At 36.3% G+C, this 72089-nt stretch overlaps 2 protein-coding genes across 2 annotated transcripts; one reads left to right on the top strand and one right to left on the bottom strand.

Annotated features, from left to right (window-relative positions):
* Positions 1-34428: 34428 nt before the first annotated feature.
* LOC123312057 lies at positions 34429-36325 on the top strand. Its single transcript, XM_044896251.1, has 2 exons — positions 34429-35609; positions 35762-36325. The coding sequence occupies exons 1-2, from the start codon at positions 34701-34703 to the stop codon at positions 36110-36112; spliced, it is 1260 nt and encodes a 419-aa protein (XP_044752186.1). The 5' UTR covers positions 34429-34700; the 3' UTR covers positions 36113-36325.
* A 1729-nt stretch (positions 36326-38054) lies between these two features.
* Positions 38055-41325, bottom strand: LOC123311478. Its single transcript, XM_044895491.1, has 3 exons — positions 41112-41325; positions 40811-41055; positions 38055-38448 (listed from the first exon to the last, which is right to left on the bottom strand). The coding sequence occupies exons 1-3, from the start codon at positions 41144-41146 to the stop codon at positions 38063-38065; spliced, it is 666 nt and encodes a 221-aa protein (XP_044751426.1). The 5' UTR covers positions 41147-41325; the 3' UTR covers positions 38055-38062.
* Positions 41326-72089: the final 30764 nt, after the last annotated feature.

Here is a 72089-nt window from a genome sequence, read left to right as displayed (position 1 = left end):
CTTGCTCTGCAAACCAGACCTCCACTGTCCTTTTTACCTCCTCGTTGGAATAAAATTTACGACCTTTTTAACTTTGTTTCAGTTGAAGAAAGAGATGATAGTCGGATGGAGCCAAATCTGGTGAATAAGGGGGGTATTCCATTGATTCAAACCCTAAATCACGAATTTTTTGCATGGCAACATGAGATCTGCGTGCAGAGGCTTTGTCGTTCAAAAACAAAGCACATTTGGATATAGTTTTCCGCTTCTTTTCTCTTTCATTTTTTCCCGTAGAGTGGTCAGTAATGTCGAATAGTAATATCTGGTTATTGTTCTACCCTTATTCAAAAAATCAATCATGATTACTCCATGGCAATCCCAAAAAACTGTTGCAAGAACTTTTCCAGCAGTATTTTGGACACGAAACTTCTTAGGTCTTGGAGAACCAGAGTGTCGCCATTCCATCGATTGTTGCTTTGTTTCTGGATCGTAGGAATGTACCCAAGTCTCATCCATAGTAACAATTTGGTTTAAGAAGTCTACATCGTTTTCAAAACGAGCACAGATCGAACGCGATACTTCTACCCTTACACGCCTTTGGTCAACATTCAAATATTTGGGGATCCATTTTGCATGAAATATTCTGTGCTTCAGATATCCGTATTAGCCCAATTCGACGGTCTGATAAAATCATGTCATGAACTGCAACGATATTTTCGGGGTCTGACACAGAAATTAGCCTTCCCCTTCGGTCATAATCTTCAATGGAAAATTGACCTCTTTCGAAGCTTGCAGTCCAAGTTTTCTCAACATTGATCACTAAGGGTATTAAGCACATCTTCTTAAATCTGCTTACCTCTTAACCCTTTTGAATATAGGTACTGGCTCGATACTCTAATTTTTAGATTTTTACAATTTCGGTGGACATCTTCTTTCTTTTAATTTATTGCGTAACTCTGGTTTTCCTTTTTTGACCTCAAACACACTGACACTTCTAATGAGTTATTTCGTTGTTATGCTATTATTTTTATGCATGGAACTTGTCTAGGCTAACTAGATACAATACATCCTCGTTTAATAGCAGCCTTTATAAGGACATTGTAGGCTTAGAGCTCAACTACACAAACTCAGTATCGTCAATGAAACATTCTGTATACTGTGCCTAGAGGACAGGGGCGGATGGGACCGCCGGGAGGTCAGAGGGCTGGTCAGTTAGTACCTTTTTTTTGTCTTTCCGCGGAACATATTTTACGTCGATAACTTTATTTCTACAAATATTGTAAACCAATTAAAGATGAATGTTGGAAAAACTACTAATAAATATATGTTTCAATGAGTTTCGAAAATATTATTGATAAAATTAAATTATTCTTGAACAACTGGCATAAACAGGTTAACTTGAAACGAGATAAAAATATAGAAGTTGCAAAAAACCATTTTTTTTCAATAGAGATTCCACCAATTTCATTCAAAATTACCCTGAGGAAATTAGAAATCGAAATTCGAAAATTATGTATCCATGTTGTGTATGGTTTCAAAAATACCTACTTGATGTCAAATATGAGAAAATGGATAAAACAACAAAATTTGAAAAATTTTATTTTTTCAACTATTATAGACAACATGGATACATTTTTCATTGATTCTATTCACTCATAGTTTTTTTGAATAAATTCGAAATAAAATGTAAAGCTAACATTATATTCATGCAGGTTGTAAATGAGTAGTTAATTCAAGGGTTGATTTATAGTCGAAAAACTGTGTCTTTCATATAATTTTTGTTTTTGAGCAGCCACTGTTTATACACAGCCCCATGCATGTGAAAAGAAATGTTCAATTTTTTTCTTAGAAACGGCTGGAAATCAAATTGAGTAGTTGTGATCGCCTTATTTTTTTTTCAGCACAACACCTTCAATATTATCCTTTGTTCTGTGAAACTCATTGGTCAGCTAGATATAAATCTTTGCGAGTTTTCGCTGAAAACTATATTCAAAAAGAAATTTCAATGAATTCTTCAACAACAAAAAGAGCTGCTCAGTTATGGGCTGCAATAAACTCTTTCACTTTTGTGGTTTGTTTAACGGTAGCAAGTAAATATTCAAATATATTGGAACCAATAGCAAATACAGTACAAGGTATTTTTATCAATTTTGTAGATGTTCAACGTCACATAAATTTTATTATAGATATATGTTGAAAATATCGTTTCGATGATGCATGCTTCATGCTTCACAGAAATTTTTTCCAAAGCATCATCTATTGCTCAGAGTCTCGAACATAGAGATTGGAAAACCACGGATTTGCGGTAGACAAATGTACATAGGCTCGTTCCTAACGGTTGTAAACTGTACAGAGCAAGCGCAAATGGATTTTCGTCCACCTAAAATGGAATTGTGCTTGCTCTGTACAGTTCACAACCTTTGTGAACCACTCTACGAACAAACCTTATATCTAATTATGAGGCATCTTCAGCTGAAGATTACTTCAAATAAGCTATATTCATCCAATATTTAGATCATCTGATTTCAGCCCTTGAAACGAGATTCTCAAAAGAACATGAAATGCTTTTTTCCTTGTTCAATATTTTACCCAAGAATTCGAAATTCTTGGAGCAATTTTATGGAGCTTGATGCATATGTTCGGTCTTGACGATCATTTAGTTTATTCCATCTTTTTGGAAATTTTTTGATAGTCACCGTTAGAGTAATTTTTCTCTCAATAAGTCTAACCGTAGATGGAAATGTGATACATATTCTGAAAGAGCAACTCCTCTAGTTGAAAATCTGAAGATTTGATGAAGCTCGATGTAGCCGTTCGGTCTTGACGATCATTTAATTGATTCTATCTTTTTGGAAATTTTTCGATAGTCACCGTTAGAGTAATTTTTCTCTCAATAAATCTAACCGTAGATGGAAATGTGATACATATTCTGAAAGAGCAACTCCTCTAGTTGAAAATCTGAAGATTTTATGGAGCTCGTTGCAGCCGTTCGTTCTTGACGATCATTTATTTGTTCCATCTTCTTCGAAATTGTTCGATAGTCACCGTTAGAGTAATTTTCTGTCAATGAAACTAACCGTAGATGATGGAAATGTGATACATATTCTGAAAGAGCAACTTCTTTAGTTAAAAATCTGAAGATTTTATGGAGCTCGATGCATCCGTTCGGTCTTGACGATAATTTTTTTATTCCATCTTCTTGGAAATTTTTCGATAGTCACCGTTAGAGTAATTTTTCTTTCAATAAAACTAACCGTAGATAGAAATGTGATACGTATTCTGAAAGAGCAACTCCTCTAGTTAAAGATCTTAAGATTCTATGGAGCTCGATGTAGCCGTTCGGTCTTGACGATCATTTAATCGATTCCATCTTTTTGGAAATTTTTCGAAAGTCACCGTTAGAGAAATTTTTCATTCAGTAAAACTATTCGTAGATGATATTTTGCCTCCCCTGAGAAAAATTTCTGCGGGCGCCCATGTTTTAACTCGATTAGAAATAACACGGCGATGCAGAAACTGAAGTTTCTTTCAATTCAAATTCAAGAATGACTCGTTTCGATATAATTTCGATAGGAACGATAAACGTTTAGATGCCATCGGTTATCAACAGGAAGTTTTCGAATCGGCAGAAGTACTTCGACGATGAATAAATCATCACAGTCGAAAAGAAGTAATAAAGTTCTCCTTTTCGCAATCGAACAGCGTCGTTCATCCCATACGTCACCCCCGAATGGCGTCCCAACGATGGACCGATTTACATAGACCGTCATGGTTTTATGCTAATGTCCGAAATTTATGGTTATTTTTATTTGATTCCCGAAATTATTATATGGACTGTATCCGTATGGATAAAAATCGTATTTTATACTGCAAGAAGAAAGCAAACTTCTGCGGTCTTTCGGATCGATTCCGCCATCTCCAACAGAGTGAGAATTATTTCTTTTGATCTACGTCCTCCTTTTGTTATGCGATTACCATGCGCGCTCTATGATCCGTTTTATGTAAATGAACCTGGAAATCCGCATATTGCTCTCATTTCTTTTTTCGTGTTTATGACCAAAGTGTTCGACAGCGTCCTTTCTATTGGAGCAAAACTTTTTGGACCATATTTTCATTTCATCGAACTCATCCTACTGATTTTGAACGTTTTGCAAATTTTCAGCAAGTTAAACAATACAATTTCACTATTACAATGATAATTATATATTATTTTGTTTCACAGTATCACAGCACCTTTGTAAAAGAAATAAGAAAATACAACCAAAAGGATCGTATTTTGCTGCCTCGAGCAACTTCAATCGAAAGTAAAGGACAGTTTTTTCACATTTGACGGCAGTATTTCTATAATGAACGGTGGGCTACCCATGGGTTCACCAGGCAGTGGTTTTATAGCAGGAGTTTATGTCGATCACATTGGAAAACAAATAATGTTATTACCTTTTAAAGACAATATAATTATATGTAAACGATATGTGGACGACATTTTTTGCATCTAATATGGTACAAAAGAAGAACTTGAAAAGAATTCTTCACAACAATAAACACTAAATTCAGAATAAAGTTCACATTAGAACAGGCAATATCCAATACTATTAATTTTCTTGATGTGACAATCTCTCTGAATGAAAACAATGACTTCTTTTTTGAAATTTATAGAAAACCCACGCAAACTAATTTCATTATAACTTACCATTCCTATCATTCACCATCAATGAAGAGAGCTTCGAGCTTCTATTAATTTTATTTCATAAAATTCTTAATGTTCTCTTAGGTATCCCCTGAAAACTAAAGGAAATTGCATGATATCATTTACCATATATATTTAATCGGGATCATAACGTCGTTCGACGTTGTCCGATGCCTTTTCGCCACCCCTTTCTGTCATTCCTTTGTTCTTCTCTTAAATTCCTGTAACTCATGGCCTTCATAATACCCTCATTCCAAATTTTCTTTGGTCGTGCTCTCTTTCGGCGTTGTGTGAGGATCCACTCCAACACATTCTTTGGAAGCCTCTGGTCGTCCATTCTTTGTAAGTCATAAGTGTCCAAACAGATCAGTTGTTTCGTTTCTATATCTTCATACAGCATTCCTTCCACTTCCAATTATCTTCGGATCTCCTCATTTCTGATCTTTTGTAGTCGTGATACTCCCAATGATCTTCTGAGAACATCCATTTCAACTGCTTCCAGTCTTTTCTTGTTTTCCTCTGTTATCCTCCAAGTTTCACAAAAGATTCAATCTCTTTGCTTTTTCTATCCCATATATTTTTGCATCGTTAACTCTTCTTCTTGTTATTCTTTTCCCCCCAGATATGATTTTCTACTGTCTTGTTTTTTCGTTGTCAAACAATTCAGATAAGCTTTGTTTTTCAGATTTACCAGACCTTCTATTTCATCATTCCACCATAATGATTTGGTATCACGGTTTGAGATTTCACCCAATATTTCAGAAGCTGATGTTTGTAAAGATTGGTTGGTACATGTCTTCTGTGTCTGTGTCTTCTCTGTCAAACACTCATCTAACCTTGTTTGGTATCTTTGCTTCGTGTCATAATCCTGAAGGTTACTCAGATTCCAACGTTTGAAGTTGTTTCCATCTGATCTATTGATGTTTTCCATTCGATTATGATTTGCTTGGGATTTATCGTGGTGCCAAGGAAAGAATATTTCTGCTTTTACAAAGTAGTGATCAAAATCGCATAATATCCCTTTATGAACCCTTACATCGTTATCCTGAAGGCCAGTGTACTGCCGTATTATGATGTAATCAATGATTGATTTCAAGTTCTTCGCGTGTTGGATCCAAGTGAACTTGTGGATGGGTTTGTGTTTGAAGAATCCATTTGCGATTTTCAAGTCGTGTGTTTGGCAGCAATCAATTAATCGTTCTCCGTTGTCGTTGCATATGGTCTTCCCCAAATGGTTCAACTATAGGATCCTCATTTCTGTTACCTGTACTACCATTGAAATCTCCCATGAGTATTATTTTCTTGTTTATCCTTGTTTATCATTTATCATTTACCAACTAGGTGAAATAATCAGTATACAAAGGTATACATTGACCAAATATACATTTCAATAAAAAGAAAGATGATAATAAAGAAAATATACTCCCTTATTACAAAAATAAAACTAATCCTAACTATACTATACTATAAAGGTTTACACAAGGTATACAAAATACTGTTAACAAACACAACTGCACACTAACAAACAACACTGAGAAAAATTTTGAGGTTACAATGTGAAATTACCCATATATTAGCTGGACAGGTTACAGTTACACAGTTGGATTTTTTTTTTCACAACTAATATCTGGATGTTTCTACAAGGGTGTTGCGAAATTTCATGAAAAATGAAAAACTATCATGTATATTTACAATGAATATGAAATTTACAGAAAATATGTGTTAATTCTTTGTGATATCACAAGGGTTGTAATATTCACCTGAAAAATTACAACTGCAATGCAATATTAAAATAAATTTGTGAATTTCAACATGAAACGGTAATTTCACAACATTATTGTGACCTAATTTTTTTTTCAATCACAATAATTTTGTAAATTATCACATGAAAATGTGATTTCACAACGTTAATTCACAAAGTTATTGTGATTTGAGTATTTTTCTTGTGAATTCGCGAATAAAAAAACGTTGTGTTGTAGAATTACAATGCAGAACCCTTTTAATTTTAAAATTCCCTCACAAATGTGCCTATACAATGTGTTATTAAGGCGGTTGTGAAATTCCCACGAAAAAATATAATTGTACAACATGATATCGCGGCACAGTTTCCTTCAAGGATTGAACGCTTTTTATTTACATGTTTACAGCAAGAGGAAAATCTTACGCGAAATTGTTGAAATATATTATGGTCAAAATTTTTCTCTCGAATATGAAAACAGAATAAAAAAAATAGATCAATCGGTTTCCATTAGAGCGTTCCAAAGATGCCGCTTGAAATTTAATAAAAAACTAATGATCTTACGAAGGCCAAAATTGTGCTGTCCTTTTTCCGATCCACAGAGTCTCATCTGAAGATGACTTTTCAGAAGCTCAACTCGTGGCAGCTCCAGGAGCTTTCGGGTGTAGATCAGTGAAGGAAAGACGAATTTTTTTGTTGTTATAACTATTCTGTGCATGTCTAGGAGTGTGTGTACAGGGTTTTTTATTGCTTCCTCCCCTCCTCATTTTGGACTTCTGCCTCCACACACCCCAATGCCTGTACCTCTTTCTAATTTTGATCCATCTGTACAACATAGAGTCCATACAGATGACTTTTTGTACAATTTATTCATCGCATTGAAACAGTCCACAATGACGTTTTTTGTAGAATTTTTTTTTCTCGACTTGTTTTTTATATGAATACATTTCTGAAGATATGAATAAAATATATTTTATTCTATTCTTTGTATAATTAATATAGAGATTATAGGTTCCTGCATTCCTCCTCAACCATAATCGAAAAACAAATTCTGTTTGTCACTTGGTCAGAAAATATTTTGAGTAGGTACCTACTGCTGAAAAAACTCGCAAGTCTGGGTATTTCTGTGAAATATCTATTTTAAAAATGTCTTTGTCACATTCATAGCTTGAACGTAATATTACAATATGATTGCAAATATCAAGTCACTTTTCACCTATGCGGTACGTGACGTCGCTCGGCTGGATCCGAATTCACAGCTTCAATGGAATTTCATAATGCAATTGTAAAATCACAACTTTTATCTGTTTCTGGATTCATTCCGTGGCCAATCAAAACCTTTCCTGCAACTGGCACCTGCTCGTTGCCCAATCCCATATCCTATCGTAGATACTCACTAACTTACCCTATAACCCAATTCATTCTGGAATGATCCACTGTGTCTTCAAGAAGTTTGAAGTGCGAAGAGTTATACATGGTTCAGTTTTTTGTTTCCTATGATTTAGTTCTTTCAAGTTCCAAGTTTTTTTGCCTTCCAAGCTCCTTGAAGGTTTCAAGTGTGTGACAAAAGTAATATATACTGGAATACTGGTAAGTAGATAGTTCACATTTTTTGAAAGCGATGTTTATTTTTTCGATTTGTGATTTACCTTTGGCAGATACTAATGAAAAAAATTGAACACCGTATGCATACAACTTATAATTCAATTATTCTTTATCGAAATATTGCTTATTGGATACCTACTTATTTTTCAGGAATAAACCACCGATACGAATTCTTTATGGAAAAACGATATGTGTTTACAACCTATGTATTCAGGGAGGCCCTCAATTTAATCTATGTTCCGAAGGATGCATTTCAACATTCATCCGGATTCTGGAAGTGAGTCAAGCACGACAAAAGCAAGTTTTATAGAAAACAAATTCATACATTTATTTATTCCAGAGGGTTGTGTCTTTTTTGTTGGAAAAAGACTAGGTGTACTCTGTTTTTGAATTTTTATTTTATACTCTTATGATATAAATATCAATATTTTCAGAAGCTGATATTTCATAGTTGAATGCTTCACAATTATGTTGATTTTTTTTATATTTTGAAAAAAAAGTGTATCATTTTAGATGATATTTGTGGTTGTTGTTTTTGTTCGATGTAATGTTTTATATTGTTTTTTATATTGAAGATTATATTAATTTCATGTTGTGGTTATTTTTCAACTGATATAATGTTTCAAATTTTTTGTTTTCCATATTGATGACAATATTTTATGTTGTGATTGTTGTTTTTTATTTAGGTAATTTAATGTTTTTTTCCATATTGAAGTGTATATTTTAGGCAGTGATTGTGCCAAATTTAGTTGAATTTTTGAAATTCACAATTTAGTTCTGTACAACTACTTTAATCAATAACAAAATAAAGACAGTTATCCAGTAATTTTCATGGTTATTTCACGAGGTAATTTTACAAGGGTGTGGGGTAATTCTACAATGAATTCTGGAATTTTAACAAATACTTGAAATTCACAATTGAATTCTGTGAATCTGCTCTGTTTATTCACAACATTATAGTATTTTACGGTCTAATTGATGCTAAATTTCACGACGTATTTTCGCGAGAACGAGAGGTGATTCCTCAATGAATCCTGTAATTTTCCAAAATTTTTTAATTTTACAATTTATTTCTGTAATAATCCTTTGCGAATTCACAGAATAAATGTAATTTTACAGTTGATACCATAAAATTCTTTTGTGATTTCACAATGAGTATTCACAGGTTTAGCTTCTAGAAATATCATTAGAAAAAAGGTCATGTGGAATCACAACCAACTTGTGATTTATATTTTCTGTGATTTTACAAGGTTTTCGTTTCAGAATATTCCTTGTAAAATTCCAGTGATTATCGTTGGTCACAAATAACCCAAGATTTTCACTGTAATTTCACTATTTCGTTCTCTCAGTGAAACAAACAATCAACAGCAAAACAAAAACCATACAAGAAGAAGAGAGTTATGTATATGAAATAAAATGTGCTAATTGTCCTTCCTTTTACATTGGCATGACCACCCGCAATATGAAAAAACGTTTCAAAGAACACCGTAGAAACAACCCAAAATCAGCATTGGGTTGTCATACAGACGAATATTTATTATTTTATTATTTATTTATTTAAAGAGTACAATGTTCTACAGGTCAAACCCAACTACAGAACAAGGTAAACAAGAAAAAAAAACTAATTCAAATATACAAAATATGACAAGTAAGACAAAGTCAGGCAAAAAAGTATGATATCTGAGATGCTACAATGAAAAATATCCAAGTCAGAACAAACAGAGTTACAGGCACGACACAAATTATAAAGAGGTGAATATTTCAGTGTATTAGTTCTCGATGTTGGCATGTAAAATGTGTTCTCCGCTCTGGAAGCAGGTCTCGGGATTAGAAAATTGAGATTACCAAGTAAATAGGAATCTTTAACCATCCCACCGATCAACTTGTGCACGAACACAACGAACTGGCAGTCCCTCCGACATTTCAGACCCTTCATACCGTGTCTACTCAAAAGTAAATCTTGAGGGAAACCGATGGGCGGATACACATTATCCTCTCTATAAGACAACAGCTTCAGGAAACGTCGTTGCACCGACTCAATCCCATCAATATGGTTTTGGTGGTAAGGGGACCATACTAAGGCTGCATACTCCAGCCTAGATCTGACATATGCGTAATAAAGGATCTTCAATGTGGCTGTATCCGAAAAGTCACGAGAAATGCGCGCAATAAATCCATACATCCCCCTCGCAGTAGACAGAGTTTCATCAATATGTGGTGCAAACGACAGCTTTGGGTCAAAGATCACTCCCAAATCCTTCAACACCGCCGGACGCTCAAGCGAGTTACCATCCACAGTATAATCAAAATGGATTACATTTTTATTATATGTAAAAGACATGACATAACACTTCTTGGCATTCAGATTCAATCGGTTTCTCTCGCACCACTCAACAACGCGCAGCAAATTGATGGAAAGCCGCTCAAAATCCAATGCATCCCTCACCTCAAGGAACATCTTGAAATCATCTGCAAATAGCAAACAGTATACGTCCACCACATCAGCCAAGTCATTGATGAAAATTATGAAAAGCAGTGGTCCAAAGTTACTGCTCTGCGGCACTCCCGAAGTACTTGAAAACACTCTAGACCGCACACCGTTGAACTCAACATATTGCCGCCGGTTGGACAAGTAGGACTTAAAAAGATTAATGAGATTAGAGCTAAAGCCAAATTGGCACAACTTCGTCAACAAAGTTCCATGGTCCATTGAATCGAACGCTTTTGAAAAATCAGTATACAGGACATCAGCCTGGGATCTTCTCTCAATTACCTCAGAAACAAACTGGGTTATGCATAGGAGGTTGGTAACTGTTGAACGGCCCTTGACGAAACCATGCTGAAAAGGTGATATTCGATCACTGATTAGAGGATATAACCGAGTGTAAAGAAGGATCTCAAATATTTTGCTTGGATTACAGATTATTGATATCAGTCGGAAAATAGAAATATCAAGCTTATTGACCTTTTTGTGAACTGGGCGCACCTTAGAAAGCTTCCACGCATCAGGAACGATGCAACTTCTCAAACAGGTATTGAACAAGATTGTGAGCGGATACGCCAAAACACACGCACAATCCTTGAAAATCAAGGAGGGAATGCCATCCGGACCCATAGTCATAGTTGGTTTCATCTTCCTCAAAACCGTAAGAACCTCACTTTCCTCAAACAATGCAACATTAATGTTAGTCATGTAAGGATCCTCAATCTCTTCAACATCCGTAGTACTAGTAGTAAAAGATTTTGCGAAAAAATCAGCAAAGCTATCAAGTATGTCTAATGGACCATCCATTAACTGTCCATCATAGAACATCTGCCCAGAAACAGTTGTTGAACCCTTCTTATTGTTTATGAATGACCAAAATTTTTTGGGGTTATTTTTTATGTTTTGTTCTGACCTCTCCACAAATGCTCTATAGGCTTTAGCTGTATCTAGTTTAATTTTGGCTCGCAGACGGACGAACTCCCCTCTAGCAGTGACATCATTCTTTTTTTAAATAATCTCCAAAATTTCGCTTTCAAGCGAATTAACCGAATACTCTCCTTATTGAACCATGGAGGATATCTACGCTTGTTCATATAAGTTCGAACGGGGACACAACGAACAAATACGCTATAGATTCTGTCATAAAAGAAGTCGGAAGCATCATCAGGATTGTTGATATTCGCCAGGAAGGTCCAGTCAATATCCGCAATAAGATCATACATGAGGAAAAAATTCGCTTTGCTGAAGTCGTATTCAGGCTCGTAATAATAAATATGAACACAACATAGAATTTGATAACTTAAGAATATTGCATAAAGGAAAAGGATATAATTTTTACAAACAGACATCATTGTAACAATTATAAATCCTAAGAAACAAAGATAATCGACATTTGCTGAATGAACTTTCAGACTTCAACCTTAGAGAAAACAAACCTCATTAGAATGATTAATTTCCCGAACATACCCCCTGACAGTGAAAACATGACAGCCGACAACTCGAACTGACATTCATTTCCGTTCGAAACTACGTCTTAAAATAGAAAAAAATTTTGAATTTTGGAAAAATAACGATTTCATTATGAATGCACTTGGATTTTGTAGTTCTGATAATTGAAGGATTAGCTCTTTTTACGATGAGTTGATAGCACGTTCTCACCTGTATTTATATAATTGCAATTCTAATTTCAGCTGGACTAATGATGGTTTGTGAAAGAAACCGAAATCGATCGCTATGCAAAGAATAAAAATTTTTCAAGTGTGTTTTTCTTGCCTATAACTACTAAAATTCGAAACATACTATGGAACCTTTCATCACCAAAATAAAAAAAGACAGTACCAAAATATTTTATCGTCTAAGGGAGATATGTTGCTCAGGGATAAAATTTTCGAATCTTTCTTCCAGACCTAGTCACCAACAAGACTTAACAAAATTATAGCAGTTATTCCCACGAAAGTTCTGTTTTGTTTTTTAGACGAGATTTGCTATTTCATTGACGATGCTAGACGTCTCTTATTCACGAAGAGCCACATGATATTTCAAAATTATTTTCGCTTGGAATTTTGTTGAATTCCTACTTTAAAGTCCGAAAAGTTTATCCACGAAGGCATAGAAGGGCTACAGAACACAAATTAGAGATTCAGAAAAATTTCGAATGCGAAGTCTATGACGACGTGAATAATTCCTCGAAATATATACAGGTTGCTTCTATTAACGAATATTAATACTTCGTGTTCTTCGAAATTATTTAAGTTTTCCTCTATGAGGAGTCATAAATGATGAATGATATGAAAAACTTATATACAGGAATACAGGTTCTTGCATAACGACCTGAATGATTTTCTAATATTTCGGATGTTTTATGAAAACAACCTGTTTTTCAGATTAGGTATTATATCTGAACACAAATTCTTAGTTCATGAAGACCCCTTTGACTTTGACATCAAATGGATTTTTAGAAATTTTTTCTACAAGCGTGCGCGTTCGAACTTTTTCCCGCACGCATTTCAAGTTGCAAAGAGTCACTTTCCCAAAAGGTGCGGGAAAAACGCCACAAATGCGTGCGGGAATGGATTAGCAGGGGTTTTTCCCGCACGCAAATTTTATAGAGGAAATTAAATTCTATCATGTTTCTATGCACAGAACGTGAACGATGAGAAACCCATAGTAATATAATAATAGTTATATAACGACATGCAGAATTACGTCTGTCATTAGTGTCATTATATATGAATTAATCAAATGAGATATGATCTGTTTCCTGAAATGGATACATTTATATATTTCAAGCGCTTGTAGAAAAAATATTGTTCCTAACTCTTGCGGAAAGTGTCTTGCCCGCACTTGATAGGAAAATAACTATTTTCTCATATATTGATATGAAAATAAGATGGAGTTTCTTCGAAATGTTTTTGATCAAAGCATTCCCATTTGAACAATGAGAGTTTTTTCCATAAAATTATCGTTTACTGTTGAATTAATTATTGAAAAAATATATTCTTGTAAATCTTTCATCTTTGTCGATCTCCTATATACAATCTCATTTTTCACAAAGGAAACTCGATCAGACTCCCCATGATACAGTCCAAAATTTACTAGTCCCGAATTCTTTTCAATGCGAGTCGGATAACCTGCACATATGTTCATATGAAAAAAAGGTAAGTTTTGAATAACACGATGAGATCCTAAACCATTTATCCAATAACATTTTCGCAGAATACAAGGGTGTGTCATCAAAACTTACTACCCTGTATGATGCTTCTCAATGAGGGATCGCTAATTCCGCTAAGGCAGGGGTATTTATTCATTCAGTGCGCTTCAGGGAGAACCAGTTTAAATGAGGGGTGTGGAAATACAGTGGCGTAGATAGATACGCATGCATATCACTTTCATCAATATCTGTAGTTTTATCAATAAATAACCAAATGATGCCGAAAATCATTTGTAATATTAATTCGTGTTAAAAACTTTTCTATTAATTTCTTTACTAATGAGAAGGAATTTCCCGGCTGCAATCTTTAGTGTCGGCCTTAAGTAATCAGCGGAGAACAAAAGATCTGATGGATTAGAGGAAAATCTTGAACGTTAACCATTGATTGGTATTCAACAATCTAACTATCAGTTGGTTATAGCGGTATACAGATCATTCGTTATTCTCCACTACTGATACCGTTTCTGGGACGTCCTTTATTCCTTATTGATACCTCATCGCCGCATACTTGTTTAGTTGGTATCAGAGGAGACGACATTGAAAAAAAAAAAACGCTTTTCCTAAACCAACTATAGGTACCTATTCTCTCTATAGTCTATCGGAAACAACATTAGCATAATTCACTTTTATATATGACTGAAATTTCGCTAAACATATAGCTAAAATGAAATGATCCTTCGATATCAATAAAATCCGAATGCTAAGTTTCACCAGATGAAGAAGAGGTAATCAAAAAATTATTATACCTAACTTTTATATTTCCATTTCACTCATAATAACATAAAATTTCAGATGATGCTTAAACCATACTGGTATTAATTAGATATTCAACTGAATAATTACGAGTACCACGATATTGAATGTCTGAAGATAGTTACACTAGGGGAGAGTTGGATAAAACGGGAAAGCTAACGTTATATAACCCATAACTCCCTAAACAAGCTATTGATAACTGCAACTTCTGCACAATAACTTCTCTGGTGTCTTCTCTATACATTGAATATCGAGCATTCCTTAACTGTTTGATGATTACGTAGAAAAAGTAATATTTATGATTAAAGGTAAAGTATCCTGTTTTGCCCTCCTAGTCGGGCAAAATGGGATGATGTATGAATACATTTCAAACTAGCATTAATCAGAAGCAACTGAAGCAAATTGGCAATAATCAATTTCAATCTGGCATAAGTCAATTGAAAATTGACAAATTGGCAGTTTTTAATTTGAATTCTGCATTGGAGTAATATGTCGTCAATGAAAATATTTCAGTGGGTCATATACACAGTGAATAACGTAATAATTAATTGAAACCATTCGAAAATAACGGATTTTTTTTCAAAAATGTATATCTTGCATATCCAATGGAGAAAGAAAGAAATCTCGGATATGAGCGAAGAATTTCACAACAATTTATTAACCGTTACCCTGCCAATGTAAATTGTTATGTTATATATTCTCTAATATGTATCTGCAAATCATGGATTATACCATTTCGATTCATTTACAAAACAGAGACGGAAGATAACCACAATCGTGCGTTTTTCAAAGAGTTATCATAAAAAGAGAAGATTTCAGACCCTAATTGCATATGTTTCAGAATCAACGTTTATTACTGTTTATTGTTGTTTGGATATTACTTATTTAATTTCGAAAACTATATGCAAAGATTTGAGAGACTTCGAATACCTACACTAACCCCGGGTTTCATAAAGCTTAATCGTGGAATCAACGCTTGATTGACTAATAGAAGTCAATTTGTTTTCAATCAATAATTCAGTCATGATCATTCTCGCATCAAATTATGATGTTCAATGTCCATTCAATTATTCTCAATTGCTACTTCTTCAATATATTCAGAAATGAAAAGGTTTCAATAATTTCATGTTAGAAAACGAGTGACTGTCAAATCGTTGATTGGACAATCAACGTTTTATGGAACCCGTCGTTATTAGTAATACTTTAGGAGGGTTGGAACCAGAAAATCTCATTATTTTTGAACAAAAAAGACAGAGAAAAGGAGTTGGATAGGTGTGTTGATCTGTGTGATCAACTTATTCAGTTCCATTCGAACTTTGATGTTCGATTTGTTCAGATACAATTTCACTTCGTTCATTGTCAATTTGAAATTGATAAATGCCAATTTAAACTTAATTATTGCCAATTTGCTTAAATGCCAGTTTTAAATTGATGTTGCCAATTTGGTTTTGACCAATGTCATTCTAATTCTAATTAGCGGCAATTTGAATATTTGAACTATAGTAGAATTTGAGATTGCGAACACATTTGGTCGACTCTGGATTTTCCATACGCCACTGTATTGCCCTTAACAAGTGGATCAGTCTTGAATGACACACCGCTGAGTGTGGTAATGCCCAGCTCAACCATATGTTGGCCTAGGCCGCGAACATTTGAACAGATGGCCCGTTACGCCAAAAAGTCATTAAGCAGAATTTTATGCCCGCCCGAACCTCAGTCGGGAAGACAAGTGCTTTGGCCAGTGAAAAACATCAACGGAGGCAGCCGTACAGGTCCCGTGAATTGGGGTGGAAATCTATTATATCTGACGGACATTACAATAATGCATTTTCAATATTTCAAAGAAGATTGATACTGCGTCAAATTTATAAATATTTTGATCGCGTTGAATTATCTACTGAAAAATGCGGTAGACAAATAATTACCAAAGAAAATTAATAAGAATTAATCATCAGTTCGATAGAAATTAATGAATCAATATCAGATTCAAATGCAACACTGAGGTGAGGTCGGAGCATTTTGCGCGCTGGTGCAATCAAATTCATTATTGGGACGGTCACCAATCCACATGCTTAGCACGACCAAATCTATTCCAGTTAAATTCTAAAACTTGCTCTTGGATAACAATTATGTTTTAGCGATATGATCACGAAATTTTGCACAACTCATCGCACGCACGAACTACTTACTAGCTCTTGAAAGCAGTTGTTGTCATCTCTAAAAATTTTAATAATTGACAACGGAACCACAAAAAGGGAAAATATAAGTCGAAATTTCTCACACTTTTCCTAACAAGTTTCCTGACTTATGTATTGTGTGTTTGTATAGTTTTCAAGATTATTGTAGTTTGGTTGTACAACTGCAAAAACAAAACCGTCATCCAAAAAATCAATCCTGATTACTCCTTGGCAATCCCAAAAAACTGAAGCAAGAATTTTTTCAGCTGATTTTTGGACACGACAATTCTTTTAGGTCTTGGAGAACCAGAGTGTCGCCATTCCATCAATTATTGCTTCGTTTCTGGATCGTAGAAATGTACCATCCACAGTAACAATTCGGTTTAAGAAGTCTACATCGTTTTCAAATCGAGCACAGATAGAACGCGATGCTTCTTCCCTTGCACGTTTTTGGTCAACTTTCAAACATTTGGGGATCTATTTTGCAGCAATTTTTCTCATGTCCAAATTGACGTGAATTATATGATGAACGCGTTCGTATGAAATATTCAGTGCTTCAGATATCCGTTTTAGCCCAATTCGACGGTCTGATAAAATCATGTCATGAACTGCATCGATATTTTCGGGGACTGACACAGAAACTGGCCTACCCGATCGGTCATCATCTTCAATGGAAAATTTACCTGTTTTGAAGCTTGCAGTCCAATTTTGCACGGTCGCATACAAAGGACATTGATCACTAAGGGTATTAAGCATATCTTCCTTACCTCTTAACCCTTCTAAATTCAGGTACTTGATGATGGCTCGATACTCCAATTTTTCGATTTTCACAGTTTCGGTGGACATCTTCTTCATTGCGTAACTATGGCTTACTGTTTTGACTCAAACTTCACACTGTCACTTCTAATGAGTTATTGTTCGTTGCTATGGTAACGCAATATTTTTTTATGCATGGAACTGGCCCAGGCTAACTAGATATCAATACATCCTCGTATCACTGAGTGTCCATGCAGTTGGATAAACATTTTTTGATATTGAAAATATTTATTTTCCTAACAAGTGTTAGGATAATAAATATTATATTAATGTTTAATTTTTCGACGCGAAGCGGAGTTAGGATGGGTTCCTGCCGTAAATTCACTCTGCTCAGGTATCAAGAACAATATTTTTCCTACGAGCTTTTGATCCTCTTCATGATTTGATGCAAAATTTTTTTTTTGTAGTTTCAAGCTGAAATACAATTCACGGATATACAATTAAAAGGCGTAAAAATTTTTCTCACATTGCTCATGTCTACAGCTGATAAAATAAATATTATTAAATTTACTAGCTGACCCGGCATATGGTATCTTGCCATAATGTGAGTATACCAGTGTGGTCCAACGAAAACTTAACACCTCGATTTTCCGGCTTTAAATTGAAAATTTGGAAAATCGCTTGGACCCATCAATTTCTGATTCAAGGGGAAACAACTTTTCCGCTCTTAGCATTCCCGTAACACCCCTAACGGGAGTGGGCATAACCCCTTGATTTTGAATAGGTATGGAGGAGTTGCAATACGAGTTGTTGAAGATCTTATCGAGCCTACTATCTAATCCCGAAATTCCGCTTGCAACTGGTAACCAAAACCAAATGCTGAACGTTGAGAGTGTCAATCATTTTTCCGTGAGGGTAGGCTACCCCCGAATTTCAGTTTTCTTGATTTTTCCAGTTTACCAGGCAACTTGTCCAAAGTTTTTTTTCGTTAAAACTTTCTACAATGTAGGAGGAAGGTATCAAAGAAACAAAATGAATAAAATCGGTTCAGAAATTCTCACGTGATACGATGACAATGCAAAACAGGGATCCATTTTTATGTATGAAAGATAAACTAACCCATTCTTCATGGAGTTGAGAGTTTCATCTGATTTTAAAAATTGTTTGTTTTATGCGAACTATACTCGACTTCTCTATTCTATATAGTTATGTCATTGTTCATGATCTTCATGATGTAAATCCTCTCCGGGCCACCATACTGCTCAGCCCCCAATTCGACAGGGCCCAAGGGATGTGGGGTGGTGCATTATACCACTTGTCCATATGCTGTTCAGCACACAATTGCAATTATTGACATATTCACCAGAAGGAAACTAGATGCCAATCAATAATCCATAAATTGCTCTCATAAAACATAAAAGTATTGCATCGTAAACAGTACTGTCACGTTCCATATTGAGAAATTCAAAGTATAAGAATATTGCTGGCCAAGTTAACGAGTTTTATCGTAGTTAATAACTAGGACTAGGGAACATATTTTTGGTGCATTGTGTTTGAATCTTACATCACTTTATAGGTATCACCAATACAGGGTGAGTCTTTGGCTCGTACAAATATTTTAACAGTAGAGTCTTGCGCTCAAAAGAACCTTTGCCTATACCATTTTGAGTTTCCATAATGAGCTGTGCAACCCTTGGAAAAACAAAATTCCCTTCAGAATAACAAGCCAAATCTGTGACACTACACATCTGTGGATCTCTTAAAAAGAGGTGCATTCGGTCAAAGCACACAATTCATCGAATTTCACAGATACTCTTTAATTTTTGTACATAAAATTACTCGAAAACTGCGCTTTGTACGAGAAAATATGAAGAATACTTTTATCAGGTCCGGATCTAGGGGGGGGGGCAAGCAGAGCGCTTGCCCCGGGCATCAGCTTAAGGGGGCGCCAAAATCAACCAAAGGTTAAAAAAAATTTTTAATTTCTCGGAAAAAATTGATTTCCTTGTGCTAAAATTGAAACTGTAGAATGGAAACATGATAAACCATCACTATGCCAAAAATCTTCAAAATCAATGAGGGATCAATTAACTGTATATGTATTATAGTCATCTAGGAATGACCACCATACTTGGGTGAGATAGGTTAAGAGATAGGATATGTCTACAATGTGTCGCAAGCATAGAGCCAGTAATTCTTTGCCTGGGGAATTACCGACTCATCCCCATTTCATCTGGAACTAAGGGCCAAAATTTCCGATTTTTTATCGACCATAACTCAAAAACTAATATTTTCAGCAAAATTCTGTTCGCATATTCGTAATCTACGACCTCGGTAATATTGAAGGAAATCGCAGAGATCGAAAATTTTCCATACTGTATGGATTTTTTGAAAAATATTTTTGGTCTCCGATCAAAACAATGATGAATGAATCTATCACAAAAAATCAGCATATGACTAGGGCTTTTTTTCTGGCTGCTACACCTTCTCAAAGTTGACCAATCTCTTTGAAATTTTGCACTAAAAGTGATTTATTTCTCAAAATACTGATCCTACAAAAAATCAAATTGCATATTCGTGATCTACGACCTCGAATTAATAAGTAAAATAACCCGGGTCGATATATGAGGGGCTCAGAACTGAAGTGAACCAAGTCCATACAGCCTAGTTTTGAGATGAACGGCTTAGAAGTTGTTTATCTCCAATTAATTCAAAAGTGACTTCTTTATTTATTATTATTCTTATGCAAGCATATGCTTACATTCTAATCTTTTAAAATTTAAAGAAGTCACTTTTGAATTAATTGGTGATAAACAACTTTCAAGCCATTCATCCCAAAACTAGGCTAAATGAACTTGGTTCACTTCAGCTCTGAACCTCTCATATGTCGCTGAAAAAATTAATTTTCGTTCGGAATAATTTCGTTCGTAACGCGCGGGTAAAAACGATAGGTGAGCGAGGGTTGCAAACGACATTCTTGTAAAAACAAACTTTTTTATTTTTCGAAGGATTTCAACCCGAGTCATTTTTTCTACTAATTCGTGGTCGACGTAGTCGAAGATTACGAATAAGCAATTAGATTTTTCCTAAGATGAGTACTTTGGGAAAAAAATAATTTTAATGGAACAATGGGAAAAAAATAAGAGGTACTCATTTTAGGAAAAATCTAATTGCATATTCGTAATCAACGACCTCGAATTAGTGAAAAAAATAACTCGGGAAATAGCGATGACGAATATGCAATTATAAGTTTCCTAAGAAACTTAGAGGGGGGGCGCCATCATGAATTTTTGCCCCGGTCAGAAAAAATCGTAGATCCGGGCCTGACTTTTATTATACAAAATGCTCAAATATTCATTCGATAGCGTTCAACTTTGTTTCAAGAGTTGGCTTCTTTGAATTTTCGCTATTTTTAGGAAACGTGATGGTCATAACGGGAATAGTGAAACACGTGGGTGATATCTTTTGTTCGAAAAAATTAATCGAAATAATGAAAACCTGTATTCCGAAATTCATTTCATTCGATAAAACCGTTAGTAAGATAGAACTAAAAATAACTTTATTCAAAGGTTTTTCAACAGCCTGTATCTTTTCAACCAAGCCGATTCAGAAAAAATGGTAAAGGGAAACACCATTTCTTTTGACCTCAAGAATCTACTGTTACAATATTTGTAACTCACCCTGTGAATAGAGAGTGGTCAACCGTAAATAAAACTGACCCATTTTCAGGAACTGCGTCAACGTTTTTGTTTTGCCAAATACCAGTTCTCGTCAGTGTCGCATGAGAAGAGAATATTATTTCCGGTATTTTCGAATCGACCACCTAAACACAAACACAACACCATACAGAGTGTTACAACCATTTACCATAGATGGTCTGGTGTAATAAAATATTCAGCTATGATAATAGCGGCTCTTCGAATTCAAGACCTCCGAGAAGTTGGTTAACATGACCTTACAAATGGCAACCTTAGTACTACTGCAGCTTTACTGAGAGTTGGTTATCTGGTAATAAGTTGTGTTGTGTAAATAAATAAAAAAATCAAGAATTCAGTCTAGTTTTGAGACATTTTTCATTTATTCACTCTTTTTTATTGATAATGGTCATAAGACGGTAGTTTCCGATTTCGATCCTGATTTCAGCCTTTCTGTAATGGTTTGAAATTTCACTATTTTCTTCATCGAAAATGGGCAATGGCGTCTGCCAGGCATTTAGCAACGGCCAAAACGTCTGTCAAAGAAATTTATATTCCCAATTGTGTTCCGAAGGAAATGCAACAAGAATGAATCTTCTTAAAATGAGTGCAATTTATCTTTTTCACCTACCGCTGCCCACAAGAGAACGCAACTTCGCCCAATTGGCAGAGGTGTCGTTTGTTATTCGAGGGAGTCAATGGAATCGAAATCAGCCTTCATTAAATTCAGGCTCGTAAATGTTATCTAGCTCTTAGACTAATAATGTTAACAACTATAGTAATTCTGCTATGAGAGCAGTCTCACCACAATTTTTTATCCTTATGTCACATACTTAACATTGTGATTCGATGTTCCGGGAGTAACCAGAAGTATAGTAGGACCTGATGAGCCTGTAGATTGACTATAGCAAAATAATTTCTGGCTTTCCTCGGAAATCTACTGTTCGCAACTCGACCGAACCCTAAAAAACTAGTTTTTCGTCAAGTTTCTTGATATTTTCATGTTTTACATAGCGTGTGTTGGGTACTTCTATATTAGTTGTTTAGAACAGACTGAGAGTAATTATTGCTGATCGATTATAACACCAACAGGTGAAAACGACTGTTTTCATAGTTTAATTTAGTGTTTTGATTCACATTGTTTTATTCGAAATCGCACCGGAGGACAAGATGGGGTACCCACTCATGATTCTAGGAAATCAATCGAGATTTATTCTCTTTTAGGATGATCTCAAAGTAAGGAAAAACTGCAATCACAAAGTCTTCTTTATAAGGAAACAATAGAAAAAAGTAACTGTCAGAAGTAAATTGAAAGATGAGAAATGAGGTAAGAGAACTGAAATAGATGACGAGGACGAAGGTTGTGAAATGTTTTTTTCTCTGCAAGAATAATTTTTTTTTCTGTTCATTGCAACCAAAGATATATAATGTGAGAGTAATTGTAAATGAATATGTATTCAGAATAATCAACATGACAATTTTATAATGATCCAAACGTTGAGGTCCCAGTCTTGCCACCTCTTCTCTTACTGTCAAATTAAATAGGTTGTATTTATATGGTCCCTGTTCTCCCTGTGATCCATGCATGAAAGAATGATCGATAAGACTATGCTTTAACTTTCTATGTGTTGAATAAAGCAACTGATTCGATTCTAGGAAGGTCTTATCACTTATCACAATATTCCGGGCTTCAGGGCCGTGATGGCGCTAAAAAGTTTTAGGAGTGAGGAGTAAATCAATTTTCAAGGAATAATTGAATAATGAGAACGGTTCATGTGCCATCCTAGTGGAAAACACAATGGAGGTACAAAGAGATAAATGTACGGCTCCGATAATATCGGTTGATATGGGTGTACCGCAAGAATCCATTCTAGGCCTTCTAATTTTCATTTTGTTCATGAATGACCTACTGGACCACTTGTAGGGAAGATTCGAAAATTTAATCAAGAGTATCGTGATCCTACAGTTCGCATATGATACATTACTCTCATCACAGCCTCTAATTTGACAGAACTGCGTGCGAGATGTGGGATGCTCGTCCAATTATTCTCTGATTGGTGCGAAAGGAATTTACTCATCCTCAACATAGAAAACACAAGACTACCCCATTTTCAAACAAGAAATTCTAATAATGACTTTACTTTAGGTCTTCATGGCGTCTTCAAGTCCTCTGATTGTATGGAATTTCAGGGGTTGGGAATTGATAACACGCTTAACTGCCGAGCTCATTGCACCTATGTGTCGACTCGAATGAGTAGTGCATTTTTTTGCGCTAAAACAGCTCAAGAATATATTGGTAGTCGAAACCTTGATAAGAGTGTATCATTCTCTAGCCTGAAGGCATATAAATTATAATACCATTCGCTCTCCAGGTTAGAGCGAAGTTTTTATAACACAAAAGAGAATCAAAAGATTGATTTTCGGTTTGACACCACGGGAGTCCTGTAGACCCACATTTATTAAGTATCGATCGATGTGTTTTCCTTGCCTATATATTTTCAACTCCTTGCTGTTCATTCGGAAAATATACATAAATTGAAAAAGTGCTCTGAATATTACAAGTATGATACCAGACATAAAGATACAATCTGCCCACCAACTCACAGAACAACAAAATTTCAACAATCACCTCCATATATGCTGAAATCAAACTTTTCAATCACCTAGCAGAGCGACTTAAACAACTACAGTATTTTAAGTTCAATAAAATCATTCAGGATCTCTTGATGGAAAATTTTTTTCACAGCATAGAAGAATATTTCCTCTTTGAACTACTTTGAATTTCCATTTTGTTCATTTTCTTTTTCCTGTCAATTTCTCTCTGGCATTGGTCTGGCTATTTGTCTTATGGGATGTAATAAATTATTATAATTATGATTGTTATCAACGACCAATTGATATTTTCATGGGTGTTTATCAGACCTATACAACCAAAAATTGAAATATTTGAATCCTCGTCTCTTTGATATGTTTCAAATGACCAGTTGGGTGGTCTGAGATGACAATAACTGCCGAATTTGAAAATAATTCGTTGAGCAGTTCGGAAGTAATAGCTATATCCGAAAGTTCTACTCAAATCCATAAATCATCAGAAACGAAGAGCCTTACCCCATATTCAATTATTGGTAATTCTGTATGGCGAATCTCTGTAGCATTATATATCTACATAGTTTCATGGTGAATATATATTCACCATAACTATGTACAGGGTGGGCAAAAATGGTGATACCTGAACTACAACTTTTTAACCCAACGAGATAGAGAAAAATGAATGTACCATTCATGTCGTCTTTTTTCGAGAAACTAATAATGCCATCAACTGCATTCCTCTATCTTCTTTTGTTTTCGAGTTACAGGTCAGAATAAAAATTTCAACAGTAGTCCTTATATTCATTTCTGTTTGTGCTAGGATGTTGAAATAAAAACATTATACAGACACTTTTTTCATAGCAATCTAGTGGCGTACTATGATTTTTTCCTACAGGTTCATTTGCTGAGCTATATCTAACAGAAAGTTGTGTTTTTTCTTATGAAAACAGTATTTTGAAATGACTCGATCGCCATTTTTTTACCGTTCCAGAAATATATGATACATCACTCTGAGTCTTTCTAAGTCATTTTAAACTACTGTTTTCATAAGAAAAAATACATCTTTATGTTATAGCTCAGCAAATATACCTGATGGAAAAAATCATAGTCCGCCACTGGGTTGCTATCAAAAAAGTGTCTCTATAATGTTTTCATTTCCACATCCTAGCTCAAACAGAAACGGAGATAATGACCAAAGTTGAAATTTTAATTTTGACCTATAACTCGAAAAAAAAACATAGAGTAATGCAGTTGATGGCATTATTAGTCTCTGGAAAAAAGACGACCGTGATGTGCCATGCATTTTCCTCTATCTTGTTGGGTTGAAAAAGTTGTAATTAAGGTATCACCAATTTTGCCCACCCTGTACCATTTACTCGGGGACTACTTACAATGTATTAGAAGCATATCCAAATTCAACCGAATATTACTGGTAGTTTTTCCCAATTACATATTATATGGTTGCTAATCATTAAAACTCTGACACTGAATCTCTTTTTTGGCCATTTCCCCTTTTTCCCATCGTTAACCAATCTACTTCATTTTGACAAATTTCGATTAAATTCCGCACTCCAGGGACCTGCGCGTGTGTTAGTACAATTCAATCTTCGGCTCGGAACGAAATTGATGGAAAAAGCAATCGTTCACATTTTTCTCTTCTCGACAAAGCAATAATCGACTTGTCACTAAACCAGGAGTTCATTCCTGTCTCCTAAGGCGGCAGTTCTGATTGATGTTGGCCCCAAAGATTGTAGAGGTCACATGTGCTTATAATTGCCTTGGAGTCCCTCCAGGGCTTTGATTTCATTGTAGACAATGTGACTCTTCGAAACCGAGAAATTTGGTTTATTTTTTTTTTCTTACAGAATGAGCGATTGCTGAAACACCAATTCATCTAAGATCCCCAGATTTGATATACAATATAGACCATATTAGTGAGGTTAGGCGGGAAATGTGAATCCATCCGTGGATCTGGTCCCTGAATTCCCTATGCATTTCTTATGGGACTAAAAATGTCGCGTACTTCTCGCCTGTTTTTGGATACTTTAGCGAATTTCTTGAGATTTATTTCTGTTGGAATGTGTTCTATGATCCTTTCTTAACAAGTTGAAAACAAAATTTCGTAATAAAATGGTATATTTTTTTAATAATGGATCAATATAAAATTGGTCGCCAAGATTCATGGAAGTTTCTCGTAGCTTCATTTCGTTTCTAACCTCTGAAGCTGACATCATTCTAACGCGCAAGCGTAGCATGTCATTTTCTTTGTTACGGTTCATGATTGACGTATAGCAGAAATGATCTACGACGTAGGGATATATTCCGTATAATAATGTGTTCAATTTTGGCATGCAAAGGTTTGCCAATCAGTTTCTGCATTTTACTTTCTGCAGAGTGTTCGACGGTTTCCAAGTGGTCCTGCTGTAGCTGTAACGGTGTAGAAGTATCAGCAACACAAACTACTTGATGGAGTTCTGATGAAGTAGCCTTGCTCAGAAAATATTCAATTTTGGGACATATAAAAGTATTTTGTGATGTAAAATATACTTGGAAACAACCTCTAATAATTGCGGCACCCAATTTTGCATGTCTTTATATTAACATTTACTTCTAGCTAGCGATATTCCATCTTAAAGTCGATTCCTATGTAAAAAAATTTGAATATGGATCTCCCGCCAATTGAGTGATTCTAACCTCACTAATAGGGTGTATAAATGTGGCAACGTGTGTTTGTAGTTTTTTCAGTATATTGTTTTTCATTCATACATATACCCGGTGTCTCAGGTTGCCAGTCGAACTCTTATCACTTGGTTATTCCAATAAAAAGCCCCACATCAATATACAAGCTGTTCCTAAATTGAAGGTACAAACGAGGGGATTCCTTGAGTAATTTTAAGAAACAAAAGTCGTATAAACATGGGACCGCAAACGATTCGTTCTCGAGATACAGGGTGTTAAAGTTAGAAGTTTTATCTTTTAGTATCTACACTTCTCGAGATATTCAACTGCAATTTGGAGTAGATATTATAATTGATAGTTAACACTATGGGACATGCCAATTTCGATAGCAAATCTACAGAGGTAGATTTGCTATGTTTTGGTCTGGAACACGGTCCTCTGATTTCCTCCAGATCTTTTTTTTGATGAGCCATTGTTGATTTTAAAAAATGAAAAAAGAAGCTTTGGTGTTTCACTAAACTTTATAGTCTCTTTTAATTTTTTCGTATCTACTACCGATTTCTAGAAAAAAAATTTCAAACTTCAACACCCATTATCTCGAAAACGAAACGTTTGCGATACCATTTTTATGGAACGTTTTTTCAAAATTACTTAATCTCCCCTCTTCGTTTGTACCTTTGTGAACTATCTATCTATCTATCTCAAATTTAGGAACAGCCTGTATATTGTAGTTAATCACACATCGAATTGCACTAAGTGCTGTCCTCAAACAGGTGTAAAAATTATATCTGTCAAAATAATGATAGCCAAATTTTTTAATCAAATGAGAGGAAATATTTTATGATCACCTATCCGCACAACTATTTTTTGTTTTTTTTTTAAATTCATATTCTGTGGCTTGTGGAAATTGGAAATAAATGTTAATATGAATTGTAGTGTTTTTTTTTCATTTCAGTATCTCAGTATTTGAACATAAATGCAGAGTTTTATTCATACAATAAATATTGCAGAACTCGTCAAAAATACTCGTCAGTTGAAATGACACTAAACACATAACAAAACAATTTCAAGATTCAAATCGAAAATTAAAACAAACCAGCGTCGTTGTGAACGAAAGCCTTGTTTTCCTTTTTTTTAAAGGAAGAGAAAAAAGATTGAAAATTTTGAATTTATCCATTAATCATTACTAGGCATATAGACAATTTAATCAATTTTCTGCAAGAAATATAGGAGAAAGAATAGGATCTACCAATAACACACTCTGTTTAGATTTTCAATGTCCATCAGCGACAGTTTCATTCAGGGGAGCTGGGAAATCAAGAGTAACTTTTCAAACGTCAGTGTGTGAAGACCAGAATGAATATGTTCGTCATATATTCACCGGGAACAATTTAGTTTCCTAGAAAATATAAATTTTTGTAATTTTTCTTCTAGCTACAATAATCTAATCGCTTGTGTTGTGGGTTCTCATAACGTTAGTAAAGATGAAGAATAGTCGGACATAATCGAGGCCATTTAGGTCTTAAGCTTTTCAGGTCACAAGGAACAATAGCATTAAATTATAAATAAACTTATAAAAGTACACTACGAATTCTTATTACAGCCGAATGGCGGAATGGAATCAAAGGTCATATATTGACAAAAAATCAAAGGTTCCGCACATTGACACCTATATTCCACATATCACCCCAATAAATTTTAGTATTCCACTTAGGGCCAATTTCACTAAACGGTGAATAAGTCCGCTTAACTTAAACTCAGATAAATTTCAACAAACTGTTTCTAACATTGACATCTGCAAGTCAAGATTCGAAATCGACATAAATCGGCGAGCTTCTTTCCTTAACGCCAGTTACGTCTCATCTCGATTTATATCCTTAGTTGCTTGATTCACAATTGATATTCAATTATTTATGGGAATTTGGATAATGCACTGAATACCTACTTGAAAACAATGGGACAATGTGCATCTCATCAATGCTGGTAAGTTAAACGTTCGATTTTTATTGATAGTGATTAGGCGAGGTAATCCACCAGCCGTATCTGACTCAGTCCATATTGTGCTGGTATAGTTCAATTCAAAGGACACCTGTCATTCTCTGTAGGATAACGTATAAGGCACCATATGGTCCAGAGCAGGCTCAATAGCAGATTATGGGGTGCTTTCATCCCTAAGGTCGAATCGAATGCCCACATCAACATATTGCCTACTTGACACGTTGTGTTCATTAAATCGCGTTTCAAAGTGGCTGGTTACAAAGGGTTCAGTAGAGTAGTGCAGGTTTTTATGCTTCAGGGATCTCCGATTCTAATATGGTATAATTTTACATTTCTGATGCTTTAGTTGGGTTTTCATGGCACACTTATTAATTGAAATATGAATTACCTTTCAACTCATTTTCGCATAATGGATCCGGTAGGTAATAACTACGAATAATTGAATTGATGATGGGCTTAAAGGTCTAGAAGGGTTTAAAGAAAACCAACTCAATAAAATGCCGACAGTTTCGGTCTATATTTAGACCATCTTCAGGGCTATTATTTTCTGGTTTTCCGTGTTTTCACTTTCAAATTCGAAGAAAAACACAGTGCGGTGGAATTGAACATACCAGCAGTAGGAGAGCATCGATCATCTGCAGAAAACCAGAAAATAATAGCCCTGAAGATGGTCTAAATATATACCGAAACAGTCGGCATTTTATTGAGTTGGTTTTCTTTAAACCCTTCTAGACCTTTAAGCCCATCATCAATTCAATTAATCAACAGAGGTCATTAACTACATACTTATAATAACTACGAATGTCTTTCTGTACGAAATTTCAACCATTGTTATAACTTTATATTTCAGGATAATCCCTTGAATGGATCGAACTGAAAAAAAATGGGCTTCAGAGAAGTTGACCAATGTATGGGATTTTATAGACGTGTGTATCTACAATAGTGGATTGTGGTTTTTACAAAATGGCAATATTAATCATGCATATTTCTTGTTATATTGAACACGTGTATTCTTCAGAACTTCTTGTGGAGAAAATCGTGTCTTTTCGGTACCATTCTACATTTTGATAACTACATATGGACAAAAGCATCTCTCATTAAGTCTCTCATTAAGTTCGTGCAATATCTCAAAATTACTATTTGAGGGTCGCAATTGTTCAGTATAGATATAATATATCGATTTATTCTTTTCATTGACAGGCCATGGTAACATCTAGGGGATTGATTGATTCTGCCTCAGTTTCTCTCTTAACATCATCAGTCCAGTGCTTTAAACAACTGGCTTTGCAGCTTCAAAATCTATAGAGTGGTTATTTCATACACGAGACTATAATCTTAATTGTTCGATATTATAAAACTTTCAATATTCAGATAGATAAAAGTAATCGATCAACAAATGTGACGATCTGAATTGAACAAGCCACACCATTGTATAGGGTGCTATCAGCAAGACCGTCCGATTGAAGATCAGTAGGTGCTAACCATGGTTTCGGTCTTATGTAACCTCTTCAGAACAACACAACTCCCAACCCAGTAAGAATAGGTATGAAATTGCCTCACTAACTTTAATGCTGACAAGTGCTAGAAAGTACTGAAATAAACCAATGCAAGTCAGCTGGTATCGAGCCAAGATCAAATTCACCTCTATAATCCCAGAGTAAAGAAGGTGGCACACATCCAAAAATGCAGCCGGATCGGTCGAGATGCAGCAAAGGATGATAAGCCCAGAAACTTCGATGTTTAACCTTTCACACGGTTGGGGGATGAAAAAATAAATATCTATGTATCTTAAGAGGGAATTATATATACCACGTGACTTTTATTCAGATGCGTTTGAAGGAAACTTACGTATTTTTTCCGATTTCTTGTTCACGTTGCCAAAATGTGCAAATTTTGACTGATTGTAGAAATTATTGTGAATTGTGTATTCTATAGATAGGTGCACAATGCACACAGAGAAAAGAGAGTTTTATTTACGAAAATTCGTTCTGCTGGTTTTACTGTTCATGTTTATTCTCGTGTTTATATGATGATTTTTGGTCGAAAATGCTAGAAACAAAAAACCCTTGTTGAAATTGCCAACGTTTCGAATCAGGAAGATGAAGAATCAATAAAGATTCAAAACGTTGGCAATTTCAACAAGGGTTTTTTGTTTCCTGTTGATGTTTCACCAGTCCTCAAGCTGAGATTACCCATTATTGACCAATTATAAGAGATGAATTGTGGAGGTTGCAGAAAAATTATGATGGTTAGAGAGTAATCAATATATCTATGTACTACAACTCCAGCTTCCACCAGCTCCACACATTCTTTAACAGATATAATAGGGACTGATATCAATGTGATTTACTCAAAATGTCACAACTCGAATATGCCCTCTATAAACTTCTCGAATTGTTCGATCGGCCGCATAAATATCAACATTCTGATATGAACGTAGAAAATTTATAAGGTGTCAAGTTTGACTAGGTATCGATAGAAAATTTTTGCAATCAAGAATTCACATTCAATTCGAAATGTGGTCGACGGAAAAATCTTGTAATCAACTCGTTTATTAATTGAGCGATTAATGATCTCGAACATTAAAGTGCGAGCGAAGCAAAAAAATGGTAAAGGCAAAAAGTATTTCTTTTGACTTTCTACTGTTGAAATATTTGTACGAGTCAAAAGACTCACGCTGTGTAGAAAATCATCTCACAAGCTTATGTCATTGATGTTCTCTTTTCATCATGAGAATATGATAGAATTTTTAACATATTTTTATCGAACAAGTGTCTGACGTGTCAACATTTGTGAATCTACACTTCCCTGAAGCGTTGCGTCGGAAGAAACGTCTCTTGCTCTGAAAACCATCCGCGCGTCAATCGACGCGCCGCACCGCCTAAGTGAGCAGGTCTCCACTCCATCAATTTGAATATAAATTTCTCTGGCGGAAAAACAATTCCCTTCGCCGCGCTTCCTCTTGCCAATCTTCGTCTAAGTGAGCGACCTTTGAACTCCAGAAAATTTCATCCTATGAGTAGTTAGGAACTATGTGTAGGAGGAAAATATAATTGAAATAAGTGAACCAAAGTATATTGAATCCATAGATTATATGAATATTCGAAATTTTTTAACTGTAGTCTTTCGAATAGTTATCTCTTTTAATCCCCTGGAATTTTGCCTATATGAAGAATACAGATTTGCTGTGACAGAAAGTCAAATAAGCGAAAATTCAAATTTTCAAAACACTTTGTGGGAAAAGCTGGCATTATTGTGTTGAAGAGAAGGTGGAAAACATTATTTGAATCAGTGCTAATCAGGATATCTAATATTCATGGATAAATTGAATTTAAGGTTTAAGGTTATACAAAAGGACATCGTGTCCGAGTTAAATTTTCTGAAGCAGGTTTGATTGACGATTTATGATAGCAATTTCAAAATTATCACCAAGTGTGTTATGAAATTAATCTTCAGATTTTGAGTTGACGTTGCGAAAGTTGATTAACAAAAAAGTCGAGTTTAAGGCAAAATGGCAAAACAATTAGCATTTTATTGTATGTTTTGGACATTTTTTTGGACCTGATACCACGATATGTGGTATCAGGGGTCTCCTCATCTCCCTCCTAACGGCACGGGGAGGAAAAAGACATGTGTGGAAGAAGAGACTCAAGGAGGATCGATGAGATCGATTGATCCCGCGTGTGATGAATTTTATGCCGCTCGCTATTTTCGCTGCCTTTTTCGTATTTGGAACTATTTCTGCTTTATAATCGGCGCTATTAATTGAGCCACCTGGACATTCCTACAAGTGTGTGGACGTGCAGCAGATTGCGAAAGGACTCTGCGAGACGAGGAATGCGGAATAAAGTAGGTCTCTGATGCCAACCCATTATTATTCTCTAAAATTTCAAACAACTAAATATTTATACAGTTCATTACTTCTCACCTTACTTTGAGCTTGGTTTCCCCAACATGTTGGTCCTTCGGGCCGGATAATAAAAAGTTTCCGCTAAAAGGGTTTCATTTGCTCCCTAAACATGGAACCTGAGAGTAATTTTTAATTTTTGCCCTAAAAACCAGAAAACTGACTGAAATGGAGTTGACCAGACATTCTATGGGATCGAGAAGGAAATCATATAAAATGTTTTGTTTGTGTTCCCCTATAATGTAGGCATTAATGCATTATAAGGGATATCATCCAGGTGAATTCGATTTTAAACATATTTCCAATAACCTAAACGACTCATTCTTCTTAGGTACCCGTTAATAAACAAAAAAACTGTTGATACCCAACTTCTGCAAGAAACTACAAGAGATTCTTGTAGTAGAAATGAATCAAGCTATCAAAAATAATTTTTTCAAGGGTATATAATAGGTTCAATATGACAAAGGGGAAGAAGTTCTTGCCAAACCAATTTTAGGTAGAAGGAGTAAACAGGATGTTTCAAAATAAGACGTGAATATTGGAGGAGGTGTTATGTTAGTACCACTCATTTGCTGTCGTTTGAGCCATATTTATTGATAACCAAAACAGTTTCCGAGATTTTTGAGTTCTTGTGTTTTTTAAAAAATTTCAATAATCCAAAATTATAATCAAACTTGGTCAACGTAGAAAAAATTGACGAAAAATTAAGTAAGGTGAGAAATTTTTTGAAAAACACAAAAACACACATATGAGATTTCCGGTTCTGTAATCAGTGTTGCCAAGGCTTCCACCCTAGCAAAAAGTCGATTTCGAAAATCTCGATTTCTTAGGTCAAAAATGAGCAAGGGGTAGAACCTTAATTAATAAAACAGGTAAAAAGTTTTTTCCTCCTGTCCGAAAAGGAAACTGTTCTATTACTGACCGCGAGGATTAGATATAGGAATGCATAGAAGTTACTTTTTAGAATCCAGAAAGCCAAAAAGTTGATGATTCGAATTGCACTTCAGAGAGCCCTTCAAATTGAACACAGGAAAACGAAAAATGAAAAAAAAAAATTTTTTTTTTCTGCAGTATTAGATATCTGAAAGTTTGGTATGAAAATATAGGTTTTCCATTACGCTAAATCTATTGCGAGCAATTTCGAAGGCTTATCTACCTTCGTTCAGATTTTCGCCGTTGTAATGGCATTTTTCAAAAATTGCAAATTTCAATATCTGCGATATCTCCTATTATATTCCCCCGATCCAATCGTGATTTGTGTTTTTGTAATCATTGTTGCCAAGGGTTCCACCCTAGCACAAAAACTCAATTTCGAAAATCTCGATTTTTTGGATCATAAATGAGCAAGTTAGACCCCCCTAAAATGACCTATTTGCTCCTCTGTCTAAAAATCAGAGTGTTCTATTACTGTCCGAAGGTCCATGTCTCCAGCCCAACCTTGAATTTTTCACTTGTTTTAACGCTTAAGTTGTGTACCTACTAGTTTTCTATTGAATGTAGATATATACCCTTGAAAAAAAGTTTTGTACCCCCAATTCAGATAACGAAATACGGATTTCAGTTTAGAGGGCTGTAGACATACTCACCTCCACTTCAAAATTTTGTAAGTACCCGGTACCCTGAGATTGAGGGATCGTAGGAGGGTTTCAAATCGGGGTGGATGGAGACATTTCTTCGAAATGATGAGATTTCGGTTTCCCAAACAAGCTGAAACATGTGTACTAGTTTTGTACTGAATACCCCTGGGTACTGAGGGTAAGTACCCCCCCCCCCACGGTTTCTTTCATTATCTTATAGATTTCCTAAAACTTGTAAAGTACCCCTTCAAACTCAGACTCTGGATGCGTCACTGTTCTTGTATACATATTTCCAAGTTAACGATAAAAACTAGAACATTTTATGGATTCGATGATAAAAGATCACAAAAAAGAATTAATTTCTAAAACCAGCAGAGGATCTCTGGATAAGTTATTACTGGTATTATACGTTAACTCTATTTGAAGAAAATTTACAGAAATATTATTATTGTGTTACAAACTATCAAGGTGAAATGAAGACGTTTTCGAACAAGTTTATAATTAATTTAGGTATATAATGAAGTTATGTATATGAGTTTATGGAAACCCTTGTACCTATATGGCCGTTCTATGATATGTTGGGAAAACTGAAGAGTTCTCACTTTATCTGATATGGCTGCATGTCAATGTTTCGCGATTAAAGCAAAAACTTCAGAAAACCATTTACATCGTGACGTTGTCATATTGCACAGGGTTGAACGTTGGAAACCGTATTGGATGAACGTATTTACAAAACCACGCCTTCCCCCGAAATTCTATTGGTCTGCAACCTTACGTTTATCCCTATAGGGTGCTCGGAAAGAGAGGAAATACGGTCCGTAAACGTAGAATGCCACCGCTATTTCTCTCGCAACAACGCCGAGCATGTTTCGCGTCCTTCTCCTAAGGGGTGGGAATTACATTTCGCCCCAGATGGCTATGGAGGTTGAATCCAGCAATATTGGGACAGCTAGTATCTGTTTCGGGGCATTTAGTGACGTTGGTTTCACGAGAGAACAAGTACAGTGCGTGACTTGTGAGAAATTGAAATCGACGAATATGACAATGGATGTTAGTAATCGCAAGGTGGATTTACGGGGTGACACACATATCGAAAACAAAAGTGATAGAATTCAAATGACTGCCAAAGCTTCAGTGAAAAGACCCTTCGATGTAGCATTTCTGATGTTACCTGACGAAAAAATGAAACAGAAAAAGTTGGCCAAGTTGCAAGAGAGGAAAATAGAGGTGACAATTCCCGATCCCGAAGAAGAAGATGAAGAAATTGAAGTTGGGGACCACAACGAAAATTTCAGAAACGATTGCAAAATCCAGAAATTTTTATCTTCACATCATCAAAAACAACAGATATTCGACGATCCAGGTTTGATCAAGGCTAAAAACTTAGAAGAACTCAGAGCTAAAACATCACCCAGTTACGAACAGCGAAGTGCATTCACCAAGGTCAATTTAGCGAATAAGGAAACTAATAATTGTATATCTCCGGCTCTGTCTATCAGTCCAGATTTGACTTATCAACATTCTTTAAGTCCGTCACCTCCGATACGTACATACCAAAACTTCTCCAACAATTTGTTACCTCAAAGTCATCTGTTTAAGACTCAAGCAAATGGCTTTTCTGGCAATTTTGATACCTTCAATAGTGCGCCCATAATCGAAGGACATCATTTTCTCATGAAGACAGACAATAGGTTGGCCAATAATTTGGGGAAGGTTCGCCCCATATACAGACCAGAATTGGCTTACAATTATGGACAGTTCCCAACGCACACGGTGAGTCTCGTTTGATCACACTTTTTAATTAAAAACTTCAAAGAACACTTTCTCCTTTTACAACAATAATCAAATTTTATCACAGTTTTACAAGTTCATCTCTTGTTTCGATTGCGCCCGATTTATTCTCACGAATACTTTCTTATCCACAGGAAATGATGAAAATGACTCCTACCGCCCCCGATCTAGGCTTAAGAAATCCTGCCGCCGCAATCTTGACATCCTTGCTACCACCATCGCTTGCTGCTTTATCCCTGCCAGCACAAAACGTCTGTGCGAAATGCAACATTTCCTTCCGCATGACCTCAGACTTAGTCTACCACATGAGGTCGCATCATAAAAATGACTCGGTAGATATGAACAAAAAAAAGCGAGAGGATAAATTGAAATGCCCTGTTTGCGCAGAATCTTTCAGAGAAAGGCATCATTTAACGAGGCATATGACCGCGCATCAGGATAAGGAGGAAGATGATATTATCAAAAAGAAGGACGTTCAGCAGTAGATCTTATAATTATCACGTTGTACATATTATATTATAAATATAATTGTTAGGGTCGTTGTAAAATGTAAAAATAAGGTTATGATGTTGAGTTTTTGATTGAATGGGCCGATTGGTGCTGTTAAGATCCAATTATGGAATGAAATTGTCAATATTATGGATTTTGGCGCACGTTCTGAGTTATTATGTGCAATATTTATATTTAATTGTATAGAAAATGAGGGCTGTTATGGAATAAAATATAAGAACATGATTTTGGTTTGTCTCATTTCCAATCACATATTTAATTTGAAGAAAGATGAATTTTAGCTTATAATTAAGTGCATATTGGGATTTCTCATTAGCAATATGTTTGTATAGATATTCGACAGAACAGAAAACAAACACTCCAAGTGAGTCCCATGTCCACACATATACCTACCAAGAAACTTGGCAACTCCTACCTTATCAACAGGTCTTAATGAATAAGTCATCCACTCTATTTCATCATTATTCAGAGACCATTCCCAGAAAACCATTTCAACGCCAAGCCTTTAACAAAACTTATTCTAATCGGCTATTCTTTTACTTTTTTATCCTAGGTGATTTCAATTTATCTAGTAGGTATTGACTGGGTCAAAAACTATTTGAAAACGGGCTGGTTTGTTTATAAATGAAAATAAATGCCACATAATCACCTTCTCAAGAAGGAAAAAACCTATAATGTTTACGTATTTTTCGATGAGCTTGCCGCTGATACTTTCTTATTTTGTACCTACCTGATTTAGGTATTCCTTCCGACTCTCATCTCAAATTTGGCAGGCATTATTGAGGAAAATCCTGGCACCTGTCGATTTTTAATTTCAAAAGCTATTTATCGTATGCTTTTTTTAATTTGATATTTCTCACCTCCTATCGTACCGCTCTATTTTATTTTTTCAAAGGGGAATATATGGATTGTGATAAATCGTATGGAATGTCATTTGATTACCTATTCAGCGATGTGGCTGAAGGTAGAATTGGTTGTGCCGTTTTTTTATTGAAAAATTACGAAATAATTTACAATTTGTGATTGGAGAATACTGCAATCAGACCATTACTCTTTTACTAAACACACACAAACCCATGGATTTGTAATTTTAATATTACCCATGCGTTTTTGAACGTGGAATCTCTTACACTTTACGATCCACACCCTCTAGTTCATTTTTTCGTCTTGTCTTTGGAGCCAAAGATTATAGAGTTGGGAGGATGGAAAACGCCCCTATATCTCTAGTACTAAAAACCGACTACACTTTGGGCCTGTGTTAGTCTGCTTTATAATTGAAGGGCGCGAAATTCGAATTTTATTCCTTGTAGTGGATTCGAATATTGACTTAGTCATCGTCTTAGACATCCTGAGCGACCAAACAAAACCACAGTGAGAAAAATCTTGAGGTTACAATGTGAAATTACCCATATATTAGCTGGACAGGTTACAGTTACAGTTGTGAAATTCCCACGAAAAAATATAATTGAACAACATGATATCGCGGCACAATTTCCTTCAAGGATAGAACACTTTTTATTTTCATGTCTACAGCAAGAGAAAAATCGCGAATTTGGTGAAATTTATTATGGTCAAAATATTTCTCTCAAATATGAAAACAGAATAAAAAATAGATCAATCGGTTTCCATTAGAGCGTTTCAAAGATGCCGCTTGAAATTTTATAAACATGATCTTACGAAGGCCAAAATTGTGCTGTTCTTTTTCCGATCCACAGAGTCTCATCTGAAGCTGACTTTTCAGAAGCTCATCTCGTGGCAGCTCCAGCAGCTTTCGGGTGTAGATCGGTGAAGGGCTTTGTTTTATGATCAGGATGTTTTTTTCATGTGAACATTGTTTTGAATCAATCAATATAAATGAAATACTTTGCTAGATTTGCTATATTTTTATTCAAAATTTATAAAAAAATATGACAGAATTGAAGATTTTACAGGGTATATTTAAAGGTGAGGTTTCTTTTGACAGGTACAACTGGTGAGAATAATTTTGTTGAAATTCTCACCTTTGAAAACACCTGTATACAAATAATACAGCTTTGAATGGAGGATACAAAAGTATATATTGAACTATTATATTTCAAAGTTGTTTTTCCATGCAATAAATTTTTTTGAATCAATAGAATTTGTTGAATTTGTACAATTTTTATGAAAAATCTAAATGAACAAATATTCGATATACCATATATTTTGCATCCCAAGGCCAAGGAGTTGATTGTTGTTTTCAGTTTTCGGATCTTTCTATCACTTCTGGGGAAAGACTTGGAAGTACTCTGCAGAGTGTGAGAACTTCTTTCAGGTACACTCGAAAGAATATCTGAAAAAGAGGAAGTACTGGTAATCTAATTTCATAACAAAACAATTATACTATATTATCCTGATTCTCTGTAGATACCGAAGTACCCCTCAGAAGCTCCGTGAGCTTGTGCGAGTTTGGAGAACCAGTTTTGTTCTGTGTAGGCTTTGTTACTGTGTCCTTACGCAACCTCAGGCACAGCACTGTTAATTTGAACCCAACAGTGAATGGTGGCCCATACCCGTATCGGCTAGAAAATTTCTTCCCTAGCCCGGGATCGAACTCAGTACCTTGCGGTTGCAATTTACCGAGCCGACGCTCTAACCACCAAGGTACGGACGAAATTAATTCAATATATTGAATAAATTATCTCATATATAAGATGACTGAGTAATTCATTCAATTATTTTTGTCACAGATAACTAGGATGACTTACCATCAATATTTGTGGTTACCCTTTCAATCTGCTTGCTTTCCATTTCATGTGACCCCTCCATGAACGGAATACTTCCCGCATATGAAAAAGATAGGCATTCAATATAATATGATAAATGAGTAATGTATTCAGTTATGCATTGCAGATATCTTATATATATATATATGCCGGTTCAGAACGTCTTCCGACGTTGTCCGACGCCCTGCCTCCATCTTCTTCTATCTTCCCAGTCCAGTTCTTGCAAGTTTCTTGTGCTCATAGCTTTAACGACGCCCTGTTTCCAACTGGTCTTTGGTCTTCCTCTCTTCCTACGTTCTGCGGGCTGCCAGTTCATTACTTGCTTTGGGAGTCTCGTTTCTGACATACGTTGTATGTGGCCGTACCATATCAGCTGTCTTTTCTCGATGTCATCCATTAGGGTTCCTTCAATACCCATCATTTCTTTAACGGTCTCATTTCTGATTCTTTCCCTCCTTGATATCCTGAGCGATCTTCTCATTGCGTCCATTTCAACTGCTTCCAATTTTCTCTTATATTTTTCAGTTAGTCTCCAATTCTCTGACCCATACAATAGACTGCTTTTCACTAAGGTTTCATAAATGTTGAACTTTCTTCTTTTAGTTATATTTTTATTCCATAATATGCCGTTGAGACAGGATATTGCCTTTTTTGCTGTGGTTATTCTTCTCTCTATTTCATGATTGTCCGTTCCGGTCGAGTCAAAAATAACTCCCAGATAGTTGTAGTTCTGGCAGTGTGTTATTATTTTTCCATCATTCATCGTGAGATCACTTGCTTCTCCGCCGACACACAGATACTTGGTTTTTTGAATGTTGACCTTCAAACCCCAAATCTCGTACTCTTCAATTAGTTTGCGTACCATATATTCCATATCTTCCTTATCATTGGATATTATTGCCTGATCATCGGCAAACTGCAGGGTATAGAGGGTTGTGTTGTTAAGTTCTATTCCCATGCCATGAACTTTTCTTTTCCATTGTTTCAAGGCCGCTGCCACATATACTTTGAACAATGTCTGTGATATACAACAACCCTGCCTCAAACCTTTAGTGACAGTGAATTCATCAGTAACATATCTTCCTATTTTTATGCACGATTTTATACCATTGTATAGATTCTGTAGAGCTGTAATCAGAGTGTGGTTGATGTTTGTGCTTTTCAGTACTTCCCAAAGTTTTTCTGTTGGAATTGTATCGTAGGCTTGGTGTAAATCTACGAATGTAATGTGTACTTCTCTGTTAGTTCCTGTTTTCTTCTCAATAATCTGCTTGAGGCAGAATATATTATCATTACATGTTCTTCCTGCACGAAATCCACTTTGCTCTTCTTCCTCCTCATCCTTAAATTCTTCCTCTATTAGATCTCGTAATACTTTTCCGTACAGTCTACTGAATGTGCTAGTTACTGATAGTCCTCTGTAGTTTTCGCATCGTTTTCTATCACCTTTCTTATATATGGATGTTATATAGGCCGATTTCCATTGCTCAGGTACAGGATGTCCATTAATGCATAAGTTGAATATATATGTTATCATTCTGAATAACTTCTCTGTTCCATTCTTAAGGAGTTCAGTGTATATGCTTTCAGGTCCACAAGCTCTCCCATTTTTCAAACCTTTGATGGCCTTTTTGACCATATCCTCCGTGATTTCAATCGTTTCACCCTGTATAGATATTTCTTCAGGGGTTGATCTGCTCAAATATTCCTGTCTGTCCTCGGTCAGCAACCTTTTATAGTGATTTACCCAAGCTTCAGTCTTTATTACCTGCAGAGGGGCTTTTTCTTTATGTGATGTTCGAACCGACTTCAAAAATCTCCAAGCTTCCGCATTTTTCCGTCCTCCAATGTAAGCATTGACATCATTACATTTTTTATCCCAAAGCTGATTTTTTTCTTTTTGTATTAATTTTCTTGCAGATATCTTACCATCAGTATTTGATGTATAGGTTTCAAACTGCTCGCCCTCCATCACATGTGGTTCCTTTGGTGGTCCTTTCATGAATGGGATCCTTCCTACATACAGCAACTTACGTGGATGAAAAGCTTCAAATTGAAGTAAAATGCAAAGATTATAGAGCCTAACTCTATAATCTTTGGTAAAATTGCACATAGTGTAGCTTTTACTCAAGTCAATGTCTTGACGCCCAGAAAATTCTATCCACATCAGAGCACTGAAAATAAAAATCAATCAACATCCGAGTCACATGGTACGAGTTTCAATACTTACGTTTCCATTTTCTTTGGTAAATTCAAAAAACTCATATTCAGAGAATTCCAAACAGCAGTTTCCACAGTTCTTCACCATACAATATTTTCCATATGACATTTTGAGCAAAATCTTTGATTTTGAATAATGAATGAATGAATTCACTAAATAAAATACACAAATAACATTGAAATCAGGCGACTAGAACGAGCGAGGTAAACAAGCGGTACGAAAATCAAAACATAAACAAAACGGCCATGTGCTCCATGAAATGGCAAATGGCCTTTGAATAAATATTTTAACCAGTCTTAGTATTTTAATACACAACTGAACCACCTGGCGGCGCTCACGCAAGTGTAGTCGCTTCGTTTCCTATCTTCCTAACTCAATAATCTTTGTTTGAAGCTCAGAGACCTCGCATCATTAAAATTCTTGGTCTTTGTAATAGCTTCAAAGATTTGGTGAATGTTGTTGAAATCAAAGGAGCTTTAAAAATTTTTAATTGATAATTGATAAGGTCCATGATAATATACTCCTAATGAAAATTCTTCAGAAGAAATTTGGACAGTTTATTGAATCTATATTATTAGTACATCGACAAAGTTTCGAGGTTGTTTTTTGAGCTTTTTTTATGTCATTTACATGATTTATATAGAATTTGTGCCATTCAGACAAAAAACAGATTTTCTTTCATCAGTTTTTCTCGCTCTTCTCAAATTTCTATTTGAATTCATTTTATCTCATATACCGTGTGATATTTCTCACCTGATAAGTAAATTGAAATTTTTGAATGCGGTCCTGCAATGTTTACTATTTTCTTTTCTTGTGCTGACGGTGAATGCCTATAGGAACAAGTTTGTGCAATATCAGAGAAAAATTTACCATATTAACGAAGATATGGGAGTTTATAGATTCAGCATGTTTTCATGAATCATCCTAAATTTCCGAAACGAATACCTTTATGCAACATTTAAAACCCAAATTCTCAATCAGTTTGAGGACCTCTATCTCCACTTAGCCGTAATAAATTCTCAATTCTCACCATATACCGACTTCGGAATTTGTTAACACTGCTAACAGTCCAAACATAATTGTAATTTCTTTAATTTAAGATTATCTGTTTGCATCCTTAATTGAGAAGCATAATGAAAAAATAAACTAATGAAAAGAACAAATGATTGCTCCCTCCATGCAAACCCACTTCTTCGAATGTATAGTTTGTTAGTGGAAGATTATCGTCAAAATCATTCTGATCATCAAACACTTCATACACAGTATAAAATTTGCCGGTGTAAACTTTTACACCCTGATGTGATTCAAACATTCTTCACTGAATGGTGTTAACTCTTACACCATTGACTGTGGTCAATCTGAAAAACTCCGTTTTATATGGTTCCACAATTGCCCAAAGACATATTCAATATTGTACCCCGTTTGGTGTTCAATATTGAATCCGCAAGTACTACCCTACTACCGTACTACCCTGTACCAGTCACCAGAGCGTATTAAAACAAAGACGCCATATTGGCCATATATAGTAACGCGTCGTGCGTCGTTCCAGATCTTTGGTTCCAGTTTCCAGTCCTGCCAAAAGTCTTTTTGGAGTCGGAGGTCAAGAGGTCGCATCCAGACCTTTAGAAGCCTATTAGATATGTACTTAAATTATCGGACATCAGGGAACCGCCAATATCTCTGGTAACAGGATAGTGTGTTATTGATTGAATAGTGAAGTGTGAAGTGTGATACAAAGTAGGTGTTCATCAAAATAGAATACAAAAACATTGAAAAATGGATGTTGGTAGAGAAAAATATCAATTACACGGATGTTATTCTGATCAGTGAGTATAACAATAGTTTCGTTGCTTTCCGTAGTCCTTGTAAGTTGTAATTATCTCATAGGAATTCAGACAGGAATTCAGACATTAAACTATCATCCAAATTATCTAATAGGTATATAGGTAGAACCAGAACCTTTATGCTTCTACTCTTTCTACATTTCTACATTGATACAAATGTGTTTCAGGCCTCAACAAATTCACATCACAACAGTTCTACTGGATTGGAAAAGGACGATTTTAAACTGGCAGATGAAAGCGGCTTCCTGATTGATCAGGGAGAATTCTCAAACTTTCTGGAACTGGTTTCAGTAAGTTGTTTGTAATATTTTATTTTTGCTATGTTCAAATACTATTTTCTGTATTGTTTCAAGAAGTGTTTTGAGTAATTATATCCCTCTATGTCTGTTTTAAGGGTACATAATAGTAGCATACATTTGAATATGAATATTTTATGATTATCATCCAGAGTCTTTTTGTTGTTTTTCATTGGAAAATAAAGAATTTCATATAATCACCATGTTTTTTTCACCTCTTAGATTCACCATTTTTATTGCTTCCATACACTCTTTAGTGTCAAAAATTGATACTCTGTATGGTGAATTTAAACATTATCAGGTGAAGAAATTACACCACTAGGTGCTCTTTATACACCGTAAAGAGTGATTTTTTACACCTCCCGGAAGACAAATAGACACCATCGGTAGATAAATATCAACAACTACTGGTGTAAAATATATTCACCAACACAGTGTTAATTTTACACTGCACCTACGTTGTTAAATCAACACAAAAATGGTGTGTATGGATATAGACACCGCCGGGTGTTATTTCGGTGTTAAAAATCTCCTCGATTTTCTACTGTGTACCTCCACAACGAATCATTTTATTGCAAAAACGCAGGAAACAAAATGTTCTTATTATCACACGAAGAATGAGATTCTACAAAGAAAAAAGTATATTCTCTATTCAGTAAATCTACTTGACTTTGAAGGGAATTGTCTGCATTTGATATCCATTTGCAGACTAAGAAACTTCAATTAGAAACATTTTCTGATGCAGGTTCTGTCCAAGGAGTTATTTCAGTCGATCCTTTGTAATGGGCCACCCTGTTATTGAATATTTTTGTGGCTATAAACTGCATTCCATGGTCGTTTCCTAGGCAAGTATCTCCAGACTTTCGTTTTAGAAGTTCGTCTCTGTCCGATAGATATGTTTCCCCCCGATTTCATATCAGTTTGAAGCCCTGAAGCTGAAAAAATTTCGGACATGAATAACACTTACGGAATATTCTTCCACATTGTCGCATTACATGCGTCGTTGCCCGTCCGAAATTTCTGTCACATTAACCTCAACCGATCCTAATTCAATTGTCCAGAAGTCACCTAAATCTGTTCTAACCAAATATGGCACAGTTCACAGCTTCCTCTGACTTCCCTTTTTCAGTCGTCCCATACATCACATAGATTTTGATGACATTATTAGGCTGTGTGTTCCTCGAAACGAAAGCTCTCCCATGTAATCGCGTGTCACGCTGTATTCTAGCGGACCCCGCTTACAAGGTATGTCGAATTGATTTCAAGTTGCCCTGCTTTCATCATTGGTCACGCCGAGCCACGTGGCATCAGTTTGTATGCTCGTGTGTCTTTTAGTCAAGCGTCGTTTTGCTTCTTGTATTGTCATTAGCGGTATTGGGTTTTGATGTCGACTAACAGATTTGTTTCAATTATCATGCGGATAGCAGAAGAAGTCAAGAAGCAGGGGTTGGAGTAAACAGGGTGAGTATTTCACTTATACATAGAGGGTGTTTCATCATGAACTGACCAAACATATATAGTCGGTAAATGACAGCGGGAGAATCATTTTTGCCTTATATGACATATACCCCGTTTTTGACGCATAAGCGGGATGCAGGGTGTTCAACGTCAACTTTGAGCAATATTCTAATGAGTGCTCAATTCAGAAATGGTGAAGAACTCTGAAAAATTCCTCACAAAATGGCGGAAAACCTGCAATGTTCGTGTTTTTTTTTTCTCGGTTCCCAATTTGAATATTATTTTCCGAATAAGCACAATTTTCGAAGAATTTCTTTGAAATTTTTTCATAAATCGAACATAACTTTTTTTTGCATGTCTACAGCGAAACAAAAATTTCACCCGAAATTGTTGAAAGGTTTCCCGATTATATTTTCTCTTATCTTAATATATAAAACTAAGTCGGCCAGTTTGTGGGTTACACCATTTATAACTCAAGATTGGATGAACCGTTTCTTATGAAAGATGTTTTTTTGGATTCTTCTACGGCCGGGTTAACATAAAATACATTAAAACTCTGAGAAATTTGAGGAAATGAAAAAAAAAAGGAAATAATTTTCCTTCTGGCGAATAACGCCGGTAGATGTTACGGTTACCTATAATAGCGTTTTCGTGAAAGTATTATATTTGATATATTCGGTGAACTACATTTTTTAATGATATTATCGCATCTGAGTCCAGGTGTTATTACACCAGTCTTTCTACCGAAGTCTAAAAAAAAAATTTATAACGAAAAGTTTTGAACAAATCCCCATGCTACTATTATCGCCATTAAGTGGCGGTGTAAACAATTACTGGGTATTTTGAGTAGCCTAAACGTCTTAGCCTTGGAATTCTAAGACCGCAAAAGTAGTGTGGATTCACAATAGACGTAAACGTAAGACTCCTGTCAATTTCGTACACATAACTATACTTCATTCAAATTTATTTTACCAGTCGGTTGGCCATGAAATAATTTTCTCAAGTTTGTAACTAGAACGAAGTTAGGTTGGCACTCATTTTCATGAGTGCCATATTAACGACATTTCTGTCGTTAATATCATAACGCCGTTGCCACAACTTATATCAATTGCAAATGCAATTGCAATATCAATTACAAAAATGTAGAAAGTGATTGAAAAAGAGAGAAGACAGGGTTTCAGGAAGTGCTATTCAGAATTCAGGTCCGCTCATTCAAATAGCTATACCCTGATATTCTGAAATCCACAATACGTCAGACGGTAGCGAACATATTCAATGTAAGAGAATTCATATAATGTTTCATCTGAATCTAAACGACTTATATTTCAGCTGAATATTTCCATAATGAGAAAGATTGTGAATGAAGAGGATGACAAAGAATTTCCTTCTATTGGGAGACCCAAAAAAGTGGTGACATTTGAGAATTCTATGTTTGAGTGGATTAATGCGAAAAGTTTACTAGAGGATTTTCGATAAATGTCATCGTAGAATAAGTTCCCTAAAATGGACTTTTTCTATTTTTCATTTGACTTGTCCTATAAAATGTAAATGTCTTAAGGTACTAATAAATACCTAATTATTATTATTACATCAATGTATTAAGATGAATAGCCACAAATACGCGCAAGTTGCCTTGTTACTTGTTTATTCATGTCCTTCGGGAGATTCATTCCCAACCACTGCATCATATGCATTTCATCTTCCGGTTAATATTTTTGAAATCTACAAATGATGTAGGCCAAAGAAGATAACGAACATTGACTCTCCTCAAGCTAGTGCATATTATGATATTATACTGATCTCTTGTATTTTCCATGCAAATAACTGGATTTGGTATGCCTTCAATCAGTTTGTATAAACTTCAATTGTTCGTCACATATTTTCCGAAGAGATTCGACATTGTGAGAAAATACGTAATAACAGAAACTTTTACGTAGAACGGGCAACATAGCGTTGATTTAAAACCCAAAAATGTTTTGACAAGCTTCATAACCCCACATTTTCGTACTATACGGAGTGAAATGTGTCGAATTTCCATGGCCAACCGACTGCTAAAATAAAATTGAATGAAGTATATGTTTATAATTTTAAAGTAGTGAATTTAATGTAACGCGAACTGTGGTAGCCCGAGAATTGAAATTGAACTCATGAATTCAATACTTCAAAATTATTAACATAGTTATGTGTACAAACTTCGCATTTCAGTATTTTGAAAATTGTTCATTTCTCTTCTTTCACATAAGATTCGGTGAAATCCTGAATTTTTCTTCCATTTAATGTGTCTTGTTTCGTTCAAAACCTTCCCGAGAGAACATAAAAAATATAATACGTTATAAAGTCAATGTAGAGCTAACTTTCATTAAAATTGAGATTTTCAGAATGTGCGTTAATTTTTTTGCGCAGTGTAATCTAAGGATATTAATTTTCGTTAGCAAGCAACGGCAATTCGATTGCACTGTCAAATTCTGTGAATTGCCGTTGCTTTTTTGCTTTTTAGAAAAAAAGTTGTGTTGAGTTTTGGGTTTTGGTCAAATGTCATTTTTCCAGATGTGACATCTTTTTTCAGCTTACGAAAATTGAATGAGTATAAGAGTTCCGTAGTTTTTACATAATCGATTGTTTCCGTTAATGAGTCAGAAATTTCTTGAGAAGTCAAAAAACCTTATTATTTCAGTAACCATTCATCTTTGACCCAAAGTTCACTGGACTTGATTTTTGCAAATGATCTCTTATACGTATAACCCCTGTGAAGTATTAAATCTAAGTACTGATCACCATCTCTCTACCTCTCGCCCTACCTTGACATATTCACCTACCTTTGTTTTTCGTATATTTTGTTTTGTGCTATAATTGCCTCATCAAAATTTTGAATTTCGCATTGCAACTACAATTTTGTGATTTTGGCATTTTTATGCAGCTTCACTCTGCAGTATGTGCTATGATGACAATTGTATTCACAATATCAATTAACTGTATACAGTTGCAAATAGCAAATAGTCAACCTACTTAATATAAATTGTCTTAATCAATTACAATTGTCTTTGGAATTATAATTCTTATAGTGATTATTCTTTTAAATTTGTTTGAATAAATAGAGTGCTTCACCACCAAGATCTTCAAATTTGATGTTAGTATCTCACGAAAAATTTCAGAATATGAAAACTGCAATTCGAAGTATTCAGGGTATTATAAAAAGCCTTTTACATACACAACTGAATTCTGATATTCAAAGAAGCGACATCTGATATAAAACCTACATCAATGTATGAGTAATACAGAGTTTTTTAAAATAGCAGTATACAAGGTGTTTCATGATTATAGGGACATTACCAGAGGAAGAATAATTTGAATCGAAATATATGGGATCATGTAGGAATCAATGAAATATTGTTGTGGAAAAAGATCAAAGTTGTTTTTTTTTTCTGTTTTTTTACTGATGATTTAATCGTTTATTTGTCATTGCCGTTAAAGAGGACACAGAGTTATAATTTTGGGAAAGTAATCTTATTTTATGTATTACTTCAAATATTGTTATAGCAGCAGCCACATGCATGACTTCTGATAATGAAATGAAATGTTAGATATTTTTGGCGAAACTTCCTAGAGATTAGATTAGAAGGATGTTAAAATCATTTGAATATTGGTGACATTGTATGAGCATGATGATTTTAGCCGATTTCGAGAAAAACGCAATTAGAAACTCCATTCAGAGTAAAATTTCAATTCTTTTTTATTCATGAAAAGTCCAATGTCAGAAAAATGTTGCTGTATGGCTAAATGTTATTTCTTCAGGTAAAGAATTATTTTGCTGTAATGATCTATTGTTGTTCAACTCCAACACCTCTTGTGTTTCTCCCACAGCAAAGACATATTTAGACCTATCGCTATATTTTTACTCGAGCGTATCAGATTAATATGAGGAGATATACCTTGGACCCTGTAGAGTACCTATTAGACCTGTATGTAGGGGGATTGTCTAGGACAGCCTGTCAGAATAGTGAAAAAAGATCATTGTACATACTGGAGTGTGTAAGATTGGGATATATATATGTGGTTATTCACATGTTGCAAAGTATATTTTTTCTTAATCTGACAACTTGAGCGTGACGAAAGTGTGTCGGAGGGCGACAAACTAGCAAAAAAAAATGTATATTCTTCATCGCAGGGGTTTTTTTCTTATTTTGAGGTTAATGATTCGAGAATAATGGAAAAAATATAATCTGACAGTTTCAACAAGCTGAAACAATAAAAATTGGCCATAAAGGTCACAAGGAGAAATCCTCTAACCCGACTGACCAGTCGAGATGGAGGTGGACTCAGCGAGGGCACCCACCGAGCCCATGTCTCCCGTTGCCCTACCGGTATCTAAGGAGACCGGCGGGCGCGAGAGGGGTGGCGGAGGGGGGCGAACTAAGCGGGGTTCCACACCACCCATATCACCAGTAGATCCTCAAGGATCTGCTGGAATGAAGTGACAGTCAGCTGACTGAGGACAAATACTGCTCCTCATGGCTGCTGACATACACGTCACGCAAATAAACTTGCAGCACTGCATAGCGGCAACCGATATTCTTCGGTTGCGGCTGGCAAAGCTGCACACATTTTTAACTCTGATTCAGGAGCCCTGGATTAGGGGAGGAGAGGTGAGGGGCCTTTCCTTCAAAGGTGGCAGGCTCTTCTGCTCGCACAAGGATACGAATCCGAGGGGTGTATACTTGCTTCCACTGATTTAAGGGCTCAATTATTAACAAATTTCTGTTTCAGAGATCTGGTAGCGGTTCAGATTCTAGACTGTAGAGGGCCGCTGAAGAATCTAGTGGTGTGTTCGGCATACCTTCCCTACGACTCCCCGGACCCACCGCCATCAAGGGAATTGGAGGAGCTGGTCGAATTCTGTCAACGGAAGGGATGGCCCTTGCTCGTTGGGTGTGACGCCAATGCCCATCACATTTTGTGGGGTAGCACTGGGGTCAACCCGCGGGGTGAGGCGCTAATTGACTTTCTGTATTCAACAAGTCTGAACCTACTCAATAGAGGTGATGAGCCGACCTTCGTTACTTCGAGTAGAAGGGAGGTGCTCGACATAACTTTGTGTAGCAGTTCCATCGCTGACTTCATCGAGAATTGGCGTGTTGCAACGGAAGTGATCTCTCTATCAGACCACCGACACATCTGCTTCACTATCAAAGGGAACAGAATTTCAAAGGATCCAGAAATTTTCAGGAATCCGAGAAGAACAGATTGGTCCAACTACTTGACAGACCTCTCTAACAACCTAGGACAGGAGAACCTTGTACCAAAGACCACGAGAGAATTGGACACTGCTGCTGACAAGCTGCAGGAGTGCATTATCTCGGCCTACCACAGCAGTTGTAGACCTCAATTTCGTAGACCAAAGGGTCAGACGAAGTGGTGGACACCTGAGCTGACAGACGCCAGACTTACTAGCAGGCATCTCTTTAACAGGGCGATGAGATCTGGCATTGAAAACGACTGGGACGATAACAAATCGGCCCTGAAGAGATACAAAGGACTCATAAGGAAGTCCAAGCGCGAATCGTGAAGGCGCTTCTGTAGCGACATAGAGGGTGCACCTGAAGCCAATCGGCTGAGGAAGATACTCTCTGCAGGAGGCACAGTCACGATAGACTACTTAAAGCTTCCTACCGGGCATAAAACATGCTCAGAGGAAGAAAGCTTAAGACATCTCCTAGAGGCGCATTTTCCGGGCTTCACAGAGAACAACAACACGCAGGATGAGCGCCAACGACATGCCTCACGAGAGGACTGGAAGTTGGCTTCACAAGTGGTGACACAGTCTCGAATCCGATGGGCTATTAACGGATTCGAGCCCTACAAAGCAGCGGGCTAGGATGGCATAATTCCGGCACTCCTTATTAAGGGGCTGGATGTGTTGTCCTCCCCACTGCTCCATATACTCCGAGCGAGTCTAGCTCTAGGACATATTCCATTGCCCTGGAGGAAGGTGCGGGTGGTTTTCATACCCAAACCTGGCAAACCCACGCATACGTGAGCGAACGACTTTCGTCCAATAAGCCTTTCCTCGTTTCTAACCAAGACGTTGGAGAGACTGGTAGAAAGATATATCAGGGACGGTGCGTTACAGACGTACCCATTACACCCCTGCCAGCATGCTTACCAAATAGGCAAATCAGTAGATTCTGCTCTTCACTCGGTGGTCAACTGCATTGAGGACGGACTACATCACAAAGAATGGACACTGGCTATATTCCTGGATATAGAGGGTGCATTCAACAACACTGCGATGCAAGCTGCGTTGTCCAAACATGGCGTGGAACCGACACTTTGTCGTTGGGCGAGGTCTCTGCTGAGGGATCGCAGCATAACTGCTCGGCTAGGCGGCTCGACAATCTGGGGCTCACCGGGAAGGGGATGTCCGCAGGGAGGTGTTTTATCACCTCTACTGTGGAATCTTGTCCTGAATGGGCTCCTGGTCGAGCTGACAAGGGCTGGGCTCGTTGTTGTGGCCTATGCGGATGACCTTGTCCTACTGATCAGAGGTAAGGTAATCAGTGTCATCTTCGATCTGATGCAGAATGCCCTGCGTATGATTGAACGATGGTGCTTAGAGAACGAACTCTCGGTCAACCCTGGTAAAACAGAGATGGTTCTTTTTACTAGGAGAAGGGTGCCCCACAACATCAAGCTTCCTAGCTTGTTTGGAATTGGGCTCACCCTATCCGAGCAAGTTCGATATCTCGGTGTGACACTGGACCACAAGTTATTGTGGAACAAACACATTGAGACTCAATCGAGCAAGGCTAATGTAATTTTCTGGTCTACTCGGAGAGTGCTTGGAAAAGGATGGGGCTTCAAACCACACATTATGCACTGGCTGTATACTGTAGTGGTGAGGCCTATCCTTACCTACGCATCACTGGTGTGGTGGACTTCCATGGGGAAAAATTCCAGCCGCACCATTATGACTAGATGTCAGAGGAACGCATGTTTAGCCATCACAGGCGCTCTGAGATCCACCCCTACGGCAGCTATGGAGTGTCTGCTGGGACTACCACCTTTGGACCTTGCAGTTACACAGGTGGCTATGAAGACAGCTCTTAGAGTTTGGGAACAGGGACAATGGCGCGATAGAGGACTATTCAGGGGGCATGCGAGGGCTCTCAAGATGGTGAGGGATGCCAACGCATCCCTTCTCCATAGAGGGGACCGCGCGGGCACCAGCTTCTATTTTGCCGAACCCTACAGGGTAATTGTCCCTGACAGAGACCTTTGGTCTACACCAAACAGGCTTCTTGAGCCCGAAGGTCCCACTTGGTTCACCGATGGCTCTGTGATGCCCACAGGGACTGGAGTGGGAATTGTGGGACCTCGTTTCAATCTCGTTTCAATCTATCCATCCCCCTAGGGAAGGACTGTTCCATAGTGCAAGCGGAACTGTATGCTGTTCTAGCCTGCACACTGGAGAATATCCGCAGAGGGTACTCCGGAAAACACATCTATATTTGCTGTGACAGTCAGGGAACCCTGAAATCCCTTTCTGAGGAAAGGGTTAACTCACACCTAGTAAAGGAATGCAGAGAGGCCCTGCGGGGGCTAGGTTCCGATAACATTGTGAAAGTTATCTGGTGTCCGGCTCACGCAGGACTTCCGGGGAACGAGAAGGCAGACAAACTTGCAAAGCAGGGAGCCCGCTCAGCTTTTGTACGTCCAGGACCGGCGCTGCCTATCTGTCGTACATCTGCCAAGAACTTCTTTAATAGTTGGCTGGACAGGAAATTTTCCTCTGGATGGAGCATAAGAAGTGGTCTCAGACAGTCGAGGCTTCTCATTGAGAGACCATCCTCTGTGCCTGAGGTCAAAAAACTCTTAGCTCTTGAGAGGAAACAACTGAGTCTAGTGACTGGAGCAATGACTGGCCATTTGTTTAACAAACACTTAAATAGAATGGGACTGACTAGCCGTTCCCTGTGCCGCTGGTGCAGGAGCACGGAGGAAACAGTTGAACACATTATGTTCTTCTGTATCAACCTTGAGGACTTAAGGATGACACATCTAGGAAACAGAACACCCACAGCTCCTATGGTGAGAGGGACACCTCTCTGTCGACTTGTGGCATTTTTGTCAGCATGTCACAGAGTGTAAGTCTCTCCAACTACAAGCGGACGAACAATGGGTCACGAGGCCTCAGTTCAGCCCGCTGGGGCACCGCACGAAGAAGAAGAAGAAGAAGGTCACAAGAATCGTTTTTTTTTTCAATTATCTCCTCTCCTGAGCTTCAAAATGTTTTTGCATTCTTCATAAAAGTTGTAGGGCATAAAATTTTCTACAAATTTTGTCCGAAGCAATTTTTTTACGTTCAAACTTTTTTGAGATATATGGCGATGAACGTAGATTAGACTGGATTTCTACATAAACCTTGGCCTTTCGCATGTGTGGCTAAGCTCTTCGCCCTTATCGCCCTCTAACTCGAAAACGGTTGAGAGTATGTAAATTTGCTTTCGACAAAAGTTGCAAAGAATTTTAATATCAACAACTTTCAAAATGAATGCAGAAATGATTAGTGCTACAGGAAGGAAAATATTTGAAAAAATGCCTTGTTATCATCTTCGAACTGTCTGATTGAGAAACCCCCCCTGATTAGTGTCAGATTAATGGGTCAACACGTCTGTAACACCGAGATTAACCGTCTGTATGAAAATCTAACACGATATTTTTCTGCATTTTCAAAGGACCGCTGTGACCTTGTACGTCATGTCCGAATTTTCAGTTTCTTGAAAAATAGCTTTGGGTCCAATCAACTAATCCTCTTGAAATCAGACACGTTCGAAATTTTTTATTATTACACTATACAGTATCTTAATCTGTCACGCTCGAGTATGTACACCTGTTGATTTTTTCACATCTTTTTCCACCGCTGTAAGTGCATATATCATACAACCTTTTTTTCTTTCTACCATCTAATCTTCAAAATCTACTAGGTATCCACGACGCTCGAGTAAATCCCGATTTAGCATCTTCGGCTCCCCAACTGACACTCGTTGATATTCATATTATTGTATTTATTTTCAATTAAGGTCATAGCACTTCATTACTTTAAAACAATATTGAGAACAATCCATTTACTTATTACCAAAACAGCACATTCTGTGAGAGATGAGCATAAAGACTTCTGTAGACATTTGAAACTTAAAGTGAGTTATGAAATAATTGATCCTTGATACTCACAGCTGCAAAAGGGCCTCTTGCAGCTATCGTTAATTTTGAGCATGATTTGATCAAATTTGCTCATGTTTTCTTAGGAATCGGAATTGAACTTTTCAATATGAAACTGCGTAGTTCTAAAGAGATTTTATTGTGAAAAACTAATGAAATATGAGTATAACGTGTGAGAATTAATCGGAAACAGCAGAAACCAATGTTAATCGAGTTGACCTAACTTTTGATCAAAACAAAACGATTGAAATGCAATGAATCGCCAGTGCACCGACAACGTAGCGCATCAGTGTTGAAAACTTAAACTCTGAGAAATTGCCCGCTTTTGTGCGGACTCCAAGGTGGTTACTAATCCGCCGTTCATAACACCATTTTTTTCATTCGGAAAATGGACTATAATTCTGTGTGAATCGGAATTGAACTTTTCAATATGAAACTGGGTAGTTCTGAAGAGAACTTATTGTAAAAAACTAATGAAATATGAGTAGATACATGTGTTTCACTTTGTGCATGTGTAATTTTTTTTCTGGATACGTGGGATATTAGATATGTCATGAAACAAGGTTGTTTACAAATCAAACGGCAACACGGATCTCATTCATTTATTTTGTTGTTTCATAGGGTGACTTGGGACAATGCCGAATAGATACAAGCGGCGCATTGGCAGCAGGAAATTTGCCGGTTTGTCGCAGGATATTATTATTTACGCTATTTCCACTAAGAAATCACCAAAGAATGAAAGAAATCAAAGTTTCCTTGTTTTGTTTAGTTTTTTTACAATTGAGGTGCAATTTATTTATTTTTGCTGTAATAGGGGTTTATCATTTAATCACGGGCGTAGCCAGGGGAGGGTTTTGGGATTTCAAACCCCCCTCCCGAAATAATATAGGTATACATAAAATAATTTTCAAAAAGTCTCACTCTATATGTCAAAATCAGAAAAATTTCATTTAAAACCCCCCCCGAAACTCAACCCAGGCTACGCCCATGCATTTAATCTCCTTACCGAATTTCAACTCTAAATTGTATGGTACCCCGTTACACTAACCTTTGCTAAAACTCATACATATGCTATATTGTTTGATAACTAAAAATGTATTGCTGACATTCAAAAGAATATATATATATATATATAACTATATAATCACAAATTCTCATTTTTCAAAACTATACAACGTCCCAATTTCATTTGGGAGTTGAGAATTTCTGAAATATGACAAGTAAAGTTGAATTTCAAAATCGTCCCATCAAGACACCCGAATCTATAACGTTTGCAACATATGCTGAATGCATGGAAAATGAAAATTTACACAATTTTTTTTCAAGGAAATCGAATAAATAAGTGACTAGCTAAATTCATGATCTCCATTTCCCAATACATTTGTCTCCTATGCTTTTGTCGAATCTTACTGAAAGAAGAGCGTTGACGTTGTATGATATGTATATACTGAGAGAACCTAAATTTTTTCATTATATATTTAGATTTATATGCCCATGATCGAATAAAATATTTTTAAACACTCTAGGACTCGGAACTTGGACCTGGCAGAATTTGCAGAGATGCTGAAAATTAACAAGAAAACTAGTGAATTTGATTGATTGCTCAGTTACCCCGAATGACTCTATAAAGTATGAGAATTAATCGTAAACAGCAGAAAACAAAGTTAATCGAGTTAACCCAACTTTTTTACCAAAAAACAAAAACAAAACGATTGAAATGCAATAAATCGCTAGTGCGCCGCCAACGCCAACTCTGAGAAAATGCCCGCTTTTGTGCGGACTACAAGGTGATTACCGATCCTTCATTTCTTCGGAAAATTGACTATAATTCTGTGTTTAATTTCATATGAATTACCATGTAAAGAGATGACAGGAAAACGAGTATCGTGTTCGATAGTTATCAATAAAAAATCTCGAATTAGACATAGTACTGAACGAAATTAGTAGTACGAGATAAGAATAGTTTGTTGTACGATCAAGTAAAATCCCGTCGTTGCGACTCCTGAATTAATTAAATCGAAGCATCAATCATACTTCAATGAGCATCATCGATTCCACCTCGAAACAACGAACGGCATCCCACAGACGAGTATTACGGGACGAATCGGATGATACAACACATAACTCAAGTTTAACGCTGATGACGTCTCGTTATGCTCTGACGATCCGATTCGCCGATTCACCGCATTCATCGCATTCGCCGCATCCCGCATTTAACCCAACAAAAAGCAGCCCTTATCGCGCGCCACAAATAAAACTGCATTTAAATGTTAACAGTAATACACGCAATCAGTGCTGGCTGATCGTAACCCCCCCGCACCCCATCCCACCCACCGTCACCGGATGCAACCCAGTCGTTCTCCGCTTATCACGGCATTCGCGGACCATTAATTCCAAATCATGTTACACCGGGATTCAAACATTATAAAATGATCACTTCATTTCACAGCCACCTATTGTTTAAGAGAGGGTTAAATAATTGAATCAACCGTTTCCGGTCTGGCAGCCCGCTCTCTCGGAGATGAGGGAATCTGCGTATTATGTCGTAGACGACTTTTATCAATATGGACTATGTTGCGGTTTTTGTTAATTACATTTATACATTCACAAGAAACGAAATCATATGTCTTTGGTTCTTAGATCCGATTCTGTGCATTTTCTTCAAGTGAAAAAAAATTTGTAGTGGAAATACGGACAAAATAACATAAAGTTTCGAACTAAACACACAGACTTGCCAATAAACACACACACGTGTATTATATGTTCATATGTGGTGGGGGGCGTTGATTCAAAGTTACTCGTTGAATTTTGTAACGTTATTTAGAAACCTTAATTCCACCATACGTTGATTTCACATATAATCAACGTTTATGATCAAGCTGGTTACTGAATCCAGTTGTTATTTAAGTGCACCCTCAACGTGTATTCAATAAGAAGTGAGAAACATTGAATTAACGTTAAATACGATACCATTCAACAACTCGTTACTGTAGTCACCAATATGTAACGTTTCTTTAGCATATTTCCTCAACGTAGGTATATTGAATAGGAAATAAATTTCATTTCATTGCTGTATCCCGTTGCCGGGAATAAATCTACTCGTTACTGTAGTCACGAATATCAAACGTGGATCTGTGGTGTTTTCTCAAAGTATATTCTATTAAAAGCAACGAACATCCCCTTCCTGTAGCCACTATTATGAAACGTTTCCTTGTCGTGCCAAGTAGTATGTATATTATATCGAAAAAGACAGAGTGTCCTGTATGTGGTATTGTAGGAGCAAAAGCGATCACTTTTTTATAATGGATTATTGAGTATGTTCTACCAGTTACCATTAGTTATGAGATCTGATAATTTGAATCAATTCAAGAGACTGGTAATGGTAATATTAATAATAGTTATTGATCGGATGACTGTTGATGTACATATATTGTAAATATGATGTTGTGAACTTTGTAGCTTTAAGCTAATGGAATATTCACTACTACTACTACAATCAAAACTTTAGGGTGCAGCGGTCTCGTTGGCAGCGATGTAGGGTAGGACTGGCGTCGGTAGCAAGTTCGAATCCCGGCGGTGATGGATGTTTGCGGTTGTCTGAGTGAACCTAATGTGGTATATATGTTGACTGATGGGAACAATTACAAGACTAGTGGGTGGTAGGCAGAAAAGCAAATAAATATTAATTTTAGAATCAACATTTCAATTTCGTATTGCAGCAACGTTACTTCAATCGAATGGCAACGTTATATTCTCGTAGAATTTCCATTCCAAAAAGATTGTCCGCTAGGTTACTGTACTACACCAGAAGGAAACGTATTTCCTAACGTCATTTTGCCGGTTTCTCAACGTTGCGTTACTTGAAGAATTCAACGTTACTTCCACGTATCTGTGTTAATTGGGTTCAATGATTTTCACTAACATATGAGTTGTTCAACGACGACACTTGTTTCGCTATCAAAATAGCATCTTCAGGTGGGTGAAGGTAAACTGAAACATTCCGTACCGACCGAGAAGATATTTGAATAGAGACAAGTTCACCACCGAGAATCGATAATTTAGCAGAATAAGGGTATGCGGCGTAGGGCAAATGGTAATTGAAAGAATACCTACATGTCGGCACCAATTTGTGGCTTTCTCAGGGTCTCAAAAATTTGTAGTCTGACAAAATGATGCAAAAAAAAAAACACAATAACAGAAGAACTCACATCCAATGTTCATGAAAAATAAGCTACAGTCATCAGAAAGACCAAGTATAGAATCTCCTAAATGTGAAATTTTCTATATACTTCTTCAAAAGTCAAAAGGAAACGAATAGCATAATTTTCTACGTTGTATATGAACTTTGATCTTTGAAATATTATAAATTTCTAGGTCAGATGTAAAATGTCACTGATCTACTTTATTCGTTTTCTTATCTATCGAATAAATACAAAATATATCGTGCGTTCAAAAAAATTCAGCGTCAAGTAGGCTTTGGAATTTTAAACGTTGATATTCGGTATCTGAACGTAGGTCTTTTCTTCAATTACTCCATATTTCCAGAATGTAAACAATGATGACATTAACCTATACATCCTAATTCTATATGGAAAGAGGAAAGGCACTTTTAAGGAAAAGTCAATTTCACCTAAAGTGCGAAAAGCATTTCATCCATTACTCCAGATCACAAGAATCCAAACAATCTGAGGCGGTTAGAAAAATTCTTAGCAAAAATTTTAACTGATGTCCACTATTCTCATACGTAAGAATCCAAAATTTTAATTTCATCAAATTTAATACGTCCCGTACCATATATATGTCTGGCTAGTGCGCACTTTTCTGGGTGTAATCTTGCGTCACTTTTATGTTGTGAAATCCTCCTACAGAGGTGTTGTTCAGTTTGGCCTATATAAAGTCCAGTCTTCATACTCAATCTGGTAAATTACCTCGAAAAGGCATTTTCGAGAACCACCTCTGGTTCTAGAGTTTCTACATTTATGTACAGCCACATAGTTATCAATGCTGTAGTATTTTATCTCAGATTGACGGAGCCAGGACTCAGTAATAGCAATTATATCTGGGTATTTGTAATTTCTAATATAACATTTCAAATTTTCAAATTTTTGACTCTTCCTTATAGATCTTATATTGAGATACAAGATGTTCAAAAAATTGTTTAGTTTTTTTGTGTATTTATTTTTTCAAAATCCTGTTCATTGAGAATTTTAATAGATTTACTTGTATCAGTTTCCCGTACAAAGATATGTCCATCCCTAAACCATGCAAATTTTATTGAATTCTGCTTCTTCATTTCACGAGCTCTCTTGAATAGAAGCTGATTCAACGTTGTCGTATCTTCATTAATAAAGACCATTTTACTTTCCTGGAATCCAAGGTCCTTAGTGTTCAATGATATACCCTTCTTTGCCTGCATCAACTTCTTCTTCTTTTCAATGTCGATAAACTTCACCTTGATTTGTTTTGTTTGTTCTCTGCCTATCATAGAACAACTGAATTCATCCTTCGATACATCAAGTTCCAATTTCTTGGCAACAAATGGATTACCAGATATAATTGATATCGCAATTATGAAAAATATCACTAGAGAATTCTCGATAGAGACCTTGTGGGACGGAACCTCTAACCACAACCCCATCGAATTAACAATAGGAGAAGGGCCAAGAAGAGAACTAATGCAAACAAGAGAATCCACCGATTGGACTAAATTTAGCCATCAGATACAATCGGAGGTAGAAATACCAACAATCAACATACCGGAAGACCTAGAAAGAGCAGTTGATAAACTAGAAAAGAATATACTAGATGCCTACAAAAAGAGCACAAAGAAAATAACGAGACCAGCACCGATACATCCACACGGTGATACACCTAGAGAAATCAAAGATCTCATCAGGGAAAATCGGAGACTAAGAAAAACATACAGGCTCAACAAAACAGATATAAATAAGAGAAATCTAAACCGACACAGCCAAGTTCTAAAAAATGAGAACAAATAGATGGAACAAAAGAGTTCAAGAACTAAATACTATCGATCATTCTGCATGAAAAATGCAAAAATGTCTGAGAAGAGAAAAGACTAAAAAACCACCTCTCCACGGAGAAAGAGGACTGGCATATACGAATATCGATAAAGCAGAAGCACTGGCGGACTCGATCGAAAGAGAATCGAGAATAAATTACAGACCTGATGACGATAATGATGATCTGGAAGAACTAGTTGAGAACAACGAAGAAGAAATGGACAAACCACCAGTAGACGACAAAATAGAAAAACCAACATCTCCATTCGAAATAAAGGAGATGATCAGAAGCTTGAAAAATAGAAAAGCTCCCGGAAGTGATAAAATAACGGATGTTATGTTGAAGAAATTACCTAGAAAAGGTATAGCTGCTCTCACAAATATTGCAAACGGTATAATGAGGACTGAACACTATCCGAAAAAGTGGAAAACTGCAGAAATCATAGTGTTCAACAAACCAGGCAAAGATAAAAAATTCCCCCAAAACTACAGGCCGATAAGTTTATTGTCCGCCCTAGAAAAGTAGTAGAAAGAGTAATCGCTAGGAGGCTTACAGAAGAAACTGAAAATCTGAATCTCATTCCAGCAGAGCAATTCGGACCCAGAAGAGATCACTCAACAGAACAGCTATTACTGAGACTCACAGAATACATAACAGAAGGATTCCAAAATAAACAAGCAACTGGTCTTGTAACACGAGATGTCGCCAGAGCGTTCGACAGAGTATGGCATGAAGGATTGATTTACAAAATGAGATATGCTGGATATTCAATCAAACTATGCAAGCTGATTAGGAATTATTTGAGGAACAGAAGATTCTACGTGAAAGTGGAAGGAGAAAACTCCACAACCAGATATATGGAAGCAGGGGTGCCTCAAGGGTCAGTACTTGGGCCGTTGCTGTATAACATATATATTCACGATATACCAAAATCTCCAAGGACAATGCTGACACTATACGCCGACGACACGGGAATTGCAATGCGACATCGCAAGCCAGAAATCATAGAAGGAATATTACAAGAAGCTATAGATGAAATAAATGACTGGTGTATTAAATAGAAAATAAAGCTCAACGGACAAAAGAGCCAAGCGATATTACTCAAAAGAGGAGACTGAGAACTACAACAAATCTAGAGGTAGATGGAGAAGAAATCGAATGGAAAAACGAAGCGAAATATTTAGGTATCACCCTAGACAAAGGTCTAACTTGGAGAAGCCATATCAAACAAGCCGTCGACAAAACCAAGACGATGAATATGCTCTACCCGTCGATAGGTAGAAAGAGCCACATGTCAAATGAGACAAAATTGAAAATAATCAAAGCCGTTGCTAGACCGCAACTGACTTATGGATCAGGTGCTTGGGGATTCGCGGCAAAGAGCCATATACGAAGAATTCAGGCAACAGAAAACAAGCTACTACGATGTGCCATGGATGCGCCTTGGTTTGTCAGGAACAAACAGATATATCGAGATTTGAAGTGGGAAACCATCACCGAATTTATGAAGAGGAAAGCTGAAAAGTTATTCGAAACAGCGAAGGAACATCCAAACGAAGAACTCAGGAGACTAGTGGACTACGATCCGGAGGAAGACAGAGGAAGAATGAGAATTTACAAAAGGAGACCGCGAGATCAATTGAGGAGAGATTAAAATGAGAACGGAAACTTATTAAAACTATACTAAAAAGAGATATCCGAAATGGACGAACATGAAAACACTAGCACGACAATGTGCAAGAAGAAATTAACCGATCGGGGGATAAATGGTTCATAGGCAAATGCCCGGAACCAAAAAAAGCAGGTTAGGTTTGGTGGGTCGCGAACTCGGAAGAGTGAGTAACCAAACAGTGTTTCCTAGAAATGGGTTCCTCTGGGCGAGAGATAGAGCCCCGTGTCTTCACGGTCGCAGATTACCCCTGCTATAAAAAAAAAATTAACAGCAGATTCTTGAGATTGCTCGCAACGGGAGAAATTATTTTTTATGCAACTGAACAGAGAATTCTACCGAAAGTGTGTATGCAACGGTAAATAATTCACGGCGCATGAATTTTCGAGTAAATTCTCTAGAAAATTCTCGGCTGTTGCAAACGGGCTTTAGTTTTAAGAGTTGGGTTCTTAAAATTTTTTTTATTTTTATGGTACATAATGGTCATAATGAGAAAACTGGAAGACGTGGGTGATATCTTGTATTCGAAAAATATTAGATAATCATATTAATGAAAAACCATATTTCGAAATTCATTTCATTCGATTGAACCGTTTCTGAGATAGAACTGAAAATAAATTTTTTTATGGTTTTTCAATATCCTGTATCTTTTGAACCGAGCCGATTCAGAAAAAATGGTGATTCAAAGACTCACCCTGTATACAGGGTGTGGCGTAATGAATGGATAATATGATACTTGCGGGTAGAGGACGTTAGGGCGGTTCAGAAAAATGTTTTATGTCCAGTAAAAGTTCCTCGGTTTTCGATATATTCGACATTTTCGAAAACAAAAAAAAATTATGGCAGAAAGACGAAAGTCGTTAGCCATTTGCGCTGCAATAAAGAAAATATTTTGTATTGAATGCAGAGTTATACCATTCCGGAATCTCAATGAAACAGGTATGTGTTTTCTTATTTTGAAACTCAGGTAACCATATTATTTTTCACACCACGCTGTTGAACTTGGGAAAAAAAATAAACAGAACAGGAAATTTGAGTTAGATCTTTGTTTGAAAAAAGACTATGCATTCGCCCCGAAAATCATGTATTACATTCGATAGCGCATCTATCCAGGAATAGAAACTATTCAAAGAGCAGATTGCGAAAATTTCTTCATTTGGAGACGTGTCACCTGAAAGAGTGGCAAAGGGTGTAATTTTTGTTTTAATTTTCGAAATTGTCAAATAACTCGAAAATCGAGGAAGTTTTACAAAACATAAAACATTTTTTTCTAAACCGCCCCAACGTCCTCTACCCGAAGGCACCATAAAAACAGGATCAACGAGTTTTTCAATAGACAAAAAATTTGGAGTGAAAGACAACATGGTTTTCTCGAAGGGAAATCGACTACATCAGCAGTAGCAGAAATCCTCCACAGAATTACAAATGCTAGGGACGAAGGCAAAAAATGGAAGCTCTACTCTTGCGATCTGAATAAAGCTTTTGATAGCATTGACCACAAACTGCTCTTGAAAAATCTCAAATACTATGGCATAAAAGGGATAGCCTTTGATATGATATCAAGCTTTCTGGAAAACAGATTTCAACAGGTTCACATTGAAACAGAACGATCAGATTGGGAGTGTGTTATCTGTGGTGTAACCCACGGCTCGGTCATGGGACCGTTGCTTTTCTGATCTTCGTGAATGATCTACCAGCAAATGTTGGGCGAGAAGAAGTGGAAATGTTTGTGGACGATACAAGGTTCGTAGAGGTTGCACCAAGTAGTAAAGAACTGGAGTGTAATGGCAACGAAAAACTGGTTAAAGCCCAACAATGGTTCAGCGCAAATAAAATGAAAATGAACCCAGAAAAACCCAGTCAATAATTTTCTCAGCAAGATCTACTGAAATAGTCCACCTCAAATTCCTTGGAATCCAGATAAAATCCGATCTGAAGTTTTCCTACCATATAATTGAACTAAGCAAGAGTTTATCGAGAGCAATTTTCATTTTGAAGAGAATTAAGCAGATAGCTGGGCAACAGGCTGCAAAAACGTCATACTTTGGAGTTTTCCATTCAGCTCTCTCATATGGTTTATTGGGTCACACGCACGGCATGAATAGCATCTTCATCAAGCAGAAATATGCCGTCCGAATATTATGTTGTGCTAAGAGAACAGAAATCGGCAAGTCATTGTTCAGGCAAGAACATATTCTTACTCTGACCTCCCTTTACATTATTGCTTGTTGCATTACTTTCGTCCATATACCACCAAGGACGGGAAGTCGGGAACAACTTCAATCATTCTTATGACACCAGAAATGCGAACAGATGCATCATCCCGTATCATAGGCTCTCAGCAACACGACTGAGTGTGAATCACCTTGCAATAAAAAATTTCAATGCATTGCCAGATAATTATAAATCTATGAGCAGCAAGAAAATACGGTATTCACTCAAGAGAAAGCTGGTTCAGAAGGCCTACTACAGTAATGAAGAATATTTCGCAGATCCAATAATATATATTGATATGTTTGTCCATTGTGTAAAATTGTCTACTGTTATATCTACATGCAGATTTGCTCGATGTTTGTCTATAGTGTTAAATTTTAGGATCTTTTGTCTTATTATTGTAATTTCTTATGATATGACTCCCCATGTAAATTTGATTAGGGAACATCCAAACATTACGCCACACCCTGAATATGGTGTACGGATTTAACTTTAAAATATTTCAGGAATTGATTCTAAAGGTCCAAATATGAAGATGTTAGAATTAATTTCATCCGATGATGACAAAACTTACCTACTCATTCTCATCAGTAGCGAAGATAATAGGAAGTATTTCGAAAAATTATATTTTTCCACCTGTATGCTCTTTTTATCGAAAGTGTGGAAGAGTACGAATAAAAGTGTGAGGTTATTCTTGAACAAACTGATCGATGGTGGTTTTGTACCTATTCAGTATTAGGCCAAGTATGTGTAGTGTATGTGTAGTTGTATGTGCGCACATACAACTACATGGTAACATTTTTCAACGACTTCTGCGAATAACTTTGATCAGTGTTAATGGTGAGTTGATATGATCAATTTTTCATGGCTCTAGGCAGAGATCGGTTTTTTTGTATCAGACAGTACAATTCATCAGAATACATTCAACGAAAAATCGCCTGAAGAAAGAATATGAAGATGTGAGAATAATTTATTTCCTGAAGATTTAACGACTGTCATTACTTTAATTAGTTGCATTCGAAACAAAACCATGAGGCGGATTATTCGTCGGAGCCAAATAATCGACAAATATATGTACATAACTCTCGATCCTAGGTGCCTTTTTGATCATGAAGTGACATAAGATCAAGAGTCGTATTAGGATATACTTGATTGTTTAGTTTATTTTGATATGTTCTATCACCCGTTAAAAATTAGGCCTCACCTTTGAAAACACGCTTTAAGTACCTTAATATACAGGGTGGGCTTTTTAAAACGAAACAGACGAAATAACGGGCGGAATATATTTATTTAGAAAAAATGGTCGGACACGTCGATTTTTGTTTCGAGGGGGACAACTTTTGAGGTCAAATTCACAACTATATCGCTTCAACAACACCTAAATTTTGAATAGGAAAGATAGGGTAAGTGATACCTCGTTTGAAAGGCCTTTTTAACCTGAATTCAGCGTATTAATTTTTTTCTTATTTATTGCATTCGTTTTCGAGATATTTAATTTTGAATTTAGTACAGTACCATCAGTCATTTCGCTAACCATGCTATGTGAAATCATCAATTATTTGACTAATTCATTCTGTGGTTAAGATGGTAACCGTTAATTGTCAACATTAGACAACGGAATAATTATTATTGGTAATTCCTTTTTCAACAATTACGGTGGTTGTCTCATCTGTTTCGTTTCAAAAAGCCCACCCTGTATATTTCCCAGACGTTGACGTCAAGCCGGAAAAAGCTGATAGACCAAGTCATAATAGTTATCAGAAAAATATTTAAAAAAAATCTAAATTATGTATTCTAAAAATTAATGCCATATTAAAAAAAAGAGAAAATCTACACACTGTGATGGTTTTTTAACTCCCGTTACTACAAATCTTCATTTATTTTCAATTTTATTGTTATTATGTAATCTTGACTAGTGCTTCTGTAAGCTGTCGCCAAAAATTAAAAGGTAACTGCGTCAGCTTGGAAGAAAATGACACTTTTTGCCCAACTAAGTATGCAAAATTAATACTTCGCCACATTTAAACTGGCTGTACTGAAAAAAAAAATGTACTACGCTAGTTGGGCAAGTTACTTTAAAAGTTCGCGCAGGGAAATATTATGACATTTGCTAGAAAATTTGACAATTAGACTTGGACAATTTTTTTTTTTTTAAAAACCCAATTTCAAACAAAATTTTATTACTAGATTTGACTACTAGATTCTAGTTTGAGTGACACGGAGAAGTGTAAGCGAGACAGAAATCGTATTTCCAGGTAGTTCAGGGCACCGCAGGCCAATCAATGTCTCATTCTTATTTGCTTTATGTTAAGGATTGGTTTTGGTTGGTTGGACGGAGGAAGAATTTTTTTTAGAGGGGTTTCAATTAAACATCAATTTATTATAAGATTTATTTTATTTAGTATCTATAACAAATGTTCAAACTGCCTTCCTTCAAGTTATGTAGATTCATGTAACCATCTTTTTTGAATGTTGACTCATCAGACCATAAAATTTCCTCCAAGAATAATGGATCTTGTTGGTGATTTTGTAACATCGTTTCACAAAACGCAACTCTTGGAAGATAATCCTGGGGTAGAAGAGTTTGTACTCGTTGTACGTGATACGGGTGCATCACATTTTTTTGCAAGATTCGGTGGGCTGTACTTTTGGGCACTCCTGTGCTTGCTTCGATTACTCGAGTACTGAAGTACTCGTGTCTTCTTCGACTGCTTGTAGTACGACATCCTCGTAAAGGAAGGATCTTCCTTCACTGTGAACTTGGTTTGGGAATCGTCCCTCTGAGAGTAAACGATGCACATTTGTGAAAACTTGATGATCCGGATGACGAGCAGCATTTGGATACCTGTCACGGTAAAGTCTAGCTGCAGCGCTAGCATTGCATCTGCATTCCCCATAAATGAGGTGCATGTTGGCATATTCCTGTGTTGTGTACACAGACATGCTGACACTACACAATCACACGATCAACGATACTCCAGGGAAAATAAAGGTCGTCAGAAAGATAAACTAAATAGTCCAAATCCAAATTACGAGCAAACAAGTCCCGTAAACGAAGCAAAAAGTGGCAAGTACTGAATCAACACGAACGAATACGAAAAGATGCGCAGTAAACGAAGGAGCGTAACGTACTGCTTTGTATTGTGTGTGCGTCTGTGAAGATGGACCATAGTAACTTTTGTCTCGCTCTCACTAGTGAATTGGTGTATCTATCCATCTCACACATAAAGTAAAAGAAGCGTCACTATCTGTCTTGTTCACACTTCATAAAATTACTCTCTGTCTCTTTCAGTCTCTGACACATTAGTAAAGGTGGCGTAGTAAAGGTTCATTATCTGTCTCGCTCACACTTCGTAAAATGACTCTCTCCGGCGCTCACCCAAACTAGGATCTAGGTCAAATCTAGTAATAAAATTTTGTTTGAAACTGGGTTTTTTCACAAAAAAAATTGTCCAAGTCTAATTGTCAAATTTTCTAGCAAATGTCATAATATTTTGGAATCCTTATTAAATGCGCCAACTTTTAAGGTAACTTGCCCAACTAGCGTAGTACATTTTTTTTCAGTACAGCCAGTTTAAATGTGGCGAAGTATTAATTTTGCTTACTAAGTTGGGCAAAAAGTGTCATTTTCTTCCAAGCTGGCGTAGTTACCTTTGAATTTTTGGCGACAGCTTACAGAAGCACTAGTCAAGATTACATAATAAAAATAAAATTGTAAATAAATAAAGATTTGTAGTACCGGGAGTTAAAAAACCATCACAGTGTGTAGATTTTCTTGTTTTTTTTTAATATGGCAATAATTTTTAAAATACATGATTTAGATTTTTTTTAATATTTTTCTGATAACTATCATGACTTGGTCTATCAGCTTTTTTCGGCTTGACGTCGGCGTCTGGGACACCCTGTATATAAATATATATATACAAAATGAAAAGGGAGATTCCTCAAGTGAGTTTAAGAAAAAAAAAGTCACATAAACATGGGGTCGCAAACGTTTCGTTTTCGAGATACAGAGTGTTGAAGTTTGAATTTTTTTCAAGTTTTTTTCTCATAGTATCTACACTTCACAAGATATTCAACTGAAATTTGGCATAGATATTACATTTTAGAGTTCTCACTACGTGACATGGCAATTTCGATAGAAGATCTACAGGGTGATATTTTTTCTGGAACACTGCCACCTGTTCTTCTACAGAACATTTTTTTTGGTGAGCTGTTAATTTGAAAAAATGTAAAAAGATGCTTTGAAAATAGTAGTCTAACTACATTCAAAAAAATAAATAGCCACAATTGCACTCACCTTCACTTTTTAAAAAAACAACCGTTCAATAATTTGATGTGTCAAAACTGGCACTGAATTCATTCACCACAGATTACAAACTGGCCTTCCTATCATAGTTACGAGAAGTTCGAGAGAATCGTTCAAAATTTTTTTTCTCGAAATCGTTGGTCGATACGACAAAACTACAAGAAACCGAAAAGTTTAGTAGAAGAATAAAGCTTCTTTTTACATTTTTTCAAATTAACAGTTGCTCACCAAAAAAAAAGTTCTGCAGAAGAACAGGTGGCAGTGTTCCAGAAAGAATATCACCCTGTAGATCTTCTATCGAAATTGCCATGTCACGTGGTGAGAACTCTAAAATGAAATATCTATGCCAAATTTCAGTTGAATATCTTGTGAAGTGTAGATACTATGAGAAAAAATCTTGAAAAAAATTCAAACTTCAACACTCTGTATCTCGAAAACGAAACGTTTGCGACCCCATGTTTATGGGACTTTGTTTTCTTAAACTCACTTAAGGAATCTCCCCTTTTCGTTTGTACGTTCAATTTAGGAACACCCTGTATATACAACAAAACGCATACACAAGTGCTGTCAGGTGAATTATAGACTATGAATAAATAAGGTTCCAATAACGCATAAGCATTCACCTGGTCAATATGCATCGAAGAAGGCGTGGAAGAAAACTAATAGAGCACCATATTTCGCAGGAAGCTATTCTGGGTAAATAACATATATTCCATGGAGGGAACAGACTCCATTTACATCAAGGCCCAAGGGAATAGACTTTCAATCTGTTGACCCATCCGATTTTCGATATAGTCGTTCAACCCCAGCCCTCAATAGAATTCCATTCTTCAGCATATTACTCCAGGAGAAATCTCAATTTGGCGTTTCTTATTAGAATGAAGAGTTTTCTATCAGAATTTTCGAATACTTTTCTTAGTACATTCTATGAATATAAGTATATTTGCTTATTCATTTGAGTCACATAGAAATGTCTTCGCAGAAGAAAATTTCATTATTAATATAGGTGCTTTCCAGTCAGGTGCCGGATACCCTGAGGGTTTTGTCGACGCTCTGAAGCTTCACGGTCGCCGTGATGCATCAGCCACAACGAATTATACCGTTTCAAGCGGCAATAGAGTTCAGTCGGTTTTTCCGATGACCACCCCTTTGTTTTGTTATCTATATATTTTGCTTTTTTCTATAAGTAATAAAACTCTATAAAATTGGGAAGCTCTATTCAACGTATGATATTTTACAAAACTCTATCCAAAAATAATCTACTATCTATTCACTTCTATATCACCCAAAAAAGATAACTTTGATCTAAAATTCAATAACCTTGATATTATTTCATCCTTTGTTGCCAAATTAGAATCCTTGCTACTACAGGGTGACTCATCGGAAAATGCGTATAAATAAAAATTCATTTGCTTTTCTGCCCACCACCATCCACTATAGCCTAGTGATTGTTCCCATTAGCCAACATTGGCTGCATTCGGGTTCGACTTTTGGACGGTCCGAGAATTGTTCTAAAACTGCGCAAAACTGTTGCGCCCTAGTATAAAATCCTCTGCGCAGTTCTAGAACCATTCTCGGACTGTCTGAAAGCCGAACCCGATTACAGCTAACATCTCTTTTCACACTAGGTTTATAAAGACAACCACAAACATCCATCATGGCCAGGATTCGAACCTGCTACCTCTTGCGTCCTACCCTACATCTCTGTCAACTAGACCGCTGCACCCTATAGTTTTTATTGTAGTAGTAGTGGATATTCCATTAGCTTAAAGCGACAAAGTTCATAACATCATATTTACAATATATCTACATCAGCAGTCATCCGCTCAATATCTATTTTTAATATTACCATTAGCAGTCTCTTGAATAGATTCAAATTATAAGCAGATCTGATAGAACATCCTCAATCCATTATAAAAAAGTGATCAGTTTTGCTCTTACAATGCCACATATAGGCCACTCATTCGATAGGAATGAATAGAATATACAGTGCGCAAAAAAATTAACGCACATTCTGAAAATCTCAATTTTAATGAAAGTTTACTCTACATTGACTTTATAACTTATTTTTTATGTTCTCTCGGGAAGGTTTTGAACGAAACAACACACATTAAATGGAAGAAAAATTCAGGATTTCACCGAATCTTATGTGAAAGAAGAGAAATGAACAATTTTCAAAATACTGAAATGCTGATAAGTGATTTAGTACTTGGTATTTTCACCCCTTGCGTTAATTACAGCTCGGCAACGACGGTTCATACTCAAAATGAGTGATCTTAAAATGTTTTGATCTAATCCTTCCCAGATTTCTCCGAGTTGGATTCCTAAGTCATTAAGAGTAGCTGAATGATTTTCTGAACTTCTCAGCCTTCTATTGAGGTTGTCCCAAACCTGCTCAATCGGATTGAGATCTGGACTTCTTGCTGGCCATTCCATTCGAAAGACTTCAACCTCTTCAAGGTACTCCTGAACGATGCGCGCACGATGGGTTCTGGCATTATTGTCCATAAAAATGAAATTTTCACCAATGTATGGAGCAAATGGCACTACAAATCAAACGAAAGAAAAACTATTGATCACTAGAATTGATCGAGAACAACTGATTTTAGAATGGAGCCAATACATTCAAAATCTGATAATATCATCTTTTTTATTCCTGCTGGAAAAAAACATCTGTATTGAAGAAAACCGTTGAAACTGGATAATATATGCATGCATAATTCTGATAATAGTTATTTAATCAACAAAGGCTATTAATAAAAGCGATTAATGATCGGATATTTTAACGTGCGAACGAAACGAGCACGTTTATGTTCGAGATCATTAATCGCTCAATTAATAAACGAGTTGATTACAAGATTTTTCCGTCGAGCACATTTCGAATTCAATGTGAATTTTTGATTGCAAAAATTTTCTGTCCATACCCAGTCAAATTTGACAGCTTATAAATTTTCTCATATCGGAATGTTGATATTTATGCGGCCGATCGAACAATTCGAGAAGTCCATAGAGGGCATTTTCGAGTTGCGACATTTTGAGTAAATCACATTGATATCAGTCCCTATATAACTGTAAAAGAATGTGTGTAGCTAGTGGAAGCTGGAGTTGTAGTACATAGATAAATTCGTTATTCTATAACCATCATAATTTTTCTGCAACCTCCACAATTCATCTCTTCTCAATTCACCTGCTAGGTACTACGAAAATCAATGCTACATACAAATGAAATAATTATTTGGGAAGCTGCTGAATACTTATATGTGCGATCTCCATGACAATAATGCATTAATAGGTAATTAACCAATAATTCGTGTACGTTAAACAGTGCTATTATTAAGAGGTCGGCGGAAAAAATGATTATCATTGAGAACACCTTCAGTTGTAGAATAAATTTGAGAGTTCCATAATGTGCGTTAATTTTTTTGCGCAGTGTACTTCGAGAAAACACCACAGATCCACGTTTTATATTCGTGGCTACAGTAATGGGTTGTTGAATGATTTCGCATATAACGTTGATGTAATGTTTTGTATTTCCTATTGGATATACGTTGAGGAAGTACGCTAAAAAAACGTTACATATTGAAGACTACAGTAACGAGTTATTGAATGGTATCGTATTCAACGTTAATTTAATATTTCTAACTTCCTTTTGAATACACGTTGAGGGTGCACTGAAATAAAAACGTTTCATGGTAGAGGATCCAGTAACCAGCTTAATCATTAACGTTGATTATATGTGAAATCAAGGTATGGTGGAATTTAGGTTTCGAAATAACGTTACAAAATTCAACGAGTAACCTTGCATCAACGTGCCCCACCACATATGAACGTATAATACACGTGTGTGTGTTTATTGGTATGCAGGGTGATTCACTAATTTTTTACATTGTTTCAGTTAATTACAACTTATGAACCACCTTATACACTCTTCTGATATTTGATAATTTGATTCGTATA

The sequence above is a fragment of the Coccinella septempunctata genome, chromosome 4 (assembly GCF_907165205.1).
Source record: "Coccinella septempunctata chromosome 4, icCocSept1.1, whole genome shotgun sequence".
Taxonomy (NCBI): domain Eukaryota; kingdom Metazoa; phylum Arthropoda; class Insecta; order Coleoptera; family Coccinellidae; genus Coccinella; species Coccinella septempunctata.
Note: the sequence above shows the minus strand (reverse complement) of the source record. Positions and strands in the feature narration are given on the sequence as shown.

What these genes read in the sequence shown, in the direction of transcription:
- LOC123312057 (XM_044896251.1), top strand. Translation starts at nt 34,701, where the DNA reads ATGTTTCGCGTCCTTCTCCTAAGGGGTGGGAATTACATTTCGCCCCAG. An exon ending in GACAGTTCCCAACGCACACG is followed by an intron (nt 35,610 to 35,761) that starts GTGAGTCTCGTT and finishes TCTTATCCACAG; the next exon opens with GAAATGATGAAAATGACTCC.
- LOC123311478 (XM_044895491.1), bottom strand. Translation starts at nt 41,146, where the DNA reads ATGAGTTTTTTGAATTTACCAAAGAAAATGGAAAC. An exon ending in TTACCAAAGAAAATGGAAAC is followed by an intron (nt 41,056 to 41,111) that starts GTAAGTATTGAA and finishes TTTTATTTTCAG; the next exon opens with TGCTCTGATGTGGATAGAAT. An exon ending in CTATACATCAAATACTGATG is followed by an intron (nt 38,449 to 40,810) that starts GTAAGATATCTG and finishes CCTCTTTTTCAG; the next exon opens with ATATTCTTTCGAGTGTACCT.